This window comes from Carcharhinus amblyrhynchos, unplaced genomic scaffold (assembly GCF_965287045.1).
Source record: "Carcharhinus amblyrhynchos unplaced genomic scaffold, sCarAmb.v2.hapA scaffold_857, whole genome shotgun sequence".
Classification (NCBI taxonomy): domain Eukaryota; kingdom Metazoa; phylum Chordata; class Chondrichthyes; order Carcharhiniformes; family Carcharhinidae; genus Carcharhinus; species Carcharhinus amblyrhynchos.
This window is the reverse complement of record NW_027650597.1, coordinates 1-60,354: the sequence shown is the minus strand read 5'-3', so window position 1 is coordinate 60,354 and position 60,354 is coordinate 1. Positions and strand designations below refer to the sequence as shown.

At 48.2% G+C, this 60,354-nt stretch overlaps 1 protein-coding gene across 9 annotated transcripts; it reads left to right on the top strand.

Moving 5' to 3' along the window:
- Positions 1-6,493: 6,493 nt before the first annotated feature.
- Positions 6,494-54,888, top strand: LOC145340230 (acetylcholinesterase-like). Of its 9 annotated transcripts, XM_080184665.1 has the most exons (6): positions 6,494-6,563; positions 6,713-6,784; positions 11,079-11,157; positions 26,610-28,145; positions 33,249-33,415; positions 54,464-54,888. In XM_080184665.1, exons 4-6 carry the CDS (start codon positions 26,644-26,646, stop codon positions 54,583-54,585), a joined length of 1,791 nt encoding a protein of 596 aa, XP_080040791.1. In that variant the 5' UTR covers positions 6,494-6,563; positions 6,713-6,784; positions 11,079-11,157; positions 26,610-26,643; the 3' UTR covers positions 54,586-54,888. The 9 variants fall into 9 exon arrangements, with proteins under 9 accessions (XP_080040791.1, XP_080040796.1, XP_080040794.1 ...); XM_080184668.1 differs by lacking the exon at positions 6,713-6,784 and having other exon boundaries at positions 6,534-6,563; XM_080184666.1 differs by lacking the exon at positions 6,494-6,563 and having other exon boundaries at positions 6,570-6,784; positions 11,082-11,157.
- Positions 54,889-60,354: the final 5,466 nt, after the last annotated feature.

The following is a 60,354-nucleotide window of genomic DNA, read 5'->3' as shown; positions in this document are numbered from 1 at the left end:
CCTCTCCCCCTCCCCCCCCTCACCCCACTCCACCCTCCCACACCCTCCCACCCCACCTCCCCTCTCCCCTCTCCCCATCCCCACTCCTCCCCTTCCCCTCTCCCCCCTCCCCTCTCCCTCTCCCCCTCCCCTCTCCCCTCTCCCCCTCCCTCTCCCCTTCTCCCCTCTCCACACCTCCCCTCTCCCTCTCCCCCTCCCCTCTCCCCCTCCCCTCTCCCCTCTCCACCTCCCCTCTCCCCTCTCTCCCCTCTCCACTCCCCTCCCCTCTCCACCTCCCCTCTCCCCTCTCTCCCCTCTCCACCTCCCCTCTCCCCCTCCCCTCTCCACCTCCCTCTCCCCTCTCCACCTCCCCTCTCCCCTCTCCCCTCTCCCCTCCCCTCTCCCCTCTCCACCTCCCCTCTCCCTCTCTCCCCTCTCCCCTCTCTCCCTCTCCACCTCCCCTCTCTCCCCTCTCCACCTCCCCTCTCCCCTCTCCACCTCCCCTCTCCCCTCTCCACCTCCCCTCTCCCCTCTCCACCTCCCCTCTCCCCTCTCCACCTCCCCTCTCCCCTCTCCACCTCCCCTCTCCCCTCTCCACCTCCCCTCTCCCCTCTCCACCTCCCTCTCCCTCTCCACCTCCCCCTCTCCCCTCTCCCTCTCCACCTCCCCTCTCCCCTCTCCACCTCCCCTCTCCCCTCTCCACCTCCCCTCTCCCTCTCACCTCCCCTCTCCCTCTCCACCTCTCTTTCTCCCTCTCTCTCCCTCCACCTCTCTCTCTCTCTCTCTCTCTCCCCTCCACCTCTCTCTCTCTTTCCCCCCCCACCTCTCTCCTCCACCACCTCTCTCTCTTGTGCCCCCCCTTCACCCTTCTCTCTCCTCCTCCACCTCTCTGTCTCTCCTCCACCTCTCACTATGACCTTCCTTATTCACTTCCCTCCATTTTTACTTGGAGTTTCCTGCAAACTGCCTTGTAGGTTCCAGCACATTGCCGGTGTCGTAGAAATGCAAAATGTGGACCTTTACACATTCTTCTCGTATCTGTTTCCTCTGGGCTTCTGGCTTCCTCCCACAGTCCAATGATGTGCAGGTTAGGTGGATGTGGCCATGCTAAATAATGTGCCTGGTCATGGATAAGTGGGGGGGGGAGGTGGGTGGCAGCAGAGAGGTGCGGAGGGGGGTTCCTGTGAAGACAGTCAGTGCAGACTCAGTGAGCTGAATGGCCTTCTGCACTGCAGGGTAGTAGTTATTAAATAGTTCACAGAGAAGCCCTGAGTTATTATTCAAGTATTTATTAGCCACTCGCAGACAATCCCTTTGGGCCACAGCACTGACTGTTTAGGAGCTATCGGTTTGAATGCAAGGAACAGAGAAGTGGACAGATCCCAGAAACCCAGGAACCTGCATGCTCAATTATCACCTTCAGTGAAAATAGAGAACTATGCAACAGATCTGAGTATATATCCAGGCTGTTAATATTATGTTACCAAGGGGAGAAATGCATCCCTTAAACCCAGTACGCTGTAAATGGTAATGTGTAAATCCTTTATTATTTATAGATGATTCTATTCCTGTATTATTGGAAATGTAATTACACTGCTGTGAAACCTAGACCAGGGTAGCTTGTAGCTTGGCTTAATCCATTTATGCAACATTCACCCTCTCCAGTTAGGAGAATTAAGGGAACATGTTCATAGACTTGTACAGGAGAACTGAGTAAACATCGAATAATTCACATCCATTGGGTTTTTAGCTCGCTCCAATGATATTCAGTAATTACAAACAAAATTGCAGATTTGATATAATGGTGTACACAGGCACAGAGATAGATATCATCTGACAGGGTAAGACAGATATAGAGTCCAATTGGGGAAAGTCAGAGAGAGAGGCACAGATAGGGAAACTGAAATGGATAGAGTCACTTAAATAGAAGCAAAAAAATTGACAAATGCTGATACAAAAATGAAATCAGATTGTGTGAGAGAGAGAGAAAACGACATAAACTAGGAGATTGATATGGATAGAGAGAACATGTCAAACAGGAATACTCCAGACACAGCAGTACAATGGGACCAAACAGAAACAGAGGGTGAGTGACAAAAATCAGGAATGGAGGGATAAAGATAGATCCCAAACAAGATGAAAAGGTGGATAGAAATAGAGTTTCGGAGAGAAACGGAGAGATACAGAGCAGCATTTAAAAAATAGACTGTTACAAATGAAGGACTAGTAGGAAAGGTAAGATGGATTAACACCGAGTGCCCTCTTCCAAGGGCAGAGTTTGATTCACAGTCCTTAGTATAACTCTGGTCCAGTTGAGTAGAGGGATGGACCTGTCATTGTGCCTCTCCTAGATTCCACCCCCCCCCCCATTTACTTCATAGAATGCCAACAGTGCAGAGGGAGGCCATTCGGCCCATCGAGTCTGCACCGACAACAATCCCACCCAACCCTATCCCCGTGACCTCACGTATTTACACTAATATTTCCCCTGACATCCCTCTAACACCAAGGAGCAATTTAGAATGGCCAATCAACCTAACCTGCACATCCTTGGACTGTAGGAGGAAACAGGAGCACCTGGAGGAAACCCACCCAGACACGAGGAGAACGTGCAAACTCAACACAGACAGTGATCCAAGCCAGGAATCAAAGCTGGGTCCCTGGCACAGTAAGGCAGCGGTGCTAACCACTGTGCCACCCTGTGATTCTACTTGACACCTTCGGGTGTTGGTTGGCTCCCTGAGAATTTTAGAGATTTTTGAGGAAGCTATTTGTCTGAGTGTCGTTTAAATTTTAAACAAAAATCTACACACCTGATTGGAATGTGGATTTAGAAAGATGGACTTGACAGCTGGTGAAATGTCTTTAAATTTAGATTGAACTGCTGGGAGCAGCTGTTGCTGTGAACGCTGTCTGTATTTGACCTCCACATCTGAACTACCCAGGGTGTCAATGACAGGCCACTTGGAATAGTTGAGGAAAGGTCACCGGAAAGCAGGCCACTGCTCCGCTCACAGTGAGGCACAAGGATCTATTATTACCCTCGTAGCTTCCTCCTCTGGTATAATTAGACCAACTCCTGTGTTTACAAACAGCTTGCCCAGAACTGCGAGGCATGAGCTACATCTAGCCACTTGGGAAACAGCTTTGCCCTGCGGTTCTAGTGCCTGGGTGGTGTGGCTGCTTCTCTGCAGCTCCTCTCCTGCCCCGCTGTGGGTTTGTTTCAGCCTGGCATAAGTCCAAAACAACGATTGTGCATTTCTGGAACACCTTACGTCACCCTGGGGGCTTCACAGCCAGTGAAGTACCTTTTCCTCTTGAATGCTAGTCTTTGTTGTAACAAACGAAATCCAGCAGTTAATGTTCGCATAGCAAGATCCCACAAGCAGCAGTGTGACATTGACCAGATGATCTATCCTTTCAGTGAAGTTGGCTGTGGAGCAGGAGGGAGGCATCTCCTACGCTTTAATGTAGTGCAGTGGGATCTATTGCTCCCACCCAAGAGGGCAGACGTTGGGGCCAGGCTGGGTGGTGTGGCAATGGGTGAGAGAGGGTGTTCCTTTGTTTGAAGACTCATCCAAAAGATAGCACCTCTGGCAGTGTAGCACACCCTCCGTGCTGATCCTCCAACAGTGAGGTGTCCATCCAGCACTGCCTCTCCAACAGCGTAGCACTCTCCCAGTTACACTGCATTGGGAGTGTCAGCCTAGCTACTGGGGGCACAGCGCTGGTCTGGCATTTGGAGCCACTGGACAGGATTTTACGGCCTCGCTCATCCTGAAACTGTAAAATCCTGCCCGAGATCAGTGGACCTTTAGATGTTCTGCCCTGCAGCCGCTCCAATTCATATGGCGGGCGGGATGGTAAAATTCCAGCCACTGCCTTCTGATTCACAATCGAGAAAGCTGCTCAACTCAGCAACCGATATGGCTGAGGGATAAACAAGACCAGTTTGAGGTTTCTAGCGCAGTGAAGCGCACACTCTAGCATGAGAGGTGGATTGTGGCAGCTAGTCTCCTCGGACATCACCAGAGATCTTTCGGAACACGCAAACAAGGCAGACAGCTATAGAATCCAATGTGACTAACCCGGGATGCTGTGATAAACTCCACAGCTACAGATCAAGGGCAGACCTACAGAGGTGCAGGGAGCAATAGTCATCCAAGGCAAGTCTATTATTCAGCTTTTTCAGTCTGGTAAAAACATGCAGGAGCTGAGATGTCTTTGGTTACAGAGCAGGGTGAATTACATTGAGAACAGCAATGGACGGAAGACTGGCAAGCAATTGGGGATAGGCAGAATAAGAGCCATCAACATAACGGAGAGAAAAACACTGAGCGCGAGAGAATGGTTCACAAGTGGCCTATTACGGATGGAGATGGTCAAAGAAAGATTGAAGTAGAGTCACAGATAGAGGGACAAGAATATAAAGATAAACTAGCCACATAATTCCTGCTCCAGTTTCATTTGGAAACATCTGCACACCAGGATAGCATGGGGATTTTATGTGATGCTCTCTTCAGTCCAATAGCATCTGACACAACTCGAGCTCAATGATAGGTTGCTGTTAGGATTGGTACAATGGCATTGAGTTCCTTTATGTCAAAGGGTGTCTCTCTCTCAGTTTCAACCATCTACAGGATGCACTGCAACAACTCACCAAAGCTCCTTCCCTGACCTCATCCATCCAGAAGGCACGTGGGAACACCATCACACCATCCACATCTGGAAACATAACGGCCATCCTTTACTCAACTGGGTCAAAACCCTGGAACTCCCTCCATAACGGCATTGCGGACATACCTACACCACAGTGGTTCAAGAAGGCAGCTCACCCCCACATTCTCAAGGGCAGTGAGGGATGGGCAATGAATGCTGGCCTAGCCAACAATGCACACATCCCTTAAAAGAATTCAAAAAAAATCCAATCCCAATCCTCTATTTTCTGCAGAATCAAAATAGTATTTTTCATTTTAACTTACAGACCTATAGGGTGGGGTTTTACAGTCCTGCTCGAGCGAGCCTGGAAATTCCCACCCCAGGTCAATGGAACTTTCCATTCTCGGACCCTCACGTGCTCTGATTCCATGGCAGGTGAGGTGATAGAGTTCTGGCCATGGTGTCAGCTCTGTCTCAGCCTTAGAACTTGCACACCTGAGACAGAGGGTGGATAATCCAGACCAGTACTCCCAGTGGGAGACTGAGGTTTACTGGGCTAGGGGGTGCTGCCAGTGATCCCAGTGCAGGACTGAGATCGCACTGGGCTAGGGAGTGCTGCCAGTGCAGGACTGAGATCGTACTGGGCTAGCAGGTGCTGCCAGTGCTCCCAGTGCAGGACTGAGATCGCACTGGGCTCGGGGTGCTGACTGAGGTCGCACTGGGCTAGTGGGTGCTGCCAATGCTCCCAGTGTGGGACTGAGATTGCGCTGGGCTAGAGGTGCTGCCAGTGCTTCCGGTACAGGACTGAAATCGCACTGGGCTAGGGGGTGCTGCCAGTGCTCCCAATGTGGGACTGAGGTTGCATTGGGCTAAGGATGCTGCCAGTGCTCCCGGTGCAGGACTGAGGTTGCACTGGGCTAGGAGTGCTCCCAGTGCAGGACTGAGGTTGCACTGGGCTAGGGGTGCTGCCAGTGCGGGATTGAGGTCGCACTGGGCTAGGGGAGCAAAGATAAACCAAAACCTCGGTAATGAATCTTTGGAGGCAGAAATCTGTTCACCAAAATCCCTTTATTTCCAATTCCAACAGCAGTGCACAGAGTGCTATCAGTCAGCAGTCTACTTTTGGGAGTGCAGAGGAACCAATATTCCCAGTTAAATACAAGGAAAAGATTCCCTGATTGGCCCAAGAATTGACTCCTTAATCAGGGACTTCATTCTCCAGTAGGCCACCCTCAATGGTCGGATTGAAGTCATTCCAACCTCCATCTGCTCCCTCTCAGGTGGACATATCCCATGACTCTCAGGGCAGAGCAGGGGAGTTCCGCTGGGTGTGCTGACCAATATTTATCTCTCAATATAAGCGATGGCTTAGTCTTTATTCCTGCGCTGTTTCTGGAAGCTTGCTGTGCCCAAAGCGACTGCTGCATCTTGTGCATGATGACAGTGACTTCAAAAGGCTGCAATGTCCTTTGGGGCACCCTGCAGCCAGGAGTGGCAACATATAAATGCAGGCCTTCCTTTAATTAATAAACAAGTTGTCAATTATTACAAGTGGGATATTGTCTTGGGGAACCCAGCTGTTTTAATGATTTCAGTCGATATCGAATTGACAGGACATGTTCAAATGTCAGAGATGAGTTGATGTCAGCAGGTCAGCCAAGAAGTTAGAAAGTTACTCCTCTCTTGCTGGCTTTCTGAAAGGCAGCCTGCCACTGTGAACAAAAAGACCCTGTCACTTTAAAACAATGCAACCACTCATGGGCCAAAGGACCCTCACACCCACTTTATCAGGAGGTATTAAACATTCCACTGCATTAACATGAGTGCCTAAATCCGCAGGACAGCTGCAGCCTTTAAATAGTTTCAGCTGGTCGAGAGAGAGCAAGAGAGCTTGAGAAGACTCTGACTGCTGGTGTTACTGCTGGGTAGGTGCCCTCTACCCCAATCATTTCTATTCTGTCTCTTGGTATCGATTATATCGGGAACAGCGCTAAAGAAGGAAGCTGGGCTAGCTCCACCCAGAGCTGGGAATGTTCATCAAAGATTTAATCAAGGTGTTCTGAATTCTGAACAGATTTGAAAGAGCAGATCGCGAGTAACTGTTCCTACCGGCGAGAGTCAGTAACCCGAAGGACACAGGCTTAAGGTAATTGGTAAAAGAACGAGACATGGGGAGAGAGGAGGATATTTTTTACACAGGAAGGTACTACCTGAAAGGACAACGGAAGGTGGTGGTATGTTGGCCTTTATAGCAAGAGGGTTTGAGCATAGGAATAGGGATGTTTTAATGCACTTGTACAGGGCATTGGTGAGGCCACATCTGGAGTATTGTGTGCAGTTTTGGTGTCCTTATCTGAGGAAGGCTGTCCTTGCTATAAAAAGAGTGCAGTGAAGGTTTACCAGGCTGATTCCTGAGATGGCAGGTCTATCAGATGAGGAGAGATTAAGTCGGTTAAGATTATATTCACTGGAGTTTAGAGTGAGAAGGGATCTGATAGAAACTTATAAAATTCTAACAGGGTTGATTCAGAAAGAATGTTCCCGATGGCGGGGAGAGTCCAGAACTAGGGGTCAGAGTTTGAGGATAAAGGATAAACCTTTTAGAACTGAGGTGAGGAGAAATTTCTTCACCCAGAGGGTGGTGAATGCGTGGAATTCACTCCCACAGGAAATAGTTGAGGCCAAAACATTGTGTGATTTCAAGAAGAAATTAGATTTGGCTCTTGGGGCCAAAGGATCGAGGGATTTTGAGAGAAGGCAGGATCAGGATATTGAATCTGATAGTCAGCCACAATCAAAATGAATGGCGGAGCATAAGAACATAAGAAATAGGAGCAGGAGTAGGCCAACTAGCCCTTCGAGCCTGCCCCGCCATTCAATAAGATCATGGCTGATCTGTCGTGGCTCAGTTCCACATTCCCGCCCTCTCCCCATAACCCTTAATCCCCTCTCTTATCAAAAACCCATCAACCCGCGTCTTAAAAATATTTAGCGAGGCAGCCTCCACCACTTCAACGGGCAGAGAATTCCAGAGATTCACCACCCTTTGAGTGAAGAAGTTCCTCCTCAACTCCGTTCTAAACCGCCCCCCCTTTATCTTGAGGCTGTGCCCCCTAGTCCTACTGTCCTTTCTGAGCGGGAAGAGTCTCTCCACCTCTATCCTATCCATCCCATTCATCATCTTATACGTCTCAATGAGATCTCCCCTCATTCTTCTAAACTCTAACGAGTACAAGCCTAATTTATTCAGCCTCTCCTCATAGCTCAACTCCGGCATCATCCTAGTAAACCTCCTCTGCACTCCCTCCAAGGCCAAAATATTCTTGCGTAAGTACGGCGCCCAAAACTGCACACAGTACTCCAGCTGCGGCCTCACCAATGCCCTATACAGCCGCAGCAAGACCTCCCTACTTTTATATTCAATCCCCCTCGCTATGAAGGCCAGCATCCCATTCGCCTTCCTGACCACCTGCTGCACCTGCAAGCTGGGTTTTTGCGACTCATGCACAAGAACCCCGAGGTCCCTCTGCACCGTCGCCTGCTGCAGTTTTTCTCCACGCAAGTAATAATCCTTCCTACCATTATTCCTACCAAAGTGGACCACCTCGCACTTGCCAACATTAAATTCCATTTGCCATTTCCTGGCCCATTCGCCCAGTCTATCTAGATCCTTCTGTAGACTCTCCACACCCTCCGCACAATTTGCCTTTCCACCAATCTTGGTGTCATCAGCAAATTTCGACACCCTACACTCGGTTCCCTCCTCCAGATCATCTATATAAATGGTAAAAAGCTGAGGCCCCAGCACCGAACCCTGGGGCACTCCACTAGGCACCATCCGCCAATCCGAATAGCACCCATTGACCCCCACACTCTGCCTCCTATTTGACAACCAGTCCTCTATCCACGCTAACACCCTACCCCCAATTCCATGCCCCCTGACCTTCTGCAATAACCTCTTGTGAGGTACCTTGTCAAACACCTTCTGAAAATCAAGAAAGACCACATCCACCGGCTCTCCTCTATCCACTGCCCTAGACACATCCTCATAGAACTCCAGTAAATTTGTTAGACACGACTCCCCTTTAACGAAACCGTGCTGCGTCTGCTCTATCAAGCAGTTCCCCTCAAGATGCCTCGCTATTTCCTCCTTGATGACAGATTCTAACATTTTACCTAAGGAGCAGGCTGGAAGGGCCTGAATTCCTAAGCAGGTTCTGTCGGTACTTTCAAAAGGGAATTGGATAAATACTCAATGAGGCCAAAGTTTGCAAGCCTATAGGGCTAGAGCAGGGTGGAGAGGAATTAATTAGATAGCCCTTTCAAAGGGGCTGATACAAGCAAGATGGGCTGAATAGTTTGCTCTGTGCTGCGTGATTCTAAGAGAGTGGGTGGATAGTGGGGTGTTGTAGTAGGTGGTGATGGTTGATGATGATTTTCATTGGAAAGGCTTTCACTCATAGTACCCATTGTGGTGGGAGAGCATGTAGCCCATTACTGTGAGTTCCCTACAATGGAGAATTGTAACTGAGGATTCAGCCCTTTATTTATTATTCATATTTGGGACGTGGGCATCACCAGGAAGATCAATATTTCTTTTGGAAGCGTGAATGATTCTGAAGGAAGACAGAAGAATGAAGGAAGTAGGGCAGCACGGTGGCACAGTGTTAGCACTGATGTCTCAAAGCACCAAGGACCTGCGTTCAATTCCCAGCTTGGGGTCACTGTCTGTGCAGAATCTGAACATTCTCCCCATGCCTGCTTGGGTTTCCTCCGGGTGCTCCAGTTTCCTCCCACACTCCAAAGATGTGCAGGTTAGGTGGATTGGCCATGCTAAATTGCCCATTAGTGTCCACAGATGTGCAGGTTAAGTGGATTGGCTACGCTCAATTGCCCTTAGTGTCCAAAGATGTGTAGGTTAGGTAAATTGGCTGTGCTAAATTGCCCCTTAGTGTCTAAAGATGTGTAGGTTAGGTGGATTGGCCATGCTAAATTGTCCCTTAGTGTTCAAAGATGTGCAGGTTAGGGAAATTAGCGGACTGAATATATGGGGTTACGGGGATGAGGCCTGGGTAAGATGTTCTGTCGGAGATTTGATACAAATTTGATGGATTGAAAGACCTCCTTCTGTACTGTAGGGATTCTAGAGGTTCGGCCTCAGTGATTTGTAGAATTCTAGCATCTCTCCGCAACTTTAGACAGACAACAAGCGGTGACACAGCAAAAACTGTACCAATGGCCTATCTCCAGTAATATTTCACCTGGAGAGTAACGAGTGAAATAGGAAGTGAGACTCCCACAGCATCTTCTGGAATGTCCACTTTGTTCACAGGCAGTGAAATACTTTTGAACGTACAGGAAATATGGCAGCTAATTTGTGCGCAGCAAGCTCCCACAAAAAGGAATGTGACGATAACCAGATGATCTGCATTTTATTGTTTGCAAATGAACATTGAGGTGCAGGGTGGGGGGAGTGGGAGAGGCATGGGCGCGGCACCAGGGAGAACTCCCCTGTTGTTCCTCGGCCTAATGCTAAGGGATTGTTCCCTTCCACCTGCTTTCCCATGCACACAGATTCTCCATGGTTGCTGGCAGCTGGCACCTCATCCTTGCCAGGACTAAAGATTCAAAACGTTCACAGGATCAAATGGAGGCCATTCAGCCCCTCGAGCCTATTCCAGCATTCAATTTATGGCAGAACAGTGGCACAGTGGTTAGCACTGCTGCCTCACAGTGCCAGAAACCTGGGTTAAATTTCCAGCTTGGCTCGCTGTCTCTGTGGAGTTTGTATATTCTCCCCATGTCTGCGTGAGTTTCCTCCCACAGTCCAAAGATGTACAGGTTAGGTTGATGTTAAAATTGACCCTGGTGTCGGGGGATTAGCAGGGTAAATGTGTGGGGTTACAGGAATAGGGCCTGAGTGGGACAGTGGCCAGTACAAACTTGATGAGCCGAATGGCCTCTTTCAGTACTGTCGGAATTCTGTGACTCTAGATCTGGACAGATTGGTATTTCCGTTCTCATTTTCCTGTGTTTGATCCCTCTCTGTTAATAGCCGAGAGGGTATAGATGGACAGGCATCCAGATTTCAGATTGTCAAATCCTGACATAGAAATCTTCCTGAAAGCAGTGATGGGTCGATTTGAACTTTCTCCAATAAAGTTCAACTCCCTGAAATTCCAATGTCAGTTCCACCAGGCCCTCATAAAACTTTTTCCTAATAATTGCTCCGATACCCCACGATTTTTCAGTTCAACTGCTGAATATTTTGAGTAGGGAATAGTTCCAAGGAAGGCTTACTAAGTAAAGTAGTAGGGATTGGCAGCCTCTCACTGCATGTTATCAGTTGACCTGCCAACTCTCATCCATTTCTGCTGACGTGTCTGATGAATAATGTTTGGGTTGTAATTGTGCACGTTTTGTTTTATAATTAATCCCAGAAGGCTCGTCTATCTGCCTTTCCTGGAGCGCTCACGTCCAGTAATCACTTTCAGCCCTTCCTGTGTGACTGACTCTGAGGTGAGTGGTTGTTGTGTGTGGGTGGGTGGGGTGGGTGGGGGGGGTGGTGCAAGACAAGGCATGTGGCAGAGGAATTCCCTCAGTCCTGAAGGTGAGGTTTACTTGGGTGGCAGAACAGGATTGCGTCGGGAGATCGATTTTGCTTACTCTGTTATTAGAGGCTGAGTGCAAACATCATTGAAGAATCATGGGATCGCTACAGTGCAGAAGGAGGCCACTTAGCCTATGGAGCCTGCACCGATCACAATACCACGCAGGCCCTATTCCCATAACCCACATGTTTACCCTTCTCACCTCCCCGTCAGAAAGGGGCAATTTAGCACGGCCATTCCACCTAACCTGCACATCTTTGTAGTGTCAAATATAAAAGATTCAAAAAACCCACCCCCATTCCACTCCCCAACATGGGATTTTGGGGGCCCCTATCCTCTCCCCTTTCCTACCCCCTGCTTTAAGGGTTCCCTTCCAAGCCACCACCATCCTGACTTGGAAATATATCAGCAGTTCCTTCACAGTCACTGGGTCAAAATCCTGGAACTCCCTCCCTACAGATCTTGGAACCGCCTCCCTGAGGGGCAGGCCTGCAACGGCAGTGGGGGGGGAACACTTTGATTTAAAGGCTCAGCTGGAAACAAAGGATCTGTTCAGACACTGAACGTTAATGTTGATGGTGGTGAAGTGTCGCCATGTTGCACAGGCCTACGCTTGTTTAGTAAACAGTCTGCATTTATTCAGTGGATCTCAGCTAACATGATAATCCCATTGGCCGAGATATCTCGATAATAGGAAGAGCTGAGCAGTTTCAGCTCTGAATCATTAAATGGAATATTACAGATGGGGACAAGATTATCCTCTTCTGTTGAATACCCTGGTTCTACCTCTCCCCATGTGGATGACACGATGGTACAGTGCTTAGCACTGCTGCCTTACAGCACCAGGGACCTGCTTTCAATTCCCAGCTCGGGTGACTGTCTGCGCAGAGACTGTACATTCTCCCCGTGTCTCTGGGTGCTCCAAAAGACGTGCTGGTTAGGGTGCATTGGCCATGCTAAATGCTTCCTCAGTGTACCCGAACAGGCACCGGAGTGTGGCGACTAGGGGGATGTTCTCAGTAATTTTATTGCTGTGTTAATGTAAGTCTACTTGTGACGCTAATAAATAAACTTGAAAACTTAAAATTTTTCGGTAACCCCTGTTTCTACCACCTTCTGAGGCAGTCACACAATGAGAGAAAAAAGATTCTCATCATCTCCGTCCTATAAGGGCAATCCTTGGTTTGAGGGTTGCGGGACTTTGGAACTGTGTCAGAAGGGGATGGAGGACAGGATCACTGAAGGCAGAGGTAGATAGATTCTTGGTAGGTGAGGGAATCAAAAGTTATGGGGGGGGTAGGTGGGGAATGTGGAATTAAAATTGCAAACATCAGCCTCCATCCTACTGAATAGCGGAACAGGCTTGAGGGGCCGAATGGCCTCCCCCAACTCCTATTTTATGTGTTAATCCCCAGAGCAATTGCACAGACAGGAAATGCTGTTCTTTGCTGGGTGAATAGCACCCATCCTGCCCCCAGGTGAAAAGGTCATGGGTTCAAACCCCATTCCCACAGCGCAAGAACAGAATCTGCGTTGACACTCCAATGGAGGACTTAGGGAGTGTGCATTCTTGGAGGTGTTGTCTTAAGAGTGAGCTATTCAACCATGGCAGCATCTGTCCTCTCGGGCAAGGACATAAGTGGCATTATGGAAGAGGAACAGGGCTTTTTTCTCCAGCATCCTACCAGTATTTAAGTTTAAAGTTTATTTTTTGTGTGACATGTAGGCTTACGTTAAGACTGCAGTGCAGTTACTGTGAAAATCCCGCAGACCCCTACAATGCTGAAAGAGGACATTTGGCCCATCGAGATTGACAGAGCATCTTACCCAGGCCCAACTACTCTGCCCTTTCTCCATAGCCCTGCACAGTTAGCATGGCCAATCCACCTAACCTACACATCTTTGGGCACTAAGGGGCAATTTAGCATGGCCAGTCTACCCAAAACTTTGCGTTGTGGGAGGAAACCAAAGCACCTGGAGAAACCCATGCAGACACAAGGAGAATGTGCAGACTGCACACACAGTGACCCAAGCTGGGAATCAAACTCAGGACCCTGGTGCTGTGAGGCAGCAGTGCTAACCACTCTGCCACCGTGCTGCCCATGGAGGGATATAACCCTGTGCAATTTCTCTGCCCCTGTAATTCCAGACTCCAATCCGTTTGCTCCACAAAGCTGTGCCTTCAGCTATTCAGTCTAATACATTGTGAAAATCTCACTTCTTAAAGTCCCTGTCTCCTTCTCTGTCTTTTTCCTCTTTCACTGAGTATGTGGCCATTGACCCTACTATTTCCCTTGACAGCTGGGTGTTAAATGTTCAAAGAATCCTACAGTGTAGAAAGAGGCTGCTCGGCCCATCAAGTCTGCACCAACCACAACCTCACTCAGCCAGTCCACCTAACCAACACATCTTTAGACTGTGGGAGAGAACCGGAGCACCCAGAGAAAACCCACACAGACACAGGGAGAACGTGCAGGCTCCACATAGTGACCAAGGCTGGAATTGAACCCAGGTCCCTGGCGCTGTGAGGCAGCAGTACTAACCACTGTTGCGTCATGCCGCTGCACACCATTGACTGTTAAACATTGACTGTTATTTGTCCTTTGAATTACTTTAGGACTTTTCAAACCACACTAGGTGCAAGTATTTTCACTTTGGACTGATAAATTAGTTTGATAGTGTGAGTAAGCAGAGGTAATTAGATTGAGCTGCAGATAATCCCAGAGAAGGTTCTTCTACACATTACCAATGGATGGGGTGGGGAGGGAAGCTTTTCTAGCTTTGAACAACCACCCCACACACACACACACACACACACACACACACACACAAAACAGGTTTGGTCATAGACTGGCCTATACAGCTAACTGTCAAAAGAGCCAGCCCAGCCATGATTGGCTGACTGAACCATAAAACATACAGCACAGAAACAGGTCTTTTGGCTGTTCTTGACTGTGCTGAACCATTTTTCTGCCTAGTCCCACTGACCTGGACCATATCCCTCCATGCTCCTCTCATCTATGTGCCTGTCCAAGAGTTTCTTAAATGTTAAAAGTGATCCCGCATTCACCACTTCATCTGGCGGCTCACTCCACATTCCCACCACTCTCTGTGTGAAGAACCCCAGCCCCCTAATATTCCCTTTAAACTTTTCCCCCTTCACTCTTAACCCATGTCCTCTAGTTTTTTTTCTCCCCTAGCCTCAGTGGAAAAAGCCTGCTTGCATTCACTCTATCTATACCCATCATTATTTTATACACCTCTATCAAATCTCCCCTCATTCTTACACTCCGGGGAATAAAGTCCTAACCTATTCAACCTTTCTCTGTAACTCAGTTTCTCAAGTCCTGGCAATGTCCTTGTAAACATTCTCTGCACCCTTTCAACCTTATTAATATCCTTCCTGTAATGGGGTGACCAAAACTGCACACAATGCTCTAAATTCAGCCTCACCAATGTCTTATACAACCTCACCATAACATTCCAACTCTTATGCTCAATACTTTGATTTATAAAGGCCAATGTACCAAAAGCACTCTTTGTGACCCTATCTACCTGTGAAGCCACTTTTAGGGAATTATGTATCTGTATTCCCAGATCCCTCTGTTCTACTGCACTCTTCAGTGTCCTACCATTTACCGTGTATATATTTTACTTTGGTTTGTCCTTCCAAAGTGCAATACCTCACACTTGTCTCCATTAAACTCCATCTGCCATTTTTCAACCCATTTTTCTAGCTGGCCCAAATCCTTCGCAAGCTTTGAAAACCTTCCTCACTGTCCATTACACCTCCAATGTTTGTGACATCAACAAATTTGCTGATCCAATTTACCATATTATCATCCAGATCATTGATATTGATGACAAACAACAATGGACCCAGCTCTGATCCCTGTGGCACACCACTAGTCACAGGCCTCCACTCAGAGAAGCAGTTCTCCAGTATCACTGTCTGGCTTCTTCCATTGACCGAATGTCTAATCCAATTTACTACCTCTCCATGTATACCTAGCGACTGAACCTTCTTAACTAACCTCCCATGCAGGACCTTGTCAAAGGCCTTACTGAAGTCCATGTAGACAACATCCACTGCCTTCCCTCATCCACTTTCCTGGTAACCTCCTCGTAAACTCTAATAGATTGGTTAAACATGACCTACCACGCACAAAGCCATGTTGACTCTCCCTAATAAGTCCCTGTCCATCCAAATATTTCTAGATCCTATCTCTTAGTACTCCTTCCAATAATTTACCTATTACTGACGTCAAACTTCCCGGCCTATAATTTCCCAGATTACTTTCTGAGCCTTTTTTAAACAACGGAACAACATGCGCTATCCTCCAATCATCCGCCACCTCACCCATGGGTACCGACATTTTAAATATATCTGCCAGGGCCCCTGTAATTTCAACACCAGTCTCCTTCAAGGTCCGAAGGAATACCCTGTCTGGTCCTGGGGATTTATCTATTTTGATTTGCCTTAAGACAGCAAGTACCTCCTCCCCTTTAATCTGTATAGGTTCCATGACCTCCCTACTTGTTTGCCTTATTTCCATAGACTCCACGCCAGTTTCCTTAGTAAATACAGACCCAAAAAACCTATTTAATATCTCCCCCGTTTCTTTTGGTTCCAGACATAGCCGACCACTCTGACCTTCAAGAGGACCAATTTTATCCCTTACTATCCTTTTGCTCTTAATATACCTGTAGAAACTCTTAGGATTATCCTTCACCTTGACTGCCAAAACAACCTCATGTCTTCTTTTAGCCCTCCTGATTTCCTTCTTAAGTAGTTTCTTGCACTTTTTATACTCCTCAAGCATCTTATTTGCTCCCTGTTGCCTATGCATGTCATGCATCCCTCTCTTTATCAGCGCTCCAATATCCCTCGAGAACCCAAGTCTCTTATTCTTATTCACTTTGCCTTTAATCCTGACAAGAACATGCAAAGTCTGCACTGTCAAAATTTCTCCTTTGAAGGCGTTCCACTTACCCTTCACATCCTTGCCAGAGAACAACCTGTCCCAATCCACGCTTTTTAGATCCTTTCTCATTTCTTCAGATTTGGCCTTTTTCCAGTTTAGCACATCAACGCAAGGACCAAATCTATCTTTATCCATGATCAGGTTGAAACTATGGCATCATGATCACTGGAACCAAAGTGTTCCCCTACTCACACTACCATCACTTGTCCTAACTCATTTCCTAATAGGAGATCTAATATTGCATCCTCTCTAGCTGGCACTTCTATATACTGATTTAGAAAATTTCCCTGAACGTATTTTACAAACTCTAACCTGTCTAGACCTTTAATAGTATGGGAGTCCCAATCTTTATGTGGAAAATTAAAACCCCTACTATCACAACTTTCTGTTTCCTGCAGCTATCTGCTATCTCTCTGCAGATTTGCTCCTCCAATTCTCTATTGGTGGCCTATAATACAAGTCCATTAATGTGGTCATACCTTTCCTGTTTCTCAGCTCCACCCATATGGCCTCGGTAGACAAGTCCTCTAATGTGTCCTGCCTGAGCACTGCTGTAACATTTTCCCTGACTAGCAATGCCACTGCCCCCCACCCCTCATCCCTCTGCCTCTATCATGTCTGAAACATCGGAACCCTGAAACATTGAGCTGCCAGTCCTGGCCCTCCTGTCAGTAATGGCTATAATGTCGTAATTCCATGTGTCAATCCACACTCTCAGCTCATCTGCCTCCTTCTGTACTGTAAAGTTTTAACTAGTAAGGGACATCTTGGACAATGAGATCCATTATTCCCAAAGGCGAATCTCCCAGAAACCGCTGCAGATAATTCCCAGGAGGGGAAAACCAACCCGAGTGTCGAAACATTGATAATATTTTTATTGGTTTTAATTACGTATTAGTTATACATGTATAAAAATGATCAGAGATTGGTGTGAGGCTAGGTAGTAAGGCCAAGAATGAACAAACTTCCAGTCTGCTAATGAGCTTTGCTGTCCACTTTGTGAGGGGGAGGGATTAGTGAGGTCTCATGATGCGGGGTATACAAGTGACCAATAGCAAGTGAGGTGGATGGTCATGTGATAATGACCAATCAGAGTTGATGACCCTACCTACAATATTGTTTGTCTTTCCTAAGCCCCGCAGGCTAAGTTTGGCTCCCATCCGCTTCTATTCCACCCCCATACCCCTCGGCAGTCAGTGAGGTTCACCCACTTGCTTGGTGCCCACGGCACCAGTGGCCACCCTCACCCACTTGTGCCCACCCTTGCGGATATTGGCAACACTCCCGTCAAGTAGATTCTTCAGCCATGTTGAGGAGCAATGGCAGACATGAGCCTGGTTCTGACCCTTGACTCATGTTCCAACATGCACAAGTGCACCCAGCACAGGAAGCTGGTTCCTCTTTGCCCCTTCTGCGCCCCCAGGGGCTCTGTGTACAGATAACACCCCCAGGGCAATCAACAAATTCAACAGCCTGGTTTCCTATCCTGACATAGCTCAAGAGAATGCACAGCTCAATGGAACCAATCCCCTAACCGATAATCTGATAGCTCCCCAGCAGAGATCTCAAGCAAATATCTCTCCCCCACTGAACAAGACTTGAATTGAGACTATGAATGAGCCCCAATTCTCCCCCCTCTCTGGCAACACCGACGGGGTGAGAATGGCCTGAGAATTCTGGCTTACAATTCCGTCTGTCGTGTTTTATGTCAGCTGTGGTGTAGTGGGCCTCTGCCTCATCTCTAAGACACGGTGGGCTCAAGATTTACCGCAGAGACTTTACCATTGAAACCAGGCTGACGTTCCCAGTGCGACACTGAAGGAGTGCAGTACTGCTGGCAAAACCAAGACTCCATCCTCAAAGGAGTGGGGGTGTACCCCCCACCCCGCCACATACTTGTCCCCTCCACTAATTTTATCAAAACAAAAACAAGGAGGGAAAGATTTTCCATCCCACCTCCCCCGCACCCCCCCCCCCCCCCCCCCCCAACCCCCGAAACCAGAAAATCCCACCTGAGGCCAACAGAACTTTCCATTGTCCGCCTCTCGCCAGCTGCAATTCTTGTGGCAGGCAAGGGGCAGCAACATTCCAGCCGTAATCTGATTATTTGATTGTTGTTTGCGGAATCTTGCTATGCATAATTTGGCTGCTGCGTTTACTACATTACAACAGCTGCTACACTTTGAAATGTGCTTCATTGGCTGTGAAGCGCTGTGGGACCTCCTGGAATTGTAGAAGGGTCTTTAGAAATGCAAGTTCTTTCTTTCTCTCACTAACCACCAGTCATCCCACGCACACACACACACCTCCCTAATGCTCCCGGTTGTGGGTGTCAGGTGAGGAGGGGATTGAATTCTGGCATCTCCCTGAACTCCAGGGCTGTGCCCAGAGATGAGCTGCAGTATATTCAAGGCTGTCAGTGCACAGTGATAAACAGGGGCTGAAAATCTCCTGAAGGTGGCTGATGTGCCAATGCGGGGTCAAAATCATTTTTTTAAAAGCCCAACGCCTACTTAAATTGATCCAATGTTAATTTGTGAGCAACAGGCAAGAGTTTCACAGAACACATTCTTGACGCAGTGAGCCAGCTGTTATCTTATCTCGCTCACTTAGTTACAAAACAAGCCAATAAATGTCAATTTTTTTCAGCTCAGGGCAGCAGTCAGGTCTTTGCCCTTGGGTTCATTGTGCTCATTCTAACAGGTGGTGTCGTAAAGAGCTCTCTGCAAGGTCCAGGAATTAGAGAGTGACGCAAATCCCCTTCCTCACTAAATGTGCTGCGCCTCAGAAATGGCTGTCCCTCAATGGCAGCTCAGTGGTGGCTCAGTGGAACTTGTCACCATTTTCTCTCTGGGCCTCAAGTGATTAGTAGGTGAGTGAAGCTGAGATTCAGCCTGGCCATGATCTACAGGAGGTTGGAGGGGCTGAATGGCCTACTCCTTACTCCTAAGAAAGGCAGAAACAGGCCATTTGGCCCCTCTGCTCTGGGCTGGTGTTTCTGCTGCTGTGGATCCTTCTCCCATCCTCTCACTTCATCTCACCCCAGCGGTATGTCCTTCTATTCCTTTCTTTGTCATGTGTTTACCCAGCTTTCCCCTTAAATGCGTTTGTGCTATTCTGGTATGGTAGGGCGTTGGGGAGCGTTATAGAATAAAGAGCTTCTTGAAAGTAGAGTCACAAGTGGACAGAGTGGTGAAGAAGGCATTTGACATGCTTGATTTCATTGGCCAGAACATTGAGTACAGGAGTTGGAACATTTTGTTAAAGTTGTACAAGAGATTGGTAAGGCCACACTTGGAACTCCATGTACAGTTCTGGTCACCCTGTTATAGAAAGAATATTATTAAACTAGAAAGAGTGCAGAAAAGATTTACTAGGATGCTACCAGGACTTGATGTTTGAGTCATAAGGAGAGGCTGGATAGAATGGGACTTTTTTCTCTGGAGCGTAGGAGGCTGAGGGGGTGATCTTATAAAGGTCTATAAAATAATGAGGGGCACAGATCAGCTAGATAGTCAATATATTTTCCCAAAGGTAGGGGAGTCTAAAACTAGAGGGCATAGATTTAAGGTGAGAGGGGGGAGATACAAAAGAGACACAATTCTTTTCACAGAGGATGGGTGAGTGTCTGCAATGAGCTACCAGAGGCAGTAGTAGAGGTGGGTATAATTTTTTCTTTTAAAAAGTGTTTAAACAGTTACATGGGTAAGATGGGTATAGAGGGATATGGGCCAAACACAGGCAATTAGGACTAGCTTAGTGGTAAAAAATGGGCAGCATGGACAAGTTGGGCCAAAAGGCCTGTTTCCATGCTGTAAACTTCTATGATTCCTCAACCACTTTCTGTGGTAGCAAGTTCCACATCCTCACAACTCACTGGGTAAATATGTTCACCCTGAATTCCCTATGGGATTTATTCCAATTCTCTTTCTGCACTCAGGTTTCCAAGCTAGTTATTCCCGCAACAGGTCGCTGGGGAGCTTATAGCTTGATGGGGATCAAGTGTGCCTAACCAAGAGTCCCTCCCACCCTTACTGCCAGCCATTGGCATGTTTCGAAGGATTTACAGGTGTACAGTGGGAGTTAACGGGAAGGGATTTGATCATTGGGATTGCATACAGTGGGAGTGAATGGGAAGGGATTGGATCCATTGCAATTGTGTATGTTGGGACTGAATGGGAACAGGTTTGATATATTGGGATTGTGTGCAGTGGGAGTGAATAGGAAGTGGTTTGGGTCCATAGGGATTGTGTACATTGGGAGTGAATGGGAACGGGTTTGGGTCCTTTGGGATTGTATACAGTGGGAGTGAATGGGAAGGAGTTTAATCCATTGGGATTGTCTACATTGGGAGTGAATAGGAAGTGGTTTGGGTCCATTGGGATTGTCTACAATGGGAGTGAATGGGAAGGGGTTTGGATCCATTGGGATTGTCTACAATGGGAGTGAATGGGAAGGCGTTTGGGTCCATTGGGATTGTTTACAATGGGAGTGAATAGGAAACGGTTTGGGTCCTTTGGGATTGTTTATAGTGGGAGTGAATGGGAAAGAGTTTGGGTCCTTTGGGATTGTTTACAGTGGGAGTGAATAGGAAAGAGTTTGGGTCCTTTGGGATTGTTTATAGTGGGAGTGAATGGGAAAAGGGGTTTGGGTCCTTTGGGATTGTTTACAAGGGGAGTGAATGGGAAGGGGTTTGGTCCATTGGGATTGTCTACAGTGAGAGTGAATGGGAAAGGGTTTGTGTCCTTTGGGATTGTTTACAAGGGGAGTGAATGGGAAAGGGTTTGGGTCCACTGGAATTGTGTACAGTGGGAGTGGATGGGAAGTGATTTGGGTCCATTGGGATTGTCTACAGTGTGAATGCATGGGAAAGAGTTTGGGTCCTTTGGGAGTGAATGGGAAGTGGTTTGGGTCCATTGGGATTCTCTACACTGTGAGTGAATGGGAAAGAGTTAAGGTCCATTGGGATTGTCTACAGTGGGAGTGAATGGGAAAGTGTTTGGGTCCAATGGGAGTGAATGGGAAGGGGTTTAGGTCTATTGGGATGGTCTACAGTGGGAATGAATGGGAAAGGTTTTGAACACAATGTACTGACAGTTCAGCTCTATGGATGGTCAAAGTGAACATGGAATGAGTGAGACCATCTCAAGGCCAGCAGAATGAGACAGACACAGTAGTCAAAGTGCGGATTTTACAGGGCATTAGTTTGGAACTGTACTCGATAAGATTGTTCCATGGTGAGAGACTCCCTCACACCAATGACAGCAAAGTACATTCATTCCCGTCCCTCGCCCCCTTTTAAAAGCTGAAATTGTATGTTGTTAAACAGCCACACTTTCCCTGGGGCATTCCCGGTGCTATCACATGTAATTTTATTACAAGGCCAACAGTTGGCTTCCCATGTCTGGTGTCATAAATTATTCCTGCATGCCAACCTGACATTCCTGGAAATAATTCACGTCACTTTTCCAAAGATACATTTACCCAGTGCTATTTCTATTAGTTATGGAGGCTGTTGGCTGTTCTCATAGAATCCCTACAGTGCAGAAGGAGACCCATTGAGTCTGCATTGACTCTCCAACAGAGCATCCCATTCAGGCCCCATCCCTGTAATCCCACGTATTTATCCCACTATTCTACACATCTTGGGACACTGAGGGGCAATTTAACTAATCCACCTTAGGGGCAACGTGGTGTCACAGTGGTTAGCACTGCTGCCTCACAGCTCCAGGGGCCTGGGTTCGATTCCCAGCTTGGATCACTGTCTGTGTGGAGTTTGCACATTCTCCCTGTGTTTGCGTGGGTTTCCTCCGGATGCTCTGGTTTTCTCCCACAGTCCAAAGATGTGCAGGTTAGGTGATTGGCCATGCTAAATTGCCCCTTAGCATCCCAGGATGCATAGGTTAGAAGGATTAGCGGGGTAAATATATGGGGTTATGAGGATAGGGCCTGGGTGGGATTGTTGTCGGTGCAGACACAATGGGCCGAATGGCCTCTTTCTGCACTGTAGTGATTCTATGATTCTAACCTGCACATCCTTGGACACTAAGGGGCAATTTACCACAGCCAATCAACCTAACCTGCACATCTTAGGACACTAAGGAGCAATTTAGCATGGCCAATCCACCTAACCTACACATCTTTGGACATTAGGGGCAATTTAGATGGCCAGTCCACCTAACCTGCACATCCAGGGACACTAAGGGACAATTTAGCACAGCCAATCCATCTAACCTACACAGTGGTCACTAGGGCATCTGAGGCAGTGGTTGCTGACTGGCCAGCCCTTTGACTGTGATGGCACGCACACGTTGCCCACCACTTCCTCCCTCCTGACCCGATCCACGGATCTGTCAGCTCCGGTACCTCGGCATACCCGTCCTCAGGATGTGACCATTGCTGGCACTTACTATCCCTCCCTAGTTACCCTAAGGAGATGGTCCTGAGCTTTTTATGTTGCAGGTTCAGACAGTCAAGGCAACTTCAATATTTAGCACAGACACGTTGATGCAAGCCAGGCCAGGTTAAATACCAAGGTTCCTTCACAAAAGGATACAAGTGAACCATTTGGGTTTTTTTCCTGACAATCCAACAGCTTTTGTGTTGTTAATTTGCAAATAGCAAGCTTCCAGTCAGCAAGCGCTTGCTGTGGGGCGTTGGCTGAGGAATAAGCGATGGTCAGGATAACAGGGGAGTGCCTGCTTGGAAATAGTGTCTTGGGTCTTTGCCCCGTCAGGAGGACACAGGACAGGGGCCTCTGTTAATGTCTCATCTAAAAGATAGTGGCACCAACAGTGCAGCACTCCCTCAGTACTATACCAGAACTGTCAGCCTTGATGCCGTGCTCTGGAGTCAAGCCTCCTGACAGGCCGAAGGGAGATGCTGATTCCTGAGCCAAGTCCAGTATTCCTTCATTCTATGGAAATAATGGCAATGTTTGCGTGAATATGAACTCCTTGTTTTCTGTGCTGTCTGATTTTACGATGTCTTTCAGCCTATTGGACTGCTTTGCAGGTATGGATTGTCAATTCCCTTTCATAGAATCATTGAATGGTTACAGCATGAGAGGCCATTCAGCCAGTCATGTCCCTGTCAGCTCACCACAGGAGCAGTAAGTTAGACTCACACTCTAGTGGTCCTGTAAAGACATTCCCTTCAGTGTAATTACTCTCGAAGGCCTTGATTGAACCAACCTCCATCACACTCTCAGGTAGTCCCTTCCAGATCCTAACCACTTACCGCCTGAAAACAGTGTTCCTTAGGTGGGTTTGACTTCTATGGCCAATCTATGTCCACTGATTGTCAATTCATCAACCAACGGGAACAGTTTCTCCCTCTTTACTCTATCCAGATCCCTCATGATCTTGAACACTTCTATCGAATCTCTCAGCCTTCTCATCTCCAGGGAGAAAAGTCCCAACTTCTCCAATCTATCCCCAGAACTTATGTATCTCTGGAACCATTCTCATAATTCTTTTTTCTAATATCTTCACATCTTTCCTATAGTGTGGGGCTCAGAATTGGACACAATTCTCCAGTTGAGGCCAAGCTAATTAATAAAAGTTTGCCATAACCTCTGTGCTTCTATTCCCAATGATGTGGCGATGCCGCCGTTGGACTGGGACGGGCACAGTAAGAAAGTCTCACAACACCAGGTTAAAGTCCAACAGGTTTATTTGGAATCATGAGCTTTTTGGAGTGCTGCTCCTTCCTCAGGTGAGTCTTTAACCTGGTGTTGTGAGACTTCTTATTGTTCTATTTGCAATGTGCTGAATCCCATGTGCCTTATTACCCACTTCCTGTACCTCCTCACCCCCATATCCTCCAGTCTGAAAAGATTACCACTTTGTTTCCTTACACTTAGCCAGCTTGGCATCAGTGCCATATTCCACGTGCTTCGATATTGCTGACAAGCCCGTATTGCGTCGCTTTATGAAAAGTCTTTTGGAAGCCCAATGCACACCAAATGAATCACATAGCCTCCTCAAACTGCCCTCGTGTCAGTAAGAAAAATCCAATCAAATACGGTCTGGACAGAACAAACCATGTGTTTATTTCTCATATTTGAATTAATTAATAATCATTAATAATTATATAAATAAAAGTAAGGTAATGTCTGCATTGGTTTAAATACAGTAAAAAGTCTGACAACACCAGGTTTTAGTCCAACCTATTTATTTGATAATATTCTCACAAGCTTTCGAGGGGACAGCCTCTTCGTCAGGTGAATGGAGAGTTCTGGCCTCAGACAGAGCATATAAAGCACAGACAGTTTAGAGATTACTGATTAAAATGCGAATCCTTACACCTAACCTGCTGTTCAAGACCTGAAGTGGCTGACAATGTGAGTGGTAGGAGCACTGATCACAGTTTAAAGAGATGTGTATTGTCTCCAGACAGTACAGTAAGTGAGGTTTTGCAAACCCAGGCAAGTCACGGGGGTTACAGATAGTGCGACATGAACCCAAGATCCCTGTTGAGACCGTCCTCATGTGTGCGGAACTTGGCTATCAGTCTCTGCTCAGCGACTCTGCGCTGTCGTGTGTCGTGAAGGCCGCCTTGGAGAATGCTTACCCAAAGGTCAGAGGCTGAATGCCCGTGACCACTGAAGTGTTCGCCAATAGGAAGGGAACAGTCTTGCCTGGTGACTGTCGAGCGATGTTCATTCATCCGTTGTCGTAGCGTCTGCATGACAGTCACCAGGCAAGACTGTTCCCTTCCTGTTGGCGAACACTTCAGTGGTCACGGGCATTCAGCCTCTGACCTTCGGGTAAGCATTCTCCAAGGCGGCCTTCACAACACACGACAGCGCAGAGTCGCTGAGCAGAGACTGATAGCCAAGTTCCGCACATGAGGACGGTCTCAACAGGGATCTTGGGTTCATGTCGCACTATCTGTAACCCCCGTGACTTGCCTGGGTTTGCAAAACCTCACTTACTGTACTGTCTGGAGACAATACACATCTCTTTAAACTGTGATCAGTGCTCCTACCACTCACATTGTCAGCCACTTCAGGTCTTGAACAGCAGGTTAGGTGTAAGGATTCGCATTTTAATCAGTAATCTCTAAACTGTCTGTGCTTTATATGCTCTGTCTGAGGCCAGAACTCTCCATTCACCTGACGAAGAGGCTGTCCCCTCGAAAGCTTGTGAGAATATTATCAAATAAATAGGTTGGACTAAAACCTGGTGTTGTCAGACTTTTTACTGTGTTTACGCCAGTCCAACGCCGGCATACCCACATCTTGGTTTAAATATACATGAAGTGGACATGGATTTCTTTTTGAAGGATTTAAAAATAGACTGAAAGTTAGGAATAATTATTCCTTTCTTGCTCTCTCTCCACTCCCTCCCTTTTCTCTTTCTTTCCTTCTCTCTTTGGTTCATTCTCTTTCTCTATTTTTCTCTATTTCTTGCTCTTTCTCATTTTTCTCTTTCTATCTCTGTCCCTCATTCTCCCCGCCCTTCTCCCCACCCCCGGTCTCTCTTTCTCTCCCGCCGCCCCCCCCCCCCCCCGTCTCTCTTTCTCTCTCCCCCCCCCCCCCCCGTCTCTCTTTCTCTCTCCCCCCCCCGTCTCTCTTTCTCTCTCCCCCCCCCCCCGTCTCTCTTTCTCTCCCCCCCCCCGTCTCTCTTTCTCTCCCCCCCCCCCCCCGTCTCTCTTTCTCTCCCCCCCCCCCCACGTCTCTCTTTCTCTCCCCCCCCCCCCCCCACCGTCTCTCTTTCTCCCCCCCCGTCTCTCTTTCTCCCCCCCCGTCTCTCTTTCTCCCCCCCCGTCTCTCTTTCTCCCCCCCCGTCTCTCTTTCTCCCCCCCCGTCTCTCTTTCTCCCCCCCGTCTCTCTTTCTCCCCCCCCGTCTCTCTTTCTCCCCCCCCGTCTCTCTTTGTCTCCCTCCCCGTCTCTCTTTGTCTCCCCCCACCGTCTCTCTTTGTCTCCCTCGCCCCCCGTCTCTCTTTGTCTCCCCCCCCCCGTCTCTCTTTGTCTCCCCCCCCCCGTCTCTCTTTGTCTCCCCCCCCCGTCTCTCTTTGTCTCCCCCCCCCCGTCTCTCTTTGTCTCCCCCCCCCCGTCTCTCTTTGTCTCCCCCCCCCGTCTCTCTTTGTCTCCCCCCCCCCGTCTCTCTTTGTCTCCCCCCCCCCGTCTCTCTTTGTCTCCCCCCCCCCGTCTCTCTTTGTCTCCCCCCCCCCGTCTCTCTTTGTCTCCCCCCCCCGTCTCTCTTTGTCTCCCCCCCCCCCGTCTCTCTTTTTCTCCCCCCCCCGTCTCTCTTTTTCTCCCCCCCCCCGTCTCTCTTTTTCTCCCCCCCCCGTCTCTCTTTTTCTCCCCCCCCCGTCTCTCTTTTCTCTCTCTTTCCCCCCCCCCCCACCAACCACAATCTCTCTCCAGTTTTTCTTTCAGTTCCATCACAACTACAGGGAAAATGAAGCCACTTGTTCTCTCGTCATTGGGCATGCTTCAGTTCCTGATTGCCATGTGCCAATCACAGCATCACTCTGAGCTTCTGGTCAGCACTAAGCTGGGGAAGGTGATGGGAACGCGAGTGCCAGTGCTGTCCAGCTACCTCAGCGCTTTCTTTGGGATCCCCTTTGCTGAGCCTCCAGTTGGAAACTTGCGATTCAAGAAACCCGAGGCCAAGAGGCCGTGGTCGGGGATCTGGAATGCTTCCTCCTATCCCAAGAACTGTCAGCAATACGTGGACACTCAGTTCCCTGGATTCCCGGGCTCTGAGATGTGGAACCCAAATAAGGAGATGAGTGAAGACTGTCTGTACCTCAATGTGTGGGTCCCCTCTCCCAGGCCAAAGAACGCGACTGTCATGGTGTGGGTCTATGGAGGTGGTTTTTACAGTGGAGCTTCAACATTGGATGTCTACAATGGGAAGTATCTGGCACACACTGAGCAGGTGGTGGTGGTCTCCATGAACTATAGGGTTGGCGCATTTGGCTTCCTCGCACTACACGGAAGCCAAGAGGCACCAGGAAATGTTGGTCTTCTAGACCAAAGGCTGGCTCTGCAGTGGGTGCAGGACAATATTCACCACTTTGGTGGGAATCCAAAGACGGTGACTATTTTTGGGGAGAGTGCCGGGGGAGCTTCTGTCGGCATGCACCTCCTCTCCCCAGGGAGCAGAGACCTCTTCAACAGGGCCATCCTCCAAAGTGGCTCACCAAACTGCCCCTGGGCAACCGTCTCTGTCGCTGAAGGTCGTAGGAGGGCAGTCGAACTAGGAAGACTCCTCAGTTGTAACATCAACAGCGACAAAGAGTTGATTGACTGTCTTAGGACGAAAGAGCCTCAAGAGCTCATTGACAAGGAGTGGTCTGTCCTTCCCTACAACAGCGTCTTCAGGTTTTCATTTGTCCCGATCATCGATGGGGACTTCTTCCCGGATTCACTGGACTCCATGCTCAGCTCTGGCAGCTTCAAGAAAACTCAGGTCCTGCTCGGAGTCAACAAGGACGAAGGGTCTTACTTCCTGCTGTACGGAGCCCCGGGCTTCAGCAAGGACTCGGAAAGCATCATCACTCGCGAAGACTTTATGGCCGGAGTCAAGCTGAGTGTCCCTCATGCCAATGCGCTGGGGCTGGAGGCCGTCGCACTCCAGTACACCGATTGGTTAGATGAGCACAATGGCATCAAGAACAGAGATGCAATGGACGACATTGTAGGAGACCACAACGTCATCTGCCCCTTAATGCATTTTGCCTACAAGTACTCGGAGTTTGGCAATGGCATTTACATGTACTTTTTCAATCATCGGGCCTCCAACCTGGCCTGGCCAGAGTGGATGGGAGTCATCCATGGCTACGAGATTGAGTTTGTCTTTGGGTTGCCCCTGGAGCGGCAGCTAAACTACACGGAGGAGGAGGAGATGTTGAGCAGAAGGATTATGCGCTACTGGTCGACATTCGCAAGAACTGGGTAAGGTTAAAGCCAGATCAGTTCACGTGGTTTACCTCTTGTTTTCATTTCTCCGACTTTGTGTGATTTTTGGAAGTCCCAGAAAGCTTCACAGTGTAGTCACTGCAGGAAACACAGCAGCTGTGCGCAGTAAGGTCCCAAAACAAGAACGCTTGACAATCCGTTCTGACATAAAATGCTGCAAATCGGAAACAAAAACAGAAAATGCTGGAAAGACGCAACAGGTCTGGCAACATCTGTGGAGAAGCAGACTGTGTGTCTCCAGCCTGTGTGACTTCTTCAGAGCTGAACCTATTCTGTTTCCTTGAACAATGTCTCCTTTAACTTAACCGAATGAAAGGTGTGGCTTTGAGTACTGCATGGGCCTCAGTTACACCTGTCATTATGTGGGGAGAGTGGAACATTCCTTGTTCCAGTCTTACTCAGACCCCCTCTCAGAACTCTTTCTCCACTAGATTGTTTTTTTTTATTCATTCGCAGGACATTGGCGTCACTGGCTGGCCAGCATTTATTACCCATCCCTAGTTGCCTGAGAGTCAACCACATTGGCTGTGGTTCTGGAGTCACGTGTAGGCCAGACCGGGTAAGGTTGGCAGATTCCCTTCCCTAGACAACATTAGTGAACACAGATGGGTTTTTCCAACAATCGACAATGGTTTCATAGTCATCAGTAGATTCTTAATTCCAGATATTTTTTATTGAATTCCAATGCCACCGTCTGCCATGGTGGGATTCGAATGTTGGTCCCCAGGACATTAGCTGAGTTTCTGGATTAATAGTCTAGTGATAGTATCACTAGGCCGTCACCTTTCCTACATTGATGACTATTGTCTGTGTTGCTTCATGCTCTTGTCTGGACTTGGAAAAATTTATCACTTTTGCTTTCGATTTCCACCCTTCTCAACTTCACATGGTCAATCTCTTCCCTTCCCTTACTTGACTTCGCTGTCTCTATTTCTGGTGATCGATGAACCACCAATGTTCACTACAAGCCCACCAACTCCCACAGTTACCTCAACAACAGCTCCTCTCACCCCGTTCCCTGAAAGGACTCCATCCCATTCTCCCAGTTTCTCCCTCTATTTCACGTGTCCTCGCACAGTGGTTGACACAGCCTTTAACCATCTCCCGGACTTCTGCCCTCACCTCTTACCCGCCCTCCCAGAACCATGCTAGAGTTCCTCTTGGCCTCCGTGTCCACCCTATGCAGTCTCCACATTCAAAAAAACATCCTCCACCAGCTCCAGCATGACGTATCTGCTTCATTTTGATTGCCTATATTTGTTGCTGCCAATACAGTTTCCTCTACATTGGGGAGACTGAACACGGACTGGATGACCGACTTGTGGAACACCTTTGCTCAGCCTGCAATGACTGCAAACTTTCTGTCTCTTGCCATTCAACTCACCATCTTTATTCTCATACCCACATAGAGTCATAGAGGTTTACAGCATGGAAACAGGCCCTGCGGCCCAACTTATCTATCCCACCCATTTTTTTAAAATCCCTAAGCTAATCCCAATTGCCTGCATTTGGCCCATATCCCTCTATACCCTCTATATCCCTCTATACCCATCGTACCCATGTAACTGTCTAAATGCTTTTTAAAAGACAAAATTGTATCCGCCTCTACTACAACCTCTGGCAGCTTGTTCCAGACACCACCCTCTGTATGAAAAAATTCGTCAGCCCAATTGATCAAGATCCTGTTGCAGTTGAGATAACTTTCTTCGCTGTCCACTATGCCATCAATCTTGGTGTTATCTGCAAACTTACTAATCATGCCTCCTATATTCTCATCCAAATCATTCTTATAAAAGACAAATAACAGCGGATCCACCACTGATCCCTGAGGTACACCGCTGGTCACAGGCTTCCAGTTTGAAAACTCTGTACAACCACCCTCTGGGACCCTTTGGGAAAAGATATTGACTTATCTGCTGCCCCTTTTACTTTGTTCTAATTTAATTTGAGTTTGTTTATTTCGTTTGACCTTAATGAGGGGCATAGACAAGGTCCTCTTTTATTTTATAGACCTCTATAAGATCACTCCTCAGCCTCCTACACTCCAGAGAAAAAAGTCCCAGTCTATCCAACCTCTCCTGATAACTCAATCCATCAAGTCCCAGTAGCATCATAGTAAATCTTCTCTGCATTCTTTCTAGTTTAATAATATCCTTTCTATAATAGGGTGACCAGAACTGCACACAGTATTCCAAGTGTGGCCTTACCAATGTCTTGTACAACTTCAACAAGATGTCCCAACTCATGTATTCAATGTTCTGACCAATGAAACCAAGCATACAGAATACCTTCTTCTCTCTGTCCATCTGTGACTCCACTTTCAAGCGGCTATGAACATGTACCCCTAGATCTCTTTGTTCTATAACTCTCCCCTACCATTAACTGAGTAAGTCCTTCCCTGGTTCAATCTACCAAAATGCATCACCTTGCATTTATCTAAATTAAACTCCATCTGCCATTCGTCAGCCCACTGACCCAACTGATCAAGATCCCGTTGCAATCAGAGACAACTTTCTTCACTGTCCACTATGCCACCAGTCTTGGTGTTGTCTGCAAACTTACTAAACATGCTCCCTATATCTCATCCAAATCATTAATATAAATGACAAATAACAGTGAACCCAGCACTGATCCCTGAGGCACAGGCCTCCAGTTTGAAAAACAACCCTCTACAACCGCCTTTTGGCTTCTGTCAAGGGGCCAATTTTGCATCCATTTACACTTACTCAGTTAATGGTTTGGGGAAAGTTATGGAACAAAGAGATCTAGGGGTATAGGTTCATAACTCCTTTATGAGTGCAGGAAAGATTTACTAGGATGCTACTGGGACTTGATGGATTGAGTTATAAGGAGAGACTGAATAGCGTAGGAGGCTGAGGGGTGACCTTATTGAAGTCTATAAAATAATGAGGGGCAAAGACAAGGTAGATAGTGAATATCTTTTCCCAAAGGCAGGGGAGTCTAAAACTAGAGGGCAGAGGTTTAAGGTGAGGGGAAAAATACAAAAGTGTCCAGAGGAGAAATTTTTTCACAGAGGGTGGTGAGTGTCTGGAACAAGCTGCCAGAGATGATAGTGGAGGCGGGTACAATTTTATCTTTTAAAAAGCATTTAGATAGTTACATGGATACGATGGGTGTAGAGGAACATGGGCCAAATGTGGAAAATTGGCATTAGTTTAGGGCTTTTTAAAAAAAGGCAGCATGGACAAGTTGGGCTGAATGGCCTGTTTCCACGCTGACCATCTATTCGGCTCCTCCTGCTCCACCCCCTCCCTACAACAGTAAAATCCATCACATTTCTCACAAACCAGCCTCCCAGCCACTGACTCTGTCTACACTCTCTGCTGCCTCAGAAAAACAGCCAGAATAATCAAGGGCCCCACACATCCCAGATATTCTCTCTTCCACCTTCTTCCATCGGGAAAAAGATACAAAAGTCTGAGGACTCAAGAACAGCTTCTTCCCTGCTGCCATCAGACTTTTGAATGGACCTACCTCGCATTAAGTTGATTTTCTCTATACCCTAGCTGTGACTGTAACACTGCATTCTGCACCCTCTCCTTTCCTTCTCTATGACCGGTGTGCTTTGTATAGCGCGCAAGAAACAATACTTTTCACTGTTTACTAATACATGTGGCAATTATAAATCAAATCAAATCTCCTCAGCTCTGAAGAAGTGTTAAACAGACTGGAAGCATTAACTCTTTCTCTCTCCTCAATCTGTTCAAATATATAGGTTGAGGGATGAATGTTGGCCCAGACACTTCAATTAGTATGAGGGATTGTTTACAGTCACCTGAAAGGGCAGAATTACCTGTTTATTGTCTCACTCTTAAAGATGGTGTGATGCCATTGATGGTGCTTGCTAATGTAATGAAGTTTCAGGCTGCTTTTGGTGTTCAGGTCTGTGGAGTGGGGCTTGAACCAAAGATCCTTTTGCACTGAGGCAACCCACTGACTCACTGCCCCACTCTGGGTTTTAAATTTCCAGATGCATTTAAAAAGCTGCATTGGAATTCTCGAAACAACATGGAGTGGGAAAGCTCCTGTTAATCCGGCCTCGGACATGACCAGCCCAGTGACATAGCCGGTGATCCAGGTTCAGATTAAACTCAGCTCGACATGTAGGGAGCACCTCCTTTACATGGTGGCACCGTGGTCAGCACTGCTGCTTCAGAGCACCAGGAACCCGGGTTCGATTTCCGGCTTGGGTGAATGTATGTGTAGAGTCTGTACATTCCCCCTGTGTCTGCATGGGTTTCCTCCGGGTGCTCCGGTTTCCTCCCAAAGACCTGCTGGTTAGGTGCTAAATTCTCCCTCAGTGTTACCCGAACAGGCGCCGGAGTGTGGCGACTGGGGGATTTTTACAGTAACTTCATTGCAGCGTTAATGTAAGCCGACTTGTGACAATAATAAGTAAACTTAAACTTAGATGTAAGAGTGAAATAAGTTTGACATGGATTCAGTTTTTAGCTGAATTTGAGGTCTATACTCCAGCAGAATCTAGACGTTTAGCATTGGAGATCTCTCTCTCGAATCCTAATGTTAACATTTGGTTAACAGATTTGGGGTAGGATCTCTCTTCTGGGCTTTGGTTCCTGGGCATAATGGGATAAATTACCAGGACAAATTGCTTAATTTTTGTTTTTCCTGAAGATTTGATATGATTGAATGAGAAAGGAATTTGATAAACTTGATATAGAGGGAGCTACAAGAGGGAACAACTTCAAAATTACAGCTGTGCTGTTGTGCAATAAAATGTTAACTTTTTTTCACATGTTGGATTGGAGAGTGGAAACCTTGAACTCCCTTTGAAAGGCTGACAGGTCAGTTGGAGCTTTCTGGACTATGATTGATGGATAGATTTTTATTAAATGAGGGTGTTGAGGGTTATGAAGCTAAGGTGTAAAAATGTGGCTGAGACACAAATTAGCCAAAATCTGATGGTGAAAAAGTGCAGTGGGCTGAATGGTCTCCTCCTGTTCTAACACTCCCATTCCCACAAATACTTACATCCGATGCACATTAGCCGAAGGTTCATCTGAGAACTGTCTGATTCTGGTTTCTCTTCCCCTTCAGAAACCCAAATGAGCCTCACACACAAAAACGAAAGTGGCCTCCATTCACCAACAGCGACCAGAAGTTCATTGACCTCAACGTGGAGCCCATCAAGGTCAACAAAGGTCTACGGGTTCAGATGTGTGCCTTCTGGAACCAGTTCCTCCCCAAGCTGCTCAATGCAACAGGTAACATCTTTCCCTCCTCAGTGCAGTCCACGCTTAAACCTAACACTTTGCTGCATTTTACTGACGCTCCCCACTCGCTATTCTCTCCTCAAAGCATCGGGGTCAACTCTTGGGGGCAGTCGGGTATTGTGCCAGCCAGCCCATCTGCCCTGGGCCATCTGTGTGAGCCCAGTGGCCCTCCCCATGTATTCCAACAGGAGGCAGTCATGAGCCAGGAGAAGCCAGGTGCTTTTTTTGCCCCTCTCTGATATGGGGAAGTTATAATTGTTCCCAGCTTTCATTCAGCCCAGGCCAGAATTCACATCTGGGACCTTCCTTTGGTTCCATGTGATTCTTGGTAACTATGTGCACCAGTGGAGGCTGTTTAATGAGGAAAGTGTTTATGGGATAGGAAGGATGTGAATGCAGTGGAGGAGGTGCAGAGGAGATTCACCAGGATGTTGCCTGGGGTGGAACATTTTGAAGAGAGGTTGGATAGGCTTGGGTTGTTCTCAGTGAAGCAGAGAGGACGAGGGGTGGCCTGATTGAGGGGCATGCACAGGATAGATGGGGGGCAGTTGTTCCTCTTAGTTGACGGGTCAGTTACGAGGGGACACAAGTTAAAAGTGAGGGGTGTGGGAGATTTGGGGGGGAATTTGAGGAAAACCTTTTTTTACTCAGAGGGTGGTGAGGGTCTGAAATGCACTGCCTGGGAGGGTGGTGGAGGCGGGATTCCTCCCATCCTTTAAAAAGTACCTGGATGAGTACTTGGCACACCATAACATTCAGGGCTGCTGGCAGTGTGGACTTGATGGGCTGAAGGGCCTCTTCTGCACTGTAGGATTCTGGGATTCTGTCTGCAAAAAGGTGATATAACAGGAGCCTGGGATTACATTCACTAGGGTTCAGGTTGACCTAATAGGGTCATGGAGTCAAGTGTTTATCTTAGTAGGTTTCTAAGCCTTACACCATTTGGTCATGGTGACTAGAATGATACAGAGCAGCGGGAGATCACAAAACCCGTCTCATCCTGCTTGACAATCTAATTAACCTCCCTCCTGCTTTTTCCCCATAGCCCTGCCACCTTTCCCTTTTTAATTTCTACCCAATTTCCTTTGGAAATTTGCTCTTGAACCTGCATCGCTACACCTCAGTTCGATCATAACAACTCTCTGCTTTAAAAAACATATCTCATCTCCCCCTTTTCCCGATTCCCTTCAATCTGTGTCCCCTCTGGTTCCCCCCTCCGGGAACACTTTCCCCCTATCTGCTTTATCCAAACCCCCTCGCAATTTTGAACACTCAATGAACTCTCCCTCTTAACGTTCTCTGCTCTGGGGAGAACGATCCCAGCTTCTCCCAGTCTGTCCACAAATGCAGTTCACTCTGATATCATCCAGGTAAAATGTTTTGAAACCCCTTCAAGGCCTCAACGTCCTTCCTAATATGTGGTGCCCTGAATTGGACACGGTATTCCAATTATGGCCTAACCCCCGATTTGTAAAGGTTCCTGTCTATTTGGACACGTGTTTATCACAAGAAAACTGGGAATATTGGGATACACAATTCCCACTCTACATCCGTTTTGGGCCATTGCTTCTTTGGGGAGTGGACAGGGGGAGGAGGGGTGACGGACGGGTTTACTCAGGGAGTATCCTTCCTTGGGGATGGGGTATCCTTCCTCAACGATATCCTCCCTCGGGGATGGTTGGGGGGGGGGGGTGGGGGCGACGGGGGGGAGGTCGGGGGGAGCGGGGGATGATGCAGTATCCTTCCTCAGGAGTGTCAGTCTGGCATCCTCAACCAGACCACTAGGCCGTGAACTATAACTTGCCCCAGTGTCCTCAGAGTGGGGCTGAGGAATCTTCATAGGTAGGTGTGATCCTGGGTGTGTGAACGTGTAGGGTAAGGGCAAGATGGAGCTCTGATGTGATACTCCCCACAGTAGCACAGCCCTGTGGCTCTGACTTCTATCAAGAACAACATCAGGACATTGTTTTGGGTGTTGGGAAGGTGGTGAGAGGAGAGAGGGTTGCCCTTAACAATGAAGCACCACCCTTCATGGAGGGTGTGGGAGTGAAGGGATGGTTAATGGGGAGATCTTCCTGTAAACATAAATATCTTAATTTAGTCCTCCTAATTATACAACTTGTTTTCAGTTTATATTCTGAGTTAATTTAATTCTTCTTCCCTTTTTATTTTAGCATGTGATGGAGAACTGTCTAACGACGGGACACCTAGTATTAAGGGGAAAGGCTTCTCTCTTGTTTTATTTGCTCTTCTCTACTTCATTTGCCACTAAACTAAAACACCCTGAGGGTCCGCCGTCCTTGGCACGAGGAAGCCCATTGAATGATTATCGGAGAGAAAGGGGGACTGTGTGTCAGGAGCTTGTCCAAGGTCGTGGCCCAGTGAATTACAGATCGGGGCCGATTCAGAGCTTCCCTTCATTCCTGCCTGACTGTCGATGATGAGTTGAGTTGGTAGGGGTGATTTTTGTAAACCTATCGCCCCACTTATACCGCAGAGCAGAACAATAGACATATGCAACATTTACAAATACCCAACTGGAATTTCCAAGGGTTTTTGGTCTGCATGGCCATTCTTCCCTCCCATCTGGAAGAGGTGAGAATCTTATTTCAAAGGAGTGCCACCCCACCTCCCCCCAGACCACTGTTGTGAGGTTCTTTTCATGGGATTGGGGGGCGGGGGGGGGGGGGCATGGCATGCAACTGACCCACCCCATTTGCCCCCTGGTGATGAGCAACCTAATTCGGTCCTTAAAAATCTGCAGGTTATGGCCTACCTACCTACCTACCTCCCACAGCACCTCGCCTCACCCCCTTCATCCTGCCTCCCTTCCAGGACTGATCTGCACCTCCCCAGCCGCTGAACCACCCATTGATCCTCTCGGGTCCTGTGGGTCAGACTAAAATGGACACCTCCTCCCCTCACCGCCAGTCCCGAAGATTCAGTGCTGCTCTCTCTTTTTGACCATCAGGACCAGCCGTTGGGAATTCCCTCTGGCCTGTTGCCAAACAAGGAGCAGACCCTCATTGAAACAATTCACCTGATCTGTTGACCCTTAGCCCAGGAATGTGGGAAGCCGCTCCTTGATGCTAGTACACCAGCGGAAGCATTGTTCCCCGCTCCCTTCCCACAAAACAACTCCACTACCAGCCTAGGTCCAGGCCTACTTTGGAAATAGCATACTGGAGTGGGAGGAGGTGGGAGTGATGGGGATGTGGCGAATTGAGCCAAAGGGGAACTTTGATATTGAAGGGGAGGCCAGGCTTGAGGCCTACTCCTTGGCCTTGCTTACTGAGTTACTCCAAGAAAACTGAGATACAATAGGCTGATGGCTATGGGTTGATGGCTGATGGGTTGTGGGGGGAGGATCTGGTGTTGCTGTAGGGTGATGGTGACAGGTGCGGGAGCTGGGGTTGGGGGAGATTTTGAGTGTTGCTGTGGGGTGATGGTGAGAGGTGGGGGAATTCTGGGTGTTGCTATGTGGTGATGGTGAGGGGTGAGGCGTTTGGGCAGAGTTGGGGCGTAAGTTTATTCCCCAGACTTTAAATGCTACGGGCAGCACAGTGGTTAGCATTGCTGCCTCACAATGCCAGGGACCCGGGTTCAATTCCAGTCTCGGCTCACTGTCCGTGTGGAGTTGTACGTTCTCCCCTGTATCTCTGTGGTTTCCTCCCACAGTCCAAAGATGTGCAGGTTAGGTTGATTGGCCATTCTAAATTAACCCTAGCATCAGGGAGATTAGCAGGATAAATATGAAGGGTTACGGGGGTAGGTGGGATTGTTGTCAGTACAGACTTGATGGGCTGAATGGCCCCTTTCTGCACTGTAGAGATTCTGTACACACTGCCACACACTGCTTTGTAATATCAAATACCAAAAATTGAATGCTTTTTTTAAAAAGTGGGCCTAATACATCCCCATCCCTCAGCTGAATTCAATTTATTTTTGAGTTGCAGTTATTGTTTAATCCTTTATTGTTCAGCTACAGTTTTCTTGATCTCCAAGTGCAGCGCTATTGGTATATTTCTATATGTGTTACTGCAGCTCTGAAATATTAAAATGTGTCCTCAGTACCTCCCAGTTTAAGTTCTTAGGGTCTGAGCTATTTCTCAAAGTAGCTTCCCAAATCTCTGGCCTTCAACCAGGCATCTTGCGTTTCTGCTGAAGAAGTTTTGTTCTCATGGGTTAACTCCCTGCATGTGTTGCGGCTGGGTTTTTACTTTTGCAAGATATATTTGATTTGGAAAATATCAGAAAGAACATCACAACCTTTAAAAATGACCATCACACACAGTGCAATGATATTTAGGTTCCCTCTATCGACCGTGTTGCTCTCTGAGGTGCTTCAGGCCACTCAAAGGAACATTGAGGATATTTTGAAATAGTCACTATTAGGGTGCAAAGGTATTTGTTGTCTGCATCGATCAAGTTGCACTCTGAGGTACTTCCGTACAATTGTGGCATGGGTGGCACAGTGGTTGGCACTGCTGCCTCAGCGCCAGGGACCTGGGTTCAATTCCCAGCTTGGGTCATGTCTGTGCGGAGTCTGCACGTTCTCCCCGTGTGTGTGTGGGTTTCCTTCGGGTGCTCCGGTTTCCTCTCTCACTCCAAAAGATGTGCTGGTTAGGGTGCATTGGCTGTGCTAAATTCTCCCTCAGTGCACTCAAACAGGCGCCAAGTATGGCAACTAGGGGATTTTCACAGTAACTTCATTGCAGTGTTAATGTAAGCCTTACTTGTGACTAATAAATAAACTTTTTACTTTATGTAATATTCACCTTATATATTCAATCTGAGTCCGAGGGGGTTTGATACAATTCCACTCCTATGTGGCTGAAATGTCTTGGACAGTAATCTTTCCACATTGCATCTCTGTGTTGGTTGCTCTGAAGCTTTATAGTGTGTCCCTCAACATGTAGTCCTGGACCCTTGGATTGTGCCAGTCTGCAACACTTGGTGGAGGACAGTTCTTTACACTGGAAGATCAACAGGTTTTGGCAGACCAAAGAGTGTCTTTCACCCAGCTGATGTCCCTCCAGCAGTAGCTGATGTTTGTCTCGGAGTACGTCCCTGGGAACAGCCTGTAGAGCAGAAAGTCCTGTGTCCCTGAGTACAGCCCATTGAGCACAGACTCCCCGTCCCTGGGAACAGCCCATAGAACACAGAGTCCTGGGAACAGCCCGTAGAGTCCTGCGTCCTGTTGCTACTCAGGCTAAACCTCAGCAAAAACCACCACGTCTCTCTCCAGAACTTTCTTGCAAAGGAACATTTCACACCCTGTGCTGCTCTTGGTGCCAAACCTCACCCGGCTCATTTGTTGGCAAATTGTTATTTACCCCTTTGTGTGTCAGTTCTCTCTGTCTTTCTCTCTCTCTCGGTATCCCACTCTGACAGAATTCAACTTGAATATTGTGGGTGGCACAGTGGTTAGCACTGCTGCCTCACAGTGCCTGGCACCTGGGTTCGATTCCCGGCTTGGATCACTGTCTGTGTGGAGCCTGCACGTTCTCCCCCAGGTCTGCGTGGGTTTCCTCCGGCTGCTCCGGTTTCCTTCTGCAGTCCAAAGATGTGCGGGTTAGAACATTACAGCGCAGAACAGGCCCTTCAGCCCACGATGTTGCGCCGACCAATTAAAAAAGCAATGACCCTCTAACCTAAACCAATCCCTTTCCATCCATAAACCTATCCACGGATCTCTTAAACGCCCCCAAACTAGGCGCATCTACAACTGCAGCAGGCAGGGCATTCCAATCCCTCACCACCCTCTGGGTAAAGAACCTACCTCTGACATCCGTCCTATATCTACCACCCCTTAATTTAAAGCTATGCCCCCTCGTGCTAGCTTTCTCCATCCGAGGAAAAAGGCTATCACTGTCCACCCTATCTAAACCTCTAATCATCTTATATGTTTCAATAAGGTCCCCTCTCAGCTGCCTTCTTTCTAACGAAAACAACCCCAAATCCCTCAATCTCTCCTCATAGGACCTTCCCTCCATACCAGGCAACATCCTGGTAAACCTCCTCTGCACCCCCTCCAATGCCTCCACATCCTTCCTATAATGTGGGGGCCTTCCTATAATGTTAGGTGGATTTACCATGATAAATTGTTGCTTGGTGTAAGGGGGTTAGTAGGGTAACTAAGTAAGGTGTCGGGGATAGGGCCTTTATAGGATTGTATTGGGTGCAGTCTCAATGGGCCAAATGGCCTCCTTCTGCACTGTAGGGATACTGTGATTCTTTGGTAATCTTGGCCGACTTCAACACTTCCACTCTGTGAGATGGCATCTGATTGGGTAGCTTGCTTAGAAAATGGGGTCTTACCATTGGTTGGCTTCTCCAATGGGCCAATCACCCTGTATTTTGTACAGCTTTGGTTTTAGCTGGAGGTCCCATGGTGGTGGGACTTGTAAGGTTCATTGGGATGTGGATTTCTGACCCATTTATGCTAAAGGTTAAAGGAGTGACCTCAAGAACTCCCACAACACAAGTGTTGTCCTAATGCCAAAGTTGAACACAATAAGCGGCTGTTACTAATTCATAGAATCTTACAACACAGAAAGCCTACACAAACCCTTTGAAAGAGTTTTTCAATTAGTCCCAGTCTCCTTCATTCTCCCCTTTGCCCTGCGGATGTTTTCAGTTCCAAGTTTTCTCCCATTTGAAAGTTCCGGTTGAATCTGTTTTCAGACAACACCTTCCAAATCAAAATGACTCACTCCACAAGTCAGAAAAATTCTCCTCATCTCCCTTTCTCACCGTTAAATGCAGCTGCGTTGATGACCCCACCTCCTGCTGGTGGAAACAATGGCTCCGTATTTGTCTATCAGAATCCTTCACAATTCTGTAACTCTGAACCTGCTTCACTCTACAAGGAGTGACCCCAGCTGCCCTTGTCTCTAAGCCTTTGTCACCTGACCATTCCTTGTCATTTCCTCATTGCTAACACTGCTGAAATCTTTGCGTCAACTCCCAGCGGATGAGCCAGATACTCTCTGCAGGAGTGAAACTGACAAACAGAAAAAGAGGCAGTCCCACAAGATCCGAACCATGCATCAGAATTAAACTGAGCACGTCCTTTACACGTGAAGCTGGCTTTTAATGTTGGAAATTACCACGAGGCTGAACACAGGAAGAATCCTAACTTATCAGGAGGCTGAAAGAAGCTAAAGGAATGATGCATGGAGACAAATGCTTCATTTTCACCGTGCGTAGATAAACAAATCATTCAGAAATTCTCATCGAAGATTTCATTCCAAATGGCCATTTGACTCCAAAAGTTATCCTGTAAGCAGATTCGTGGAAAAACCAGCTGTTTACATGTGAAAGGGCAGGAAGTTTGGTAGGAAATGGAGATACATGGAGCACAAGCTCCATTTCCTGAGGTGGGCTAGCTGGTAAAACTCTGGCCTGAGTGTGAGCAGGGCTGGTATCTGAGTGCCCTGCCAAACAGCTGCTATGGGCCAAATGGCCACCTTCTGAGCTGTAAATATCTTCACCTATAGGGACCTCCAAACCCCCTCCTGCCAACATTTTAGGCTTTGAGGTTTCAGCAGCGGTTCAGTGGGGACACTCTTACTTCTGTGTCAGGAAGTGAGTGTGTAACCCAGGTGGGGACTGCAGTACTGAGGGAATGCTACACTTTTGGACATTCCCCTGCTTTTTGGACGAGATGCTAAACTGAGACAGTGTCCGCCCTCTCGGGCCATCTCTTAAAAGATCCACCAGCACTATTTTCCAGAATATGAGAGTCTTCCCTAGACTAGCTCATCAACGTTCTTCACAAGAACATTGCAAGCAGTGCAGGCTTGGATGGCTGAACGGCCTGTTCCTGTGCTGTACTGTTCTTTGTCCTTTAAGAACTGGTTATTTGGTGCAAATTGGCTCCCAGATTTTCTATATCGGAAGAGGGACCACACTTCAGAAAGTACCTCATTGGCTGGCGAGTGCTTTAGGATGTCCTGGCAGTGTGAAAGAGGCTGTAGAGCACACAGCCTCAGAGCTGAATGACTGAGTAATATGGCCTGGTATTAAAGAGGGATATCTCTCAAATTAATCAGTTCTGGAAAGCTCACTAATCTCCCCACTCACGTTTCACTGATTTGATTTTGATTTGATTTATTATTGTCACATGTATTAGCAGTGAAAAGTATTGTTTCTTGCACACTATATAGACAAAGCATACTGTTCATAGAGAAGGAAAGGAGAGGGTGCAGAATGTAGTGTTACAGTCACAGCTAGGGTGTCGAGAAGGATCAGCTTAATGTGAGGTAGGTCCATTCAAAAGTCTGACAGCAGCAGGGAAGAAACTGTTCTTCAGTCAGTTGGTATGTGACCTCAGACTTTTGTATCTTTTTCCCAACGGAAGGAGGTGGAAGAGAGAATGTCCGGTTGCATGGGGACCTTGATTGAGCTGACTGCTTTTCCCGAGGCAGTGGGAAGTGTAGACAAAGTCAATGAACGGGAGGCTGGTTTGAGTGATGGTCTGGGCTTCGTTCACAACCTTTGTAGTTCCTTGGGGTCTTGGGCAGAGCAGGAGTCATACCAAGCTGCGATACCAGAAAAAAATGCTTTCTATGGTGTATCTGTAAAAATTGGTAAGAGTCGTACTGGACATGCCAAATTTTCTTAGTCTTCAGAGAAAGTAAGTTGGTGGGGCTTTCTTAACTACAATGTCAGCGTGGAGGGACCAGGACAGATTGTTGGTGATCTGGACACCTAAACACTTGAAGCTCTTGACCATTTTGTCCCAGTTGATGTAGACAGGGGCATGTTCCCCTTTACACTTCCTGAAGTGGATTGATTGTTGTTGATGCTCAGTTCTCAGACATGATGGTGATTAGCTGTAACAGAGCTTCGAGACCACGGCATTCTCCTCAGTTCCAGTAGATCAGGATGACGATTCAATCTTGGAGCCACATTTCATCATCTCCCATAGTCAGGATGACGGGAAACATTGGCAGATGGCGAATGGAAAGGGAAAGTGGCATTAGGCCCAAAATTGCCTGAGCAACAATTCTTTAAGCCTTCAGTTATAATAAAAATAGCTGGAGATGGGGTAATTTGAAAATTGGTAACTGACCCATCAGGTAACACAAGAGTTGGTTGGCTTTCCGATTGCCTTGTGAAAGCAAGATCCCGTGAGGTTGGACAGTCTGGGATGTCCAATGGCAGGGCTGCAGGGGGGTTTAGGGGAGATGATGGGATGGAAACCCATAGCTATAGAAACAGTGAGAGCCGTATGCCACCTCAGCCAAGGTGACAGAGGGAAGGGTTGGGGGGGTTGACCGCAGATGTGTACTGATGCCACCCTCGCACTGACACATGTAAAACTGTCCCCCAAAAGCAATAGATCCCCCTCTCACCACCTCAGCATTTTCCAAAGTATTTCACATCCAATAACATGCTTGCTGTGAAGTGTAGGCACTTCAAGAAGTGTGGCAGCTGGTTAGTGCACAGCAAGATCCCACACGCAACATGAATCCCAGTGCAAGGTCAGAATTTACAACTGTGACTGTCACTTGAAAGCCCAAAGCTCCAGCTTCACGTTTGAGCTGTGCAAAGTTGGCCAATGAACTCAGAGCTAAGTTTCATTGACCTCATTTGGGTCATTCCCCACCAACTCATCTCTCCATTTTACACGTTACATGTTGGGAAGGGAGAAGAGGTCTCGATGAGAATGAGTCATGGCAAGAGGAGGGGAGTGGTGGCGGTGAAGGAAGGAGTCACTCCCGGCACTTTGCTGGAAGTAAAGCCCATGGACATCCCTCGGGACCAGGACAGAATTTGGGCTGTGGATTCCCGATGTGTAACTCTTCCTACCTCAACCAGAGGTGGGTGTGGCTAAGAGCAAACCGGCAAGAAGACTCTGGAGTGACTAAAACTTCACAGGAGAATCAGTGTGCTGGAACTGAGGGCTGTAGTCACTGAGGGGAAGAATTAAAGAGGGAGTAGGTGAGGAGCTGGAGGGGGAGCAGTGCAAAGTATTCCATGCAATTTTGGAGAACGCAGTGATCAAATCCAGGTACTTAAAATTCTAAAGAGACTCAATAGAAACTGAGGAACTACATCACACAGTCATTCTGAATCAGTAACAAAGGATTAGGGATGAACAAACCTTCAGATTAGAGCTTGACCATTCGGAAAATCATAGTATCTCTACAGTGAAAACAGAAGCCCAGCAAATCTGCACCAACCACAAACCCACCCAGGCCCTATCCCCATAATCCCATATTTTTACCCTGCCGATTCCTGTGACACTAAGGTTAATGTAGCATGGCCAGTCAACCTAACCCACACATCTTTGGGCTGTGGGAGGAAACCCATGGTAGCTGGTGAGATTTCAATTCAATAAAAAAATCTGGGGTTAAAAGTTTGATGGTGACTGTGAAACCATTGTCGATTGTTGCAAAAACCCATCTGGAACACTGACGCCCCTTTAGGGAAGGAAATCTGCCATTCTTACCTGGTCTGGCCTACATGAGACTCCAGAACCACAGCAATGTGATCGACCCTCAACTGCCCCTCTGAAATGGCCATGGGGAGACACTCAGTTCAAGGAGCAAATGCTGGCCCAGCTCAGCAACACCCACATCCTGTGATATAATTTTGTTTGAAATCGCACCTACTGACTGGGTTAACAGCTCAGGATTTGCTGGCTAAGTTCAGGCACAGACCTGGGTCACTGATGGGAATTTACCAGGCTCCAGCGGTGAGGTGGACACACTTCATGGAAGTATGGAAGCAGAATTTGAATGGTTGGCTCTACTAAATAAGAGTATCACAGCGGCGAGGACAGTGGGATGAAAATATCTGATCACCCCTGGGGGAAAATCTCCACTGGACATCTCAAATTGTCAGCAGCCTCAGCGAAGGGTAAAAGATCATTCATAATGTTGGAAGGAAATACGATGCTTGAGACCATGACCTACATCGGGCTACCGCAGCCCGGTACTGTCCCAACCAACAGCACAGAATCAGAGAATCCCCACAGTGCAGAAGGAAGCCATTCGTCCCATCGAGTCTGCACTGACTCTCCAACAGCGCATCTTAGCCAGGCCCACCTCCCTGCCCTATCCCTGTTACCCCACATACTCTGTTAATTCCCCTCACCTGCACATCTTTGGCCACTAAACGGCAATTTAGCACGGCCAATCAACCTAACCAGCACACCTTTGGACACTAAGGGGCGATTTAGCATGGCCAATCCATCTAACCTGCACATCTTCGGACACTAAGGGGCGATTTAGCATGGCCAATCCCCCTAACCTGCGCAGCTTTGTCCTTACCCGGTCTGGACTACATATGTCTCCAAAGCCACAGCAATGTGGTTAATTCTCAGCTGCCCTCCAGGGCAGCCAGGGATGAGCTGGCCAGCCAGCAACGCCCATATCCCAGGAATGAATAATAAAACTAAGGGGCTGTTTAGCATGTCCAGTCCACCTAACCTGTGCACCTTTGGACTGTGGGTGAAAACGGAGTACCCGGTGGAAAGCCACACAGGCGCAGGGAGAACGTGCAGACACTGCACAGACAACTGCCCGAGGCTGGAATCGAACCCAGATCTCTGTGGTGGTAGGGGAGGGTGTGAAATGAGAGGGATGAAGATTAGCAATGCCACTATACCAGGAGCTGGCTTATTGGAGAAGGTGAAGCAGATATGTGCCGTAACGGTGGAGGGATCAGAGGGATGAGCTTTCTGCTTGGACAGCACTGTAGGCTGGATCAGCTCCAATTGAAGTTTTACAGAAACTGTCCCTCTTGACCAGAGGGTAACTCAGGTGTATCCAGGGCAAGAGTTGTGTGCCCATTGCTCTCACATCCTGGCAAACTCACATCCCGGTTCAGCGGTTTAAATTAACTAAATTCTGACATCTGCCATCCATACAGAAACTGGCAGTGATGTCTTGTAGGGAGGGAATCAATTATCTGCAACTTTTCCTTCAAGATTCATTGTGTTTCTTCCCCAGAATTGGGTGAGTAATCAGAAGGTCAATTTAAATCACAGTGGGGTTGAGAAATTCTGGTATTCTATCACAAAGACACTTAATCGATAATCATGAACTCTGTAAGTGCAGTGTGGAGATAACTGTAAAATTAGAACAGTCCATGGCAACAATTAACCTCGATGTTTCTTAAAAAATACAATTTCTCATCTAGTCAGGATCAGTGTGTACCAATAAGGAGCACTTTGCAAAACTTACAGTAAATCCAGAGGTGAAAGTGGGTAAGCTACAAATGAATGAAGGGGCTGGAACTTAGGAAGAGCAAGCATTGATTCACCGGACTTAATACTGACCTGGATACCCTCTCACTATCTTCGATAGCCTCTCAGTGTGTTCAATACACTCTCACTGGCTCTGAAAATCTCTCACTGGCTCTGAAAATCTCTCACCGGCACTGAAAATCTCTCACCGTCCCCGATAGACACTCACCGGCCCAGGTAGACTCTCACCAGCCCCGGTAGGCTCTCATCGTCCCCGATAGGCTCTCACTGGCTCTGTTCAATTGGATGATTTTATTGTTTGCTGATTCTCTCTCTGACCAATCCATTATGTCTCTCATGTTTCCCGCTCTCTTTCTGTCTATCTCTCTCTTTCCCCGTTGTTCTCTTTGCTGGTGTCTCTCACAGTTGTTTCCTCTCATGCCCTTGCTCCTTTTTGCCACACACTCGTTTTCTCTTTCGTTCTCTCCTTCCATTCCTCCCTTCCACTCGCCTTCTCTCACACTCCGCATTCATTCATTCTTTTTTATTTCCGTGCCTTTCCATCTCCCCTCTGAAGACTTAATGTTATTTTCCCCACGATTTAAGAAGGAATCTGGCTGTGTCACATTATCATTTCATGTGGATTTGTGTTTTGTTTTCTCGCTGTGCGTCTCTGGTGAACGTTTCTTAGTGCCATCTCGCTTTCTTTTTGAGTTATGCAATTGTACCATTTCTTCTATGACCTATTAAATATGCATCTGATTTTCTTTTGTGATAGTTCACATGTCTTTGTATGGTCCCCGTTTTCTGCATGTGTAAATATGGCCAATAAAACAATGCCTAAACACCCTCAGGGTAGCCCGTGCACACTCGTCCTGTGCTCAGTCTTTCCAACTCAGTAATGTTTCAGTCTGGTTCAGGCCACTGCGTTACACAAAATCAGACAGAGATGTAGAAACACTATGGGAAATGAGAGTGAGGGGGCACCGTAACCAGTCAGAGCTCGAGTAAAGGATCCTTCTCCTGATCACTGGATCCCTACCAGAGTCTATATGCAGGATCAAACTTATTCCCTCTCCCCACCATGGTCAAATAACCCCACGTGATGGGCAGCACGGTGGCACAGTGGTTAGCACTGCTGCCTCACAGCGCCAGAGATCTGGGTTCAATTCTGGCCTCGAGTCGCTGTCTGTGTGGAGTTTGCACATTCTCCCCATGTCCTGGCCCCAAACAAAGCTATCCAGGCTAATCCCAAATTCCAGCTGTTGATTTAAGGACTTTGGAAGTTGCAGCAGTTCCAGTACCAATCCAGGTGTTTTTTCAAAATACAATCGAGGTTTCTGCCATCACTATCTAAGAACATCATTAAAGTAGAAAGAGTGCAGAAAAGGTTTACTAGGATGCTACTGGGACTTGATGGATTGAGTTATAAGGAGAGGCTGGATAGACTGAGACTTTTTCCTCTGGAGCGTAGAAGGATTAGGGGTGATCTTATAGAGGTTTATAAAATAATGAGGGGCATAGATCAGCTAGATAATCAACATCTTTTCCCAAAGGTAGGGGAGTTTAAAACTAGAGAGTATAGGTTTAAGGTGAGAGGGGAGAGATACAAAAGGGTCCAGAAGGGCAACAGGGGTACAAAAGGTAAAACAGGAGGACCAGAATGCCTCAGAGGGAAGGAAGGGGGCTGGCAATGAGATAGTGGTGGGGGATGGGAGGGTCAAAGGAATAGATAGGTGGCTCTGTGGGCAAAAGCGTGACTCCAGGATGGTAGTCTGCCTCCCTGGAGCAGGGGTACAGGACGTATTAGAGAGGATAGAGGGAATTTTGAAGGGTGAAGGGACTCAGGCTGACGTAATTATACACATAGGAGAGAAGGACGTAGGAAGGAAGAGCAGGGGGGATGTACATAAGCAATTCAGGGAGTTGGGGGCCAAGCTGAAGAGCAGGGCCTCCAGGGTGGCATTCTCTGGGCTGCTGTCTAGTAACAGTATGGCTAGGAATAATGAGATCATGCAGCTGAATGCATGGCTGAGGGATTGGTGCAAGGCAGAGGGCTTTACTTTTATCGATCACTGGGAAGTATTTGAGAGAGAAGGGCACCTGCACAGGAGGGATGGGGAACATTTGAATGGGAGGGGGACAAATATCTTAGCTGGGAGGTTAGCTGGAGTGTTTCAGCAGGGTTTAAACTAATAGGGAGGGGGGGGTGGGGATGAGACTGATAGCTTATTAGGCACTGGGATTGGGAGCAAGTTGGATGACAGGGTAGGTTTGGTTGAAAGGAAAATTATCAGGGGGAAGGAGGATCCGAGTGGGCCTGGAGAGTTGGATTGTGTCTGTTTTAATGCAAGGAGTGTAACGGGTAAAACGGATGAGCTTAGAGCCTTGATGTTCGTGAGGAATTTAGATGTGGTGGCAGTGACGAAGATGTGGTTGAAGGAAGGTCAGGACTGGCAGCTGAATATTCCTGGGTATAAGTGTTTTAGGTGTGACAGAGGAGGGTTGAAGAGAGGTGGTGGGGTGGTGTTGTTAGTTAAGGAGCACATCACAGCGGTGCAGAGGGAGGACAATGTGGAGGAGTTAGGGATTGAGTCGCTGTGGGTGGAGTTGAGAAATAGGAAGGGAGTGATTACTATGCTAGGGGTGTAGTATAGGCCACCCAACAGCCCAAGGGCAGCGGAAGAAGGCATTTGTAAAGACATTTTAGATAGGTGCAGAAAGAATAGAGTGGTTGACTTTAATCTTCCTGGAGTGGATTGGAAGGTGCCTAGAACTGGGGGTTCGGATGGGGAGGAATTTGTAAAATGTGTGCTGGAAGGGTCCTTGGAGCAGTACGTAACTAGCCTGACTAGGGAGGGGGCTATACTGGATTTAGTTTTGGGTAATGAGCCGGGTCAGGTGGCTGAGGTTGCAGTAGGCGAACATGTGGCTAACAGTGACCACAAGTCTGTCTACTTTAGGATAAAAATGGAAAAGGCTGAGTGCTGAACTGGGGGAAGGCGAGCTATAGCTGGATTAGGAAGGAGCTGAAGGACACTGATTGGGAGGGGTTGTTAGCGGGTAAGTCCACGGTTGGCAAGCGGGAGGCTTTCAAGGACAAACTAAAAATGTTGCAGGGAAGACATGTGCCGGTAAAGAGGAAGGATGGGAAAGGCAGGATTAGAGAGCCGTGGATTACAGGGGGTATTGAGGACTTGGGCAGGAAGAAGAGAGAGGCACATGTTAGGTCTAAACAACTGGGAACAGAGAGAGCACTGGAGGAATATAGAGAGAGCAGGAGGGAGCTCAAAAGGGGAGTTAGAAGAGTGAAAAGGTGGCTTGAAATTGCTTTGGCTGATAGGATTCAGGAAAATCCAAAGGCGTTTTACTCTTATATTAGGAACAAGAGGGTGGTTAGAGGGAAAATAGGTCCTCTTAGGGACAAAGGAGGGGAACTATGCATTGAGTCTGAGGGAATGGGGGAGATCCTGAATGAATACTTTGCGTCGGTGTTCACGAAGGAGAGGGGCTTGGTTCTTGTAACGTCTTGGAGGGAGCTTAGACCAGTTGAAGGAAATAGCCATTACGAGGGAGGAAGTGCTAGGGTTTTTAGGAAGCATAAAAACTGATAAAGCTCCAGGGCCTGATGGCATTTATCCCAGGCTGCTTAGGGAGGTGAGAGATGAAATTGCTGGGCCTCTGACGCAAATCTTCATCTCTTCTTTGGACACAGGTGAGGTCCCAGAGGACTGGAGGATAGCTAATGCGGTACCGCTGTTTAAAAAGGGCAGGAGGGATAACCCTGGTAATTATAGGCCAGTGAGTGTGACATTGGTGGTAGGAAAGTTGTTGGAAAAAATTCTTAGGGATAGGATGTATAAGCATTTGGAGCGTTGCGATCTAATTAGGGATACGCAACATGGCTTTGATCGGGGGGGGTCTTGCCTTACGAATCTGGTAGAATTTTTTGAGGAGGTGACAAAAACGGTTGACGATGGACGAGCCGTTGATGTCATCTATATGGATTTCAGTAAGACGTTTGACAAAGTCCCTCATGGTAGGCTGGTAGAAAAGGTTAAGGCACATGGGATATAGGGACAGGTATCTAGACGGATTGAAAACTGGCTAGGCAACAGGAGACAGAGTAGTAGTGGAAGGGTCCTTTTCTAGCTGGAGGTCTGTCACCAGTGGTGTGCCGCAGGGCTCAGTAGTGGGACCTCTTCTATTCGTAATATATATAAATGACTTGGAAGAGGGCGTACGTGGTGTGATCAGCAAGTTTGCGGATGACACCAAGATGGCAGGATTGGCGGACAGTGAGGAGGAGTGTCAGGTGACACAGCTGGATATAGATAGGCTGGTCTATTGGGCAGATAAATGGCAGATGGAATTTAATCCTGATAAATGCGAGGTGATGCATTTTGGAAGGAATAATGCAGGGAGGAATTACATGATAAAGGGTAGACCAGTTAAGAGCATAGAAATGCAGAGGGACCTGGGAGTGCAAGTGCACAAGTCTCTGAAGGTGGCAACCCCGGTGGAGAAGGTTGCGAAGAAAGCTTATGGAATGCTAGCCTTTATAGGAAGGGGTATAGAGTACAAGAGCTGGTGTTTAATGCTACAGTTGTACAGAACATTGGTTAGACCGCATTTGGAGTACTGAGTCCTGTTCTGGTCACCTTGCTACCGGAAGGACATGGAGACCCTGGAGAGAGTGCAGAGGAGGTTTACCAGGATGCTGCCTGGTATGGAAAGACTGGGTTATGAGGAAAGATTGGGTAAACTGGGGCTCTTTTCCTTAGAAAGACGGAGATTAAAGGGGGATCTGATAGAGGTGTATAAAATAATGAAGGGTATAGATAAACAGTGGCAGGCTTTTCCCTAGATTGGAGACAAATATCACGAGGGGTCACGAGCTAAGGGTGAGGGGGAGAAGTATAATTTGGATACTAGAGGGAGGTTTTTCACACAGAGGGTCGTGGGGGTATGGAATGCACTACCAAGTAAGGCGGTGGAGGCTGGCACGCTGGACTTGTTTAAGGTTTACTTAGATAGGCACATGAGTGAAACAGGAATGGAGGGTTATAGGAGACGGTTTTAAAAAAGGGTCAGAGCCTCGGGACGTTACAGGAAATCTAATGCTGCTTGTTGATATTTTGTCTCTTGTACTCCGCAGGTGTGTCGGTCCACCTTGTTGTCTAACGAGGGGCATGCACACGGTGGGTCGTGCATGGGCTGCTCTTGGATGTTTTGAGAGTGGCCTAGTACTTCGCGTCGTGCGTGCTTAAAACTGGACCAGCAGATGGGCACCACAACAGCTCAGTGACTATCACTGCTAGCTGTGCAGATACATGGATTTGGGCCAGTGTCTGTGGGAGTTTGTACATTCTCCCTGTGGTTGCGTGGGTTTCCTCCAGGTGCTCCAGTTTCCTCCCACGCCCCAAAGACATGCTCTTAGGCTGATTGGTGTAACAAATTGTCCCTAAACTATTCTCCCCTGAATCTGGTTTCCAATGGGGGTACCATACGCATACACACGGGTCAAGGTAGGTGTAGGAAAATGCTTTGTTAAGATGGCAGCGTGGGCTCGTTGGGCCGAAGGGCCTGTTTCCCGTGCTGGGTTGTTCTTTGTTCTTTTTCACACAGAGGGTGGTGAGTGTCTGGAACAAGCTGCCAGAGGTAGTAGTAGAGGCGGGTACAATTTTGTCTTTTAAAAAGCACTTAGACACTTACATGGGTAAGATGGGTATAGAGAGATATGGGCCAAATGCGGGCAATTGGGGCTAGCTTAGGATTTTAAAAGAAGGGGTGGCGTGGACAAATTGGACTGAAGGGCCTGTTTCCATGCCGTAAACCTCTTTGCCTCTGTTGGGAATCGGATTACAGAACAAAGCGCAGTGTCCTCTGTGTGTAAAAGTTTCTCCCTGTCTCACCCTTTTATGAATTATTTTGAATCTACCCCCTCCCCCACACCCTCCCGCTTCTCTCTGCTAATCAGGGAATTCTTATCCACTCCATCCAGGCACCTCGCAATGTTATACACCTTAATTAAATCTCCCCGCAGCCTCCTCTTTTCCAAGGAACAAAATCTTAAATCATCCCTAGAATTCTGCAGCAATTTCTGGGAAACCTCCACCAGACTTTCTCCAGTGCGATTACATCTTTCCTGTAATGTACACAGTAACTGTGGCCTAACTAGTGTTCGCAGTGGGTCGAGCGTGACCTCCCTACTCCAGGCCTCTGCCGACAGTGTCTCCCAAATTCCTGATTAGAGGAGGGGAAGGAGACCCACTGCAGACCCACTGGACACAAGGAGCTGCTCTTTGAGGTTGTTGTAAAAGCTGTCAGAGTCAGATAGTGAACGGAGAAATGTAACTCGGAGCGAGACCTGAGGGGATGGTGTAGGGCTAGGGGAGAACGGTGAGGTGAATCATAGAATCCCTACAGTACAGAAGGAGGCCATTCAGCCCATTGAGTCTGTACCGACCACAATCCCACCCAGGCCCTGTTCCTGTAACCCCACACATTTACCCTGCTAATTCCCCCCGACACTAGGGTCAGTTTAACAAGAGAAATCAACCTAACCCGCACATCTACCTCTGAGCCTATTTTATGTGCCATTAGGGAGGGGGAGAGGTTGGACCTCAAATGGCTGACACAATCCTCTGGCCAAACGGTCAGTTGTGAGGGTGGGTCCCTCGCTGAGGGAGGCTGGAGGGAGAAGAAGGATGCGTAAAACCCTCTCACAGAGTCTGGGAGCTCACTTTGAACTGTCTTACCTGATCAAGAGTTAAAAAGAGTAGTCAGGGACTCTGCAGCGGCACCAGAGTCTGCCCTGTGTATGTGAAGGACCTTCCCCCATTAACAGCCCTAACCTTTCACCACTTTCTGGAAAGAACAACTTAACATGGATGCCAGTCGGGCATTGAGGTTTCAGTCACTCAGCTGGTGCTGTGTGCTTTCTGTGCCAGTCAGACAGTTCACATGGACAGACCACGTCTTCAAATAATTCACCGATGGAGTCTGGGCATCGCTGGCCAACTCCAGTATTCATTGCCCATTCCTCGTTACCCCTTGGTCCCATGGTGCTATGCCATATTTCCAAGTCAGGATGGTGAGTGACTTGAAGGGGAATTTACAGTGGTTTTCCCTTGCTGCCCTTTGTCCTTTTAGATGGTAGCAGTCACGGGTTTGGAAGGTGCTGTCTAAGGATCTTTGGTGAGTCGCTGCAGTGCATCTTGTAAATGGTACACACGGCTGCTACTGAGCATCGGTGGTGGAGGGAGTGAGTGTTTGTGGATGGGGGGCCGGGGCTGCTTTGTCCTGGATGGTGTCGAGCTTCTTGAGTGTTGTTGGAGCTCCACCTATCCCGGCAAGTGGAGAATATTCCATCACACTCCTGACTTGTGCCTTGTAGATGGTGGACAGGCTTTGGGGAGTTGGGAGATGAGTTACTCACTGCAGGATTCCCAGCCTCTGACCTGCACTGGTAGCACAGTATTTATATGGCTGGGTTCAGTTCACTTCCTGTTCAATGGTAACCTCCAGGATGTTGATAGTGGGTGATTCAGCAATGATAATGCCCTGAAGGTCAAGGGGCAATGACAGCAATTACCCAAGATATTATCCAGCATATCTTCTGTGCGAGCAAGTCCTGTGTGTTTGGGTAAGGGCCAAAGTGGAATCGGCCATGCAGCCACTGTTCAGTGAGGTCTTTGGCATCTGTGCCCAGTGGGTGGCACTGCCTAGCCTTTGGGTGCAGAGACCTGAGCATCTAATCTGGCTTGGCATTGCCAGTGGAGTACTAAGGGAGTGTGGCACTGTCAGAGGGTCAGCGCTGAGGGAGCACCGCACTGTCAGAGGGTCAGTGCTGAGGGAGCGCCGCACTGTCAGAGGGTCAGTGCTGAGGGAGCGCCGCACTGTCAGAGGGTCAGTGCTGAGGGAGCGCCGCACTGTCAGAGGGTCAGTGCTGAGGGAGCGCCGCACTGTCAGAGGGTCAGTGCTGAGGGAGCGCCGCACTGTCAGAGGGTCAGTGCTGAGGGAGCGCCGCACTGTCAGAGGGTCAGTGCTGAGGGAGCGCCGCCCTGTCAGAGGGTCGGTGCTGAGGGAGTGCCGCCCTGTCAGAGGGTCGGTGCCGAGGGAGCGCCGCACTGTCAGAGGGTCGGTGCCGAGGGAGCGCCGCACTGTCAGAGGGTCGGTGCCGAGGGAGCGCCGCACTGTCAGAGGGTCGGTGCCGAGGGAGCGCCGCACTGTCAGAGGGTCGGTGCCGAGGGAGCGCCGCACTGTCAGAGGGTCAGTGCTGAGGGAGCGCCGCACTGTCAGAGGGTCAGTGCTGAGGGAGCGCCGCACTGTCAGAGGGTCAGTGCCGAGGGAGCGCCGCACTGTCAGAGGGTCGGTGCCGAGGGAGCGCCGCCCTGTCAGATATTAATCTGAATCTCCAGATCTGGATTTTCCAGATCCTGGAAAATAATCCCCTGGTGACTATTTGTGGGTTCGAGTTGTTCTGTGTTCTGAGCAAAATGACAGAACAGTTTATTGGTGATTTATCACCTTGCTGTGTGTGGGATTTAGCGCTGTGGTCTCTACATCCCTTCAGGAATTCACTCGAGATCTAATCCGCCTGATTAGACTCCAGGCTGTAACTTCTTCTTGAGTATTTGTTGTTCGATAAACTCCCGAACCCTTGGTTAGATGATTCTGAGGAGTGAGACTCAACCCCTCAGACTGAAGGATGAGAATGTCACTGAGGGCTGATGGGTGTCAGTATTGATGCGGGTGAGGTGGTGGCAGAGTGGCTGGTGAACATGGTAAACCGGAACCCTCCTCTGGCTCACCTTCTCTTCCTTCTCTTGTAGAAACCATCGATGAGGCTGAAAGGCAGTGGAAGATGGAGTTTCATCGCTGGAGTTCCTACATGATGCACTGGAAGAATCAGTTTGACCATTACAGCAGGCAAGAGCGATGTGCTGATCTGTGACCTCTCCACCCTGACCCCCACCCATTTCCCCCCCTCACCCACCCACGCACGTCAGTACACGTTAAGGCAGAGAGCGGATTGTGAAATTGATCAGACACCCAGTCTCGTTCCCAGTGACACTGCATGGCCCTCTGTGCCCATCTCTGACAGTATAACCACCATCTACCCATGCCCCTCGCCTTTCCGAGGCTCGGTCACATGCTTCCGTCATGACAATCTCCCAAACCCCCTCCCCAACCGAATGGAGTCAAACGTTTCAGCACCAGAACAGGTCCATCAATTGCCACCAGGCTTTCCTCCCCCGCCCACTCTCCCCCTCCCCTCACCCCCTTCCTTCCCCTCACCCCTCCCGTCACACCCCCACCCACTCCCCAATCACCCTGCCTCTCTCCCCTTATCCACTCTCTCACCTCCTCCTCTCCCCTCACCTCTTCCCCTTCCCCCTCCCCTTCCCTCACAGCCCCATTCCCCCTCCCCTCACCACTTCCCTCACACCCCCACCCCCTCCCCAATCACCCTCCCTCTCTCCCCTCACCTATCCTCCCACCTCCTGCCTTCCCCTCCCCCAACTCGTCCCCTCCCCAATCACCCTCCTCGCTTCCCTCACCCACCCTCCCAGCCCCTCCCCTCACACCCCCACTCTCTTCCCAGTCACCCTCTTCCCGCTCACCCACCTCTTTCCCTCTATTCCCTCTTTCTCTGCCTCCCCGTCACCCTCCTCCCCCTCACCCCCTCCCACCTCATCACCCACCCTCTACCCTTGCTGACTCCCTCCCCAATCATCCTCCTCCCCTCTCTCTACCCACCCTCTCTCACAATCATTCTCTGTCCTCCCCTCATCCACACTCTTCCAGCACCCATCCCTCACCTTCTCACACCCCTCCCCAGTCATCATCCCTCCCCATGCTCACCACCTCCCCTCACTTCACCGCTCACCCACCCCATTCCTAATCACCCCCCTCTCTCCCATTGTCTCCCCTCCTCCTCACCTACCCTCTCCCCTAAAAACTCACTCCCCTCCCCACCTCCTCCTCCACCCCCCTCCCACCCACAGCCACCCACCTCCTCCATATCCTCCCCCTCTTCACCACTACATCTGCAACATACTCTCCCCATCTCTCCCCCACCCACCTTCCCCTCACACTCTGTTGATTGACCCGAGGACAATATCCTGGTGATGTGACCCCCCTCTCTAGCCTCCCCGCAGTGCCAGAAGCTGGTAAAATGGCCCCAGTCAGCCAGTGTGAACCGGAAGCTAACCCACTGGGGAATGATGGCTGCTCTGTGTGTTTTGGCCCAGGCCAATTTCCAGAATGCTGGGGAGTCCAGAACAAGGTGGATTCAGAAAGTGCAGGAGAGAATCCCAGGTTGCCTCACAGTCAAACAAACAGAGGCACGATTAAGGGCAACATCTAAATGGCCCATATCCTGCATCGCACTGATACCAGAGGCTCTGAGTGGGAGAGCTTTCTCTCGCGCTCTCTCTCTCCAGCCCCGTGGTGAGGTTACAGAACTCCTCAATCTTAGTGAGTGATCAGATTTCACACCAACATTCACCGTTTCCCTGGCTGATATGTTAGTTGACATCCCTGTACTTAACCTGCCGTAACACCCATACCTCTATTTTAGAAGGTTGTGATTTCAAGTCTCACTGTAGACTCTTGGATCCATAACCCTGGCTGAGATCCCCCATCAGTATCACCGGTGCACTACATGGTGGAGGTTCGATCCTGAGGATAAGGCATTAAACCAAAAAGACCCGTGGCCATAACATTGAGAAAGAGCGGGGAAGTTCTCCCCAGTGTCCCTGTGAATAGTTACACCTCAACTCTGATAATGTCCAGATCATTGATTTTTAGATATCTCATTGTCCTTTTGGAAATCAGCTCAATGCACATTAGCTGCCACATTTCTTGGGGGTGGCACGGGGCCAGCACGGTGGTTAGCACTGCTACCTCACAGCACCAGGGACTCAGGTTCCCAGCTTGGGTCACTGAATGTGCAGAGTCTGCACGTAATCCCCGTGTCTGCGCAGGTTTCCTCCCACATTCTAAGGTGGTTGGGTGTATTGGCCATGCAAACTTCTCCCTCAGTGTACCCGAAGATTTTTACAGTAACTTCATTGCGGTGGTAATGTAAGCCTGCTTGGTGACATTTAAAAAGGTACCGGCATTGGCCGAGGCTTCAGATTTTGAAAAGTGTGGTGGAAATGTGATCTACACCCCCCCCCCCCCCCGCTCCTCCCTCCCACCCCACCAGGTCCCGTTGTTGCTTATCTTAAACGAGCTGGCAGGGGTTGCACGAAATACCTCTGGGAACAGCCTTCCCCACCCACCTCCAAGCTGCTTTTGAGTGAAGAATGAACGAACTTTCCCAGAATCCATTCTCAGGTCATTATAATGGCAGACCCTTTCAGAATGAGGTCTTCCGGACCTCAGTCCTGTTAACACAAAATACCATCAGCTCCAGCGCACACCTTGCACCATTTCCTCCGTCACATCAGTGTCAGACTCTTTGCAGATGCCTGCACCACTTCTGCTCACTAGACTTGTGCAAGGTAACTTGTGGATGAATGCACTATAACCGGCATCGCTGTGGTTACCCTCCAACACCCACCATTTATAACTCTTGAGTTGAAAGCGACTGTCCCTTGAACCTCTCTGTATGAGACACTCTGCTCCAATGATATATATTGTAAAGTTATTTATTTAAATGTTCTTTGTGTGCTCTCTGTGAGAGGCAGTGTCTGCTACGTTTCAGGGCTTATTTTAACATAGTGACGTGACTGAAATCACCATGTGAGAAATTTAAATGGACCATCAGCGTTAACACATTGGTGCTCATAATGAACATCAGCCTGACTCAGAATGGAGGCAGAATTGTATCTCTGTATCGTGGTCCAATGATCCCCTTACCCTATAATCGCAGGAAATACGCTTATTTTCTCTAAAATCACAGTCACATCACTACCATCTGAGTTTGGAAGCTGTGACTTTAAACCCTGCTCCAATTCTGAGCCGACATTCGCAGTACGGCACCGAGGAAGTGCCGCGCGGTCTGACGTGTCCTCTTTTGGATGAAGTGTAAATTGAGGCCCCGACAGGCAGGATTCTCAGGACCCACTAACCCAACAAGGAATGGGGAGAGTAGCTCAGCCTTCCGCCCAATATCATTGCACTGCCTGGGAGCCTGTATGCTGTTGGCAATGATGTGGAGATATCAGCGTTGGACTGGGGTAAACACAGTAAAAACTCTCACAACACCTGTTTGTGCTGTTTGCAAACCAGAGTCAGTGCAAATTTGCTGCACATTTCCAGAGTTTCAATGATTTTCAGATGTTCTTCGTTTGACCATGAGCCATTTTGCAGCATGCTGCGGATGTGGAAGTCACTAAATAAATGCAGGTTGTTTCTTCAAGATACATGGAGACAACAGATCGGCAATAAAGGGCAGCACGCTGGCACAGTGATTAGCACTGCTGCCTCTCAGCGCCGGGGCCTGGGTTCGATTCCTGCTTGGGTCACTGCCTGTGTGCAGTCTGCACGTTCTCCCCATGTCTGCGTGGGTTTCCTCCGGGTGCTCCGGTTTCGTCCCACAGTCTGAAAGATGTGCCAGTTAGGATGCATTGGCTGTGCTAAATTCTCCCCCACTGTACCAGAACAGATGCCGGAATGTGACGACTAGGGAATTTTCACAGTAACTTCATTGCAGTGTTAATGCGAGCCTAATTGTAACAGTAATAAACTTAAAATATCTTCTGTCAAACCTGATGGGTTGACTCAATGACAGTGTCCCACTTCAATCTAAGTGGCTGCAGTAAAACTTGCAGAAAGCAGTGACCGATATGGAGAAATTATATCTTCAAAGAAGCACGTCTCCTGCCCTTACTAACCGGGCCTGGCCTCACAGCGAGAGCTGGGAGTTTATAGGCAGCACCCAGCCAGTGCAGACATTTCCTTCAGAGAGCTGCTAGCTCCCGCAAACTGTGTTATCCACTCTGCAGCAACAGAATATAACCTCCTGGATAATTACAGACCTTCAGTTATAATGCAACCACACTGTCACCCTGAATGGCACTGGGTACGTGGCAGCCACCAGAATAAAATTTGGTTAACTGTCATCATTCATAACATTTCAGGTATGTATTATACTTATTCAAATGTTACCAGGAAGACCAGTATTTACTGCCCATCCCTAGTCAGCACTAGAGGTGACGGTGGTGGGCTTTTGACTACTGCAGCACCCCCCTGCCCCAGAAGCTCTCTCAGAGCTGACCAGGAATTCCAGGATTTGGATGTATGTTGGGTGCACCTTCACCTCCACTGGGACCAAGTCGAGACATGCACACAACTCGAAAGGAAGTCTGGAGATGATGGTATTTCCATTAGCCTGCTGACATTGTCATTAAGATTTGCAGGTTTGGGAAGTGTAATTGATGCATTGTGAGCTGGGGTGGTAATAGGACTCCAGGAGATACACAGCCTGGTGGAATAGACACACTTGGCAGATGAAAGTTAATGTAGGAAAGTGACACATTCTGGTAGAAAAGCATTGTAAGTGGATGCAGGAACAGGGACCTGGAGGATCGATGTGCACAAATTATTGACAGTTTGAGAAAGTGGTTAGAAATAGAATCCTAGGCAAAAGGCACAGAGCAAGGAAATGGCCTCACAAGAGCTGAATTGTATCGAAGTCTGGGTATGAAAGCTCCATAAACACACTGAACCTTTCTCAATAAATATTTTCTAAGGCTGGGCCGCACCGTGGTTAGCACTGCTACCTCACAGCTCCAGGGACCTGGGTTCAATTCCAGCCTCGGGTCACTGTCTGTATGGAAGTTTGCTCGTTCTCCCCTGTGTCTGCGTGGGTTTCCTCCAGGTGCTCCAGTTTCCTACCACAGTCCAAAGATGTGCAGGTTAGGTTGATTGGCTATACTAAATTGCCCCTTAGTGTCTAAAGATGTTTAGGTCAGGTGGATGGACTGTGATAAATAATCCCTTAGCTTCCTAAGTGCAGGTTAGGGAATTTAACTGTGTGAGGGATAGAGCAGAGGAATGGACTCGAGGAAGATAGTCTGTCAAAGAGTTGGTGTTCACTTGATGGGCTGTAAAGCCTCGTTCTGCACTCTAAGGATTCTATGGATTCGCAAATCTATTCATTTATGTGAATATATTAGAGAAGCTGTATGTTTCCTTAAAGAAAAGTTTGAGTGTGGAGTTGATAGAAACAAAGCCACAAGATGTTCTGGGCATAGGAGATAGAGAAACTGTCTCATTGGTTGGAGGGATGGAGAACCAGAGGGCAGATTGAAGGTGATTAGCAGCAAGAGGGTCAGGATCCAGCTCGCACAGTGTGGTGGAGGCAGCTTCAATCCAGACTTTCCAAAGAGAACGAAGTACACAAATGGAGTAAGTTTGGAGGGCTAGAGGGAACGAAGGGTGGGACTGATTACATTGCTTTCGCAAGAACCATTAGGGGCTCAATAGCCTTCTCCTGTACTGTCACCATTCTGATTCCCAGACTGCGTCTTAGTATTTAATTTACTGACACTGGAATACAGGAGTCCTGTTGGTGAGATTCCAGAGCAGACACTGCCTCTCCAACACTGAGCTTGTCACAATCAAGGCATTTGTATCTGAAGCATGTGAAGTGAATGTATATTGTCCTGATGCTAACAACCTGTGCACTTTTCAATAAATTTATTATATCTATATTAATAACCAGAGGTGACTTTTCTTTATAAGCTCCCCCCTCGACAGCAGTGACCCA

Bases quoted from the DNA above. Each gene is read 5' to 3' on its own strand.
- LOC145340230 (XM_080184665.1), top strand. From the start codon at position 26,644: ATGAAGCCACTTGTTCTCTCGTCATTGGGCATGCTTCAGTTCCTGATT. The intron at 28,146-33,248 runs GTAAGGTTAAAG...CTTCCCCTTCAG, and splicing joins TCGACATTCGCAAGAACTGG to AAACCCAAATGAGCCTCACA. The intron at 33,416-54,463 runs GTAACATCTTTC...CTTCTCTTGTAG, and splicing joins CAAGCTGCTCAATGCAACAG to AAACCATCGATGAGGCTGAA.